Source organism: Phoxinus phoxinus (assembly GCF_949152265.1).
Source record: "Phoxinus phoxinus genome assembly, chromosome: 5".
In the NCBI taxonomy this organism is placed as follows: domain Eukaryota; kingdom Metazoa; phylum Chordata; class Actinopteri; order Cypriniformes; family Leuciscidae; genus Phoxinus; species Phoxinus phoxinus.
The window spans coordinates 23,292,117-23,347,145 of NC_136880.1; the positions used below are offsets into that span (position 1 = coordinate 23,292,117).

Sequence of the window (55,029 nt, forward strand, 5' to 3'; positions counted from 1 at the left end):
AAGCTCAATTTGAATTATTTGTTTTAATGTTGGGAAACATGGCTATAGGTCCTACAGAAGAACATGGTAGGCCTACTGTTTTCTGTGGTATATTGCTTAAAGGACAAGTTCGGTATTTTACACTTAAAGCCCTGTTTACAGATCGTATCTGATGAAATAGAACGGTTAAGATTAAACTTTGGACACATGCTGCTGTCGCGAGAATTTTAGTTTTATTTCGCTTTCCTCCCCCAATGGCAGTCTATGTGCACTGGAAGATTCCTTCCTAAAAACACATTAAACTTTCGTTTACAAAGACGTGAAACTCACCGAGTGGTCAGGGGTGTTCACTGATACGGTCCAAAAAAAATCGCTGAAAAAGATGCTTTCCAACAGGTTTTATCGTAGTTTTTGTCCAACTCCATTGACTAGTATTGAATGTGCTGTGTGAAGTACGGTATTACTCCGCCGCTGGAGTGTCTATTATTCAAGCTCTCAACGGAAGAATCACGGGTGTGACACGTTTGGCAAAATAGGTCCACAAAAGCGAATTAAACCTAAAATTCTCGCGACAGCAGCATGTGTCCAAATTTTAATCTTAACCGTTCTATTTCATCAGATACGATCTGTAAACAGGGCTTTAAGTGTAAAATACCGAACTTGTCCTTTAAAGATTTTTACATGGGTTTCACATGAAGTTAAAGGTTTACATGGGGTGTAGGTTTAACATAGATTGTTTATGGGTTTCAAATGTTATTCCAATGTGATCTCATGGGTTTCACATGGGAATTGTGCGTTTCACATGTGATCTCATGGGTTTCACATGTGATATCATGGGTTTCACATGGGAATTGTGCGTTTCACATGTGATCTCATGGGTTTCACATGGGAATTGTGCGTTTCACATGTGATCTCATGGGTTTCACATGGGAATTGTGCGTTTCACATGTGATCTCATGGGTTTCACATGTGATATCATTGGTTTCAGATGGGAATTGTGCGTTTCACATGTGATCTCATGGGTTTCACATGTGATATCATGGGTTTCACATGTGATATCATGGGTTTCACATGGGAATTGTACGTTTCACATGTGATCTCATGGGTTTCACATGTGATATCATGGGTTTCACATGTGATATCATGGGTTTCACATGGGAATTGTACGTTTCACATGTGATCTCAGGGGTTTCACATGTGATCTCATGGGTTTCACATGGGAATTGTACGTTTCACATGTGATCTCATGGGTTTCACATGTGATATCATGGGTTTCACATGGGAATTGTACGTTTCACATGTGATCTCATGGGTTTCACATGTGATATCATGGGTTTCACATGTGATCTCATGGGTTTCACATGTGATCTCATGGGTTTCACATGTGATATCATGGGTTGCACATGTGATCTCATGGGTTTCACATGTGATATCATGGGTTTCACATGGGAATTGTACGTTTCACATGTGATCTCAGGGGTTTCACATGTGATCTCATGGGTTTCACATGTGATCTCATGGGTTTCACATGGGAATTGTACGTTTCACATGTGATCTCATGGGTTTCACATGTGATATCATGGGTTTCACATGGGAATTGTACGTTTCACATGTGATCTCATGGGTTTCACATGTGATAGCATGGGTTTCACATGGGAATTGTACGTTTCACATGTGATCTCATGGGTTTCACATGTGATCTCATGGGTTTCACATGTGATAGCATGGGTTTCACATGGGAATTGTACGTTTCACATGTGATTATAGGTTTCACATGGGAATTTTACATGGGCTTCACATGTGATCACATGGGCTTCACATGTGATCACATGGGCTTCACATGTGATCACATGGGCTTCACATGTGTAAATGTTCCAAAAGCACACATTTCCCACGTAATCCACATGTGATCCACATATTTCACATGTGCTTTTAACATGTTTTTACATGTGAAATTTCACATGTGAAAAATCACATGTGCATGTGGTCACATGTGACCACATGTGTTTTTGCACATGTGAAATTCATGTGGTTTTTCTGTAAGGGAATGTACAATACAATTGTAACATGACCATAAATATTTATCTGATCTAATAATAATAAATAAATAAAAACATACAAGACAAAATCAAACATTTTCTTAATAAAATACACTTTTCCATGTAAAATAATGGCGTTTTTTAAAAAATAAACTAATTTTAGAGTTTGACAACAAACACCGCAAAACAGCTAATCATATCTGAACATTGACTCTTATACACCTTTTTCCTCATGGTTTCTCAATAGAATTCATAAAAAGTATAAACAGAACTGCATATTCTAATAGGGGCACATTGTAATGCAGTGTTACAACTTGCCCAACCTGCGCAACTGGGATTTAACCGGTCTTCTGCTACAGTAGTTAGCGAAGCATTAAAGAACCATATCAACCGTTAAATAACATATTGGAGATTAAAATATCAGATTTATCTAATTTTAAATCAACGCAAAAAACGGTGTGGACAACAAACTTTTAAACAATGCGTGTTACAACTAGGATACCGCGTTATTTTGTGCCCGCTCACCCCTACCTTTAATTTATGTTTACGGGAAAAAAAGTTACATACTAGTTAATCACCATTGAGAATACTGAATAACATTCAGCATTACAATTAGGCCTACATATTTACCACCTTGACTATCCAACAGTTAATAAATCCATATGCACCAACAATTATACATCAACATAATCTCTTCACGTTTTAGGTGAAGGAGTTAGCCTACTATATGCAGGCTGAAAGCATTTACAAATGTAAGTAGTTATGACAACTGCATATTTAAAATAGAGACTTGGCAGGCTACTACTATTAGGCAAATTTTATTTTTAATACTTTTTATTAGGGCCCAAGCCTTGAAAAGGCGAAGGCCCTATTGTTTTCCTTCGGATTATTATTATTATTATTATTATTATTATTATTATTATTATTATTATTATTATTTTTCTTACGACTATTCGGGCACTTTTGGGTCTCTTAACGTGCTCAAAAACTCTTGAAACTTTGCACAAATGTCAGAACCCGCGGCCATTAGAGCCGGACTGAAGCTGGTACCCGGGCGTGGCAGGGGGGCTCGACAGCGCCCCCTGGAACGCGGTCCGAAAACTTGGTCCATAAATCAAACACGCTTGCGTGTAATAATATGAAACTCGGTACACTTATAGATCTCATCGGTTCATATATCCTTCGTGCTCTGACTTTTTACCCCAGCCCAACAGGAAGTCGGCTATTTGGCGTAGTTTAAAAAACACATGCAATGGAATTTAAAATACTCCTCCTAGAAAATTCAACCAATCACCACGAAACTCGGTGTGCATGAAGTCAAGACATGGAGGATGAAAAATTGCCAGGGGATTTTTGATATCTCGAACGGTTTGGCCGTGGCGAGGAAACGAATTTATGGCGAATATTGGAAACAGGAAGTGTGTTATAACATCCTCATACATCAATTGATCTGGATGAAACTTCAGCAGTGTGTTCGCTGTAAGAGGCCGATCACATGGATGTGACTATTGTGAGTCAAAGTTATAGCGCCACCAACTGGCAGCAGGAAGTGTGTCACTTTCAAAATGCTTTAAAATCACCCTCTTATTTTTACCCGATTTGCTTTAAACTTTATGTGTATAATGTAAACACACGGCAGATGTAGACCTGTGAAAGGATTATTGATATCTTAAATACTGTTGCCATGGCAACGCAGCAAACTTTAATATTCTTTTTTAAAGTTTTTGAGACTCTTAGCATGCTTGAAATTGCATGAAACTCGACAGACACTTTACATTTATTGCCTAGTACACTTGTGCAAAGTTTCAGAAACGGGCGTGGTAAGGGGCTCAGTAGCGCCACCTTTAGTCAAAAATGGGGTATTAGTTTTACCTACAGTAACAAAAATCGGTATTTATATTTATCTCCCCGAGCCGGACAACTTTCTAATTTACAGTCATTAGCTCCGACCAACAGGAAGTCAGATATTTTGGTTTGAATGTGATTTGATGGGAATTTTGCCAGTCTCTCTCAGTGTCTGTGTGTGTGAGAGAGGAGGGGGGGCTTTATTTTAACCCTTTCTCTGCTGTGTGGGAATTCTCGGGCACTTTTGGGGCCCTTAACGTGCTCGAAAACTCTTGAAACTTTGCACACAGGTCAGAACCTGCGGCCATCAGGGCCGGGCTGAAGCTGGTACCCGGGCGTGGCAGGGGAGCTCAACAGCGCCCCCTTGAACGTGGTCCGAAAAACTTGGTCCATATATCAAACACGTTTGCATGTAATAATATGAAACTCGGTACACATATAGATTTAATCGGGCCGAACAACTTTCGTGCTCTAAGTTTTACGCCAGTCCAACAGGAAGTCGGCTATTATGGGCTGTATGAAAATGCATGCCCCTGGAATTTGATATACTCGTCCAAGAAAAATTATCCTATCGCCACCAAACTCGGTCAGCATGAAGTCAAGACATTGAGGACGCTAAATTGCGGACGGATTTTTGATATCTCGAACGGTTTGGCCGTGGCGAGGAAACGAAGTTATGGCGAGAAAAGAAAAACACAATGTGTTATAACGTCTTCATACATTTATTGATCTTGATGAAACTTCAGCAGTGTGTTTGTTGTAAGAGGCCGATCACATGGATGTGACTATTGTGAGTCAAAGTTATAGCGCCACCAACTGGCAGCAGGAAGTGTGTTACTTTCAAGATACTTTTGACTAAAGTGGGGGGGTTATTTTTACCTACAGTCACAAAACTCGGTCTGTATATTGTGCTTATCGATCCGGACAACTTTCTCATTTACAGTCATTAGCTCCGACCAACAGGAAGTCAGATATTTTGGTTTGAATGTGGTTTTGTCTCTCTCTGACAGAGTTCCACCTGCCATTCTCTGTGTGTGTGTGTGTGTGTGTGTGTGTGTGGGGAGGTAGGGAGGGAGGGAGGGCACACACACAGACAGCCCCCCCCTTTTCTGTGTGTGTTTGGAGGGGAGCAGAAAGACTCACACTGATGCAAGCTCTAAAGCAGACTTCTTCTCGACAGTCAAAGCGGGGTTACGTTATTGCCCGTCGTGCACAGGAACCCGAAAGGCAACGGGGTGGCGGCTTTTTTTATATATATATATATATATATATATATATATATATATATAAATAAATATAGCTGCAAGCAGCGATGGAGGGCCCAAGCCGGTGGCAGCGCCAGCCCGGTGCCTTTAGTGTAACTAAAGGCACCAGGGTGGCGGTGCCACCGGCTTGGGCCCGTAATCGCTGCTTGCAGCTATATTTATTTTATTGTTATTGTCCTTTTGTTTGTAATTGTATGTTTTTAAGGTATTACTGACAGTTTCAACTCACTGTTGTGTTGACAGTGAAGCTGATCTGAAATAACAGATTATGGGGTTTTGATGAACGCACTGACAGGCCCGTCCTCACAATCTTTAGGTTAGGACCCCCATACATCTAGGACTGGCAATGCTTGTAAGTGGCATGTGAAGGCATACTGTGTTTATCAAAGCTGACACAACGTCTGAGTGTGTACAATGAAGGACAGAAGTTCAGTGATGTTTGTGAGACCAGCACATGAGAACAAGTAAATTGCGTGGATAACATTTCTTTTTAATTTTCTTTTAACTTTTTGAAAGAGTGAGAGAAGTTGACAAGTAAAAAAAATAAAATATATAATTTGAAAAAGTTCAAGGAACATCCTCGTAGAATTGCTACGTGTTCGCTACGTTGCTACGTTAAAAAAAAAAAAAAGTCTATATCATTCTATCTGAAATGGAGGACAAAAACTTTTTAAAGGTTTAAAAAAAAAAATCTTGGGTGAGGCTGTTTGTCATCCTACAATAATAATACCTTGAGCTTAAGTGGTCAATTAGGAGTTTTTACTAGAAGCTAGAAGAAAGAGTAACCACTGTAATTGAACAATTTTCCATGTTCTTTATTTGGCCCCCCTGGGTCAGATGGGAAAAAAAAAATATATACACATCCACATGAAAATACACGAATAACCACGAAAGGTACACCACTGGTCCCTTAAATGTGTAGAGGGGGCTTCTATGGAAAAAGAAAAAACAAAAAAAGGGTTCTTTCTCAGAAGGAAAGACTAAACTCAGATTCCATCCTAGGTAGTTTCCATCAGAAAAAAAAAAAAAGTGGAAATAACTGCATTTCAATAAAAAGTCTTACTGTAAGACAAACCACCAACTTCAATGATAGGCTTTGCTTCACACAGAGTGAAACAGTTTTGTTCCAGGTTGATCTGCATATTTTCTGGTTACATTACAGTATGAGAAAAACCTATCAAACATCAAAGTGTCTACAGTCATCTAACAAGTAATATTTTAGAAGAAACCGAGCCTTTGGTCTATACATTGGCACTTATTGAGGACCAAAAAAAAAAAAAAAAAGGGTGGTGGTGGGGTGTGAAGAGACTCACATTCTCATAACACAAGTTAAATAACTTTTAAAAACCAATAGACAAACACTTTAAAAAGGACGATAAAAAAAAAAAGTGGCAGGGGGGCAAAATATTATAGCAGCACGGCACATTGGTTTCTGGAGGTTTTTCTGCATATCTATGCTTTACCTTTCTCTCAGATGTCTGTCTACAAGCACAAAAAGGAGGCTAACAGAGGACTTAAGGTCTTTTCGTGGAATAAATCACCTTTATTCAAACAGTGAATAGAGTCATTGACAGAGCCCGTGTGTACACGAAATATTCAATGACTAACTGAGTGAATGGTGAAAAAGGAGTTAGAAACGCAAATGCTAGACTTCTCAGAATTTGCTGCAGAGCCTTGAAATGCACCTGTCAATTCATCAAAACCCACATGGCATTGCATGGCGTTTCAGGTCAAAAAGAGGAGGAAACGAAAACGGGGTGGAAATATGATTATGGAACCAAATCCTGTTTTCCTGAGAGGCCAAGTACAGAAGTTGTGCCGCCTCCCTCAAAAAGCAGAACTTTCCAGTGCAAGGACAAGACATGTTAAATGCCAATGAATTTACATAGAATGGTTCTTTCAGCTTTAAAATCTGCTTTGGTTCATTCAGAAAGAGATCCTCAGATTTGCTTTTGGCAGAAAACAAGTGTTTTTACAGCAACAGAGTGGATTGAAATTGGTAAATAAGGTCCTTGATAATTCAGGATAGAGAACCCCGCACATGGCTGCAATTTCTGTAATTATTTATAAATTAATTTGCCACTTAAGTCCCAACAACAGTTGCTGCTTAATTACATAGTCACAGGCTGCCATCATTATCACTTTGTGAGTTACTGAAGAAAAAGTCAGTCTCAAAGAATGCATAAGTAAAAAAGATTCGGCTGCTGGGGGTCCCATGTGAGCGCAAAGGCAAACAGCAAAAGTGTTTTTCTAATGCTTAGAAATTAAATGGCTTCTGTGGGGTCCAGCTGTAGAGGAATGGAAGCAGCTTGAGTCCTTTGATTCTCGTGCTTTTCGTAAACATTTTGTTATATTGACAGATTCCTGGGACTCTAGACGTCAACAAGTCTTTTTCCAGCCACAGCAGCCACATTTTACCCAATCAAAACCGTGTGCAGGAGGCAGAAGTGCTTTAAGTGCAACAAACATGAGTCCTTCCAACAAGAGCTTACGACCCACAAAGTAATAGGGCAGAGAGGTCAGAGGTCACCACACTGCCTAGGTGAAGATTCTGATAAAGGTCGTCAGGGGTGATCGGAGGCTGGAGAAGGTGCTAGAGATCAGGCACAGTCGCCCACGAGCACAAGTGGGGCGAGGAGCTGGCGCAGTTCAGAAGCACACACCGGCCCTTGGTGCTGGCTGCCTCCGGTCTTCCTGCGGCGGGCCAGCTTGGACCTCGAGGGTGGAGACAGCAGCATGGAGCTGGAGTTGCTGGAGAAGAGAAGTGGAGAGGAGATCTCCTCCAGCTGCTGCTGCTGCTCCTCGCTCTCTTCCCGCTCAGCCAGCTGCCGGTTCATGGCTACAGCCTGCCCTGCAAAGAACGTCAGGTCCTGAGCGCTACCGCCCCTGGAGAAAAGACATTGATGGTCAGGAGAGCATGAACCTTAAATTATCTGGCATTTACAGTAAACACTAATGCTGCTGGATAATGGGATTCAGAAATGTATTAAGGCCCTGATATACCATGTATTATATAGGCCCTGATGGCAGAATTGAAACAATTTGTGACAAAATCCAGACAAGATCTGTTTGGAGATGTTTTGAGAATTTAAAATTCCCGAATTTAAAATTCTCCAGCTGTTAAACCCGTTTGAACTACCTTGGTCTTTGGCGATTACTATTAGATAGGTGTGCTAATAGAAACCGACACGCACACTTTTTTCATGTTTATCCTTTTTTATATATATATATATATATATATATATATATATATATATATATATATTTGTTTAATACTGTAAAGCTGCTTTCTGTATAGCACTTTATACAATGGATTGCTTAATAAATTATGTGACTTGGACAAATTGAGGAGCTTGTGCAAACATCCACATACCTATGATCAGATTTTTCTTCACCGTTTCTCACAACTGAGAATTTTGTTGTTGTTGTGCTTTTGTTATGGAGAGGAAAGTGCGCAGCACGCATTTACATATTCATCTAAACGGCACTCGCAACAGTGTGGGCAGCATTGGGATGTTTGCTAACAGTACCAATACGCACGCATTTCAATCTTATTTTTACCCCTAAGAGAAAAGAGAAAATCAACTTTGCTGTGGATACAGGGCCTTTAATTTGCACTTTACCCACCTCTGATGGAGTATGGAAGCAGACACTGTGTTTGGTGCACACTAAAAATTAAGGACAACAGAAATTGACAAGTCAAATTTACAAGTCAAAGAAGCAAATATATGTTAACTGGGTTAAATAAAGTCTTCAAAGTCCTAGAGATGGGAAGTAATGGACATACCCCTTTAACCCATGGGTGCTGCAGCACTTGGGCGGCACTGAGGCGGTCTTTGGCATCCTGCACCAACAGCTTGGTGATGAGGTCTTTGGCTGCAGGGGAGATGTGTGCCCAGTCCTTCTCTGGAAACTCATATTTACCTTCCTGAATACTCTCAAACAGCATGCTCTGTGGACAAATTGTAAAGAATGGTATTAAACATCTAATCTGAAGTAGTAACAGATTAGGGATTTTTGTGGTTATACTGGAGCAGTCAAGCTAGTGGTTCAGATTTAGCCACAAAAGGAATACATATTTACTAAAATAAATGATTTATTCATTGATTTCATTGCTCATCCCTTTAAAAAAAAAAGAAAAAGAAAAAAGACAGCAGTAAAATTTAACAATTCTCGATTAATATTTCAATAGCATCACAAAAACTACTAGCTAAAAATTAAACAAGCTAGTACAAGATGGCTAGACCAGGTCCTACTAGCTCTTTCCTACTATCATTTCACAGAAAGTTTTGAATTTTCAGTACTTTCGAAACTAAACTGCCCGATTTCCCAGCAAACTAGATGTGTGGTGTACCTGGCAGGCTTGGCAGGGCTCTCCCCAATCCCAACCACAGTCGGTTCCACAGCGACCCACAAAGGGCGGGTATCCACTTAGCATGATGTAGAGGATGACGCCGAGGCTCCACAGGTCACAACGCTTGTCGTAGATGCTAGCTTCTTCATTAAAGGCTTCCACCACCTCAGGGGCCATGTATTCAGCGGAGCCACACTGTAGGAATTAAAAACGCTTTACATACTGTAAAAGTCCTCAGACATGCAAAGAAAAGTCCACAAAATCTCCCACATGGTTTTTAAATGCCACAAGTACTCTATTGGCTAGAGCAGAGGGGAACAATCCAGCCTCAAGTTCTGTTTCACTTCATGTTTACATATACACTCATTACAACGTCCCATCAGCATGTCCCTAGGTCAGACAACAAGTTCTGATGTACGGTAACAAATTACAAGGTGAGCAACCTAGAGCTACATCATTTGTCAGAGCCATCAGCACTCCCTCAGCTTGGCCTCTCCTGTTTGTTTTCACCTGCAGAGGCATTATCAAGTTCATTGTTACGAGTTAAGCTGGGGTGGCCTGATCCGATTCAGACCTGGGCGCGTCAGCGGACAACTGTTCCAGCAGGGACCACAGGCTGCGGTCTGCCCTGCGTCATGTGGAAACTAGGCCAAAAGGTTGCTGCTCAAGGGGAAAAAAAGAAAAAGGATTTAAGCCGCTCTACACCGGCAGGGGATAAACAAGCCCCGACCCTGCTTGAGGGTTACATAACACGCATCCGAACGGACATCCTGAATGGTGCACTAATAATTAATGCAACAGACAAAAAGCACAGGAGGTTAGCAGTTAAGCGGGACAAGCAGACCAGTTTATTTTTATAGAAGTGCAGCGGTCTGGTAAAAAAAAAGATTGTTACACAACTGCATGAGTCACTGATGCAAACGGAGGAGGCTAAATGCATTATGTAGAGGGGGAGGAGACCATGTGTCCTCAAATAGCATCCTAAAAATCAGCCTGGGCTGCCTTCCCTCTGACCCTGACAAATCTAAACCCGAGCCTTGGTAACCTCGCAAGAACACTCCATGTTCCACCAAACCATCAGAGCTCTGTAAAGTTGTCAGGGGCATAACTTTCAAGGAAACGAGATAACCGGCAAAAATTTAGTGTGCCGTGATAAAATGCCACGGTGTGCTTGTACCATAAGAGGTTTGGCCAGTTGATCTTATGACACAATACCTTTGTAATCAGAAGAAAGAACTATTGGTTAAACAATTGAAGCTAATAAAAGATCACCCGATTATGGAAGCGCAATTGGATCCCTTTCACTAGGGACACAGTTGTGCACTGTGATTTAATAAACTGAGAGTCCAGCAATGATCCCCAATTGTCAGTTTATTGTCCAGCTGGTTCTGCTTTCAGCATGACTGTGCCCTTACATAACACTCCTCTGTGTAAGAGGAATCTTACACAAAGCTATCTGTCGCTGAGCAGCCCCACCCGCTTCCTCCCGTCGTTATAAAGGAAAAAGTGTTTCCAGACAGCATGTAGGCTACAGGGTTAGGATTAGCAAGTTATGTACACAAAGACGTTAAGTCATCTTGTTTATATCAGTGACCTCAACCACTGCAAGTTATCGCTGGCATTGCATCAGTCTCAATAACTGCATGTTCTCAGATGGATTATGAACGGAATGTTATGGCATGAGAGGACTTTAGTTCTGGCAAAACCAGGGACTTTCCCTGGTCATTCTAGAAAGTAAAACCACAGTTGTGTGTGAGAAAAGAAAGCAACAAGAGTTAAAGGGGAAACTTTTTACCACAGAGCATTTAAAAGGGATAGTTCACCCCAAAATGATCATTGTCATTAAATACTTGTACGGTGTACCCTTAAGACTTTTGTTCAAGCATGTATAAGGTTCCATTGACCACATTTTATGTACTTTATGCATGTATGCATGTACATTGGTAAATGTTTATGTGCGAAGAAAAGCCTAAATTAAAATCGCTTCATAATCGGTATAATGCATCTTAAGAAGAATTGGATTAGACTGCTTGATTTATAAAGGATTGCTTTTAAGAGAGAACATTTTGGAAGCATCAAAGTTTGAGGAATAAAAGGTCAATGGAGGAACAAATCTCAGGTTTCATTAAAGATGTCTCCATTTGTGATTTGAAGATGAAAGAAAGTCTATGGTATTGGAACAACGAGATTTAGCAAATGACAGAATTATTTTGGGTGATCCAGGCCTTTCACCTGGTATGCCACATGGAAAAGTCAACGTTATGGTATACAAAAGGTAAACAGCCATGTAGAACTACGCCATGGATTTCTTCCTGAACATTCTGGTGCATGATAAAAAAAAATAAAAAAGTAAATGGAAAGGTTACACCATCCAAGCTCTGACCCACCCAGTTCCAGTTGCAGAGTGTGCAGACATCAGGAAGAATAGACTGTAAAAAAAACAAGCCTGTAGTAACAGTCTTGAGTGCTCACCACCAGGGTGCGGTGAGAAGAGGGAGATGAAAAGATCTCCATGAGGAATTTTGTTTTTGCTCTCTGTACATTAAGCTCACATTAAAAGACCTTTGCCTGTTCCCTTCAGACTCAGAGGTAATTAAACCACTTAAGGTCAACCGTTCCTTGATCTGCAATCTTGACAATTCTGTGACCTATGGTAATGCTTCACATCAAAACAGATGTTGAAACCTCACCAACACTCAGTTACTGGACGTGATCACATGGAGGTTTATTGGCTGTGGCTTTAAAGCAATAAACGTTATCTCTGTTGTCCTCGAAATCAAAATAAGAATAGCAGTGCAGTGGAGTGGCAATAAAATACTGACTAGTGACCTGATTTATGTACACTTATACCAGATGAAATGTAGGTGACAATGCATTCATATGGAAATAAGTTAAATTTGTGGGTGTTTACAAGTTCTTAAACACCAACCAGCCTCACAGCTCTTGGTCAAATTGTAAAAAAAAAACAAATCCTACCCCTCTCCTACAATCACGTCCTATAGCTCTTTTAGTAATTTTAACATTTTATTAATGAAAAATAGTGTCATCTCATTAAATCTAAATACAAATCGGTTTAGTTTAGAGTTCAAATTATTATTTCATCTTGATTCACTTTCAAATTATTTCCATTTTAATAAATAGAAAGTAAAATAAATTTAAATTGCAGCATTTGTCATTGACAATCTGCCATCAGACACTCTGCCACATAAGTCGACCACTTATATCCTCACCGGAGTCAGTAGTTCAGGGGTGGAGATGGGCGAGCGGTCACTATTCAGTTTGATCCCACTACCCAAATCAAAATCACAGATCTTCACTGGAGAAATCTATAGAAAAGAAAAAGAAAATAACCCCTTTAAATGTCATGGTGAAGGGTGTTATGGGCGTTGTATTAAATATTCCTATGGGTCAATTTAGGTTTTGGTCAACAACTCAAAGGGAAAAAAAAGGAGAAAACAAAAACAAAACAAACAAAAAACAAAACAAAATGCTACTGTACCCAACATATTCGTCAAAAATCTGGTCAGAAATGCAGTGCATGTGTGTTCTCCTCAGATGTTTCATGTCTCCTCGTGTACAGAGAGAGAGACTCACCCTGTCACAATGTTCACAGAGGATGTTCTCTGGCTTTAGGTCTCGATGTGCCATCCCTAGAACAAGTAGAAGACAATGAATAAACATCTATGTTGGTAATATATAGACTTCATGTTGTATCAATACTAAAGGTCCCAACCTTTGTTATGTAGGAAGTCCAGAGCACTAGCGATGTCCTGCACCACTATGCTTGCTTCCTGCTCATTGAAGTGTTGTCTTCGGTGTATGTGGGTCAAGATAGAACCTGAGAAAATGAATAAATGCATGAAATTTGCTGATATTACATATTTTACCAAATGACTAGACAACAAGAAGTTTAACTTTAAAAGTTTAATATCTTTCAGAGCAATTCTAAAATGCTGATTTGATGATCAAATAAAATTGAATTATTTATTACAAAACCGTGATACACAATTGAGTGTTCTTAGAAATAGAAAAATGTAAAAAAAAAAATTCAATTGAAATTAAATTGATAAAGTAAAGATATGTTTACAAAATTTCAATGTGTCTTCTCTGAATAAAAATATTTTACAAAAACCCACACACAACTTACCGCCTCTCAGTTTTTCAAAGACCAAATAAAATTTGTCCTCCTCCTCAAAGTATTCCACCAGTTCCAAAATGTTTCTGTGGTGAGAAAAGATTAACATTAGTTATAGTAACCTGACATGGTATCTTAAAGGATTTTCAATGAGCTTCACAAGCTCAGTCACAAGCCAAAACCTAATTAGCAGTATTGCAATCCATGTAGGCAGCATCTTAACGGTCAAAAGACTAGACCCCACAATTGATTTTAATAGTTTGCCATCAGCATGTTGCTAAGATTAACGCATAATACTCCCATAATACGCATTATTCTAATACTCCAAGAATAAAAGATACGCAAAATAAACATTGGGTAAAGTAATTAATTTCTAATTACATCCAAGCGATTTAATTCAAACTTTAATTTAAAACCGTTTGTAAACTAAAGTAACACTCCACTTTTTTTTGGAAAGGACTCATTTTCCAACTCCAAGAGATAAACAGTTGAGTTTTACCATTTTCGAATCCATTCAAAAAAAGCCGATCTCTGGGTCTGGCGGTAGCACTTTTAGCATAGATAATTAATCTGATAAGACCGTTAGCATCGCTCTCAAAAAAACAAACGAGTTTCGATATTTTTCCCATTTAAAACTTGACTCTTGTGTTACATTGTGTACCAAGACTGACGGAAAAAGAAAAGTTGCGATTTTCTAGGCCAATATGACTACTCTCATTCCTGCATAATAATCAAGGAACTGTGCTGCCGCACCATAATATTACAAACTTATTGCCGGCCACGTTGGAAGTTATCTAGCTGGGGACTATTTTCAGGCGCTGCGTAATATTGCGCCTGCTGCACCCATGGTACGGCAGCACTGTTCCCTGATTATTACGCAGGAATGAGTATAGTTTCTAGTCAGATTGCCCTAGAAAATCACAACTTTTCATTTTCTGTCGGTCTTCGTACACGATGTAACTAAAGAAGAGTAAAGTTTTAAATTGGAAAAATATCAAAACTTGGTCATTTGAGAGAGAGCTAAGGGTCTAATCAGATTCAACGATCTATGCTAAAAGTCCTACCGCCAGACCCAGAGGTCAGCTGAATGGATTCAAAAACGGTAAAACGCCACGGTTTAACTCTAGCGGAGTTGGAAAATGAGCCTATTTCCCAAAAAAAGTGGAGTGTTCCTTTCTTGTGTTCCCTCTCCCCTTGTCCACCATCTTGGATTTATTTTTTTCCCACTTAGCTTGTTGCATAAGATTTCTGTGATGGTTAAATGCCATGTTAGAGTCTGGCCAAAATGAGGTATCTTTGGGAAAGGACCAATAGGGTCACATAAGGCTTTCCGTACCTGTGGCCCTGACACTGGTAAAGCATTTCCACCTCTCTGAAGACACGGCTCCGACTGTGGCCCGGCCTCTTCTCAATGATCTGTATAACATTAAAACATCTTAATGACCAAATACAAACCCAAGGAAGGACACAGTTCTACATGTCAAGGTCAGAACACAATTAGTCTGTTTTGATGGGCTCTTTTGCTACCTGGAGACAGCCCTTTAAGTACACATTTGCTCTTAAGTGGCAAAACTCTCAGACATGCCCATCTCAGTATTCAGCTCAAGTCGACAGTTCGGTGTATCCCTTTGTGGATCACCCAAGAACAGCATGTGTGGGAGATTAGCAAGGACACAGATGACACGCCACTGCTTGTCTACAAAAGAACATCTCTGACCACTGATTCAGCAGGTCACCACATGGCCATCAGGCTTTACAAGCCAGCAGACTAGACAGATGATCAGGTTTCACAACATTCAGGGCACCCAGAACATGTTTGATGAACAAAGTAGTGGCAGGTTCCTCATCACAAACGAAGGGTTGACTAATGGTGAGGTCAAGTCGGAAATATCGTAATAATGAGTTGAACGCCACCAAAAATTTTTACATACGAGTGGAAAACTGGATTTTCTTTAAAGGGATAGTTCACTTTAAAATTAAAATTCTGTCATCATTTACTCACCCTCAAGTTGTTTCAAACCTGTATTAATTTATTTCTTCTGCTGAACACAAAGGAAGATATTTTGAAGAATGCCGGTAACCAAACAGTAGTCTGTACCCATTGACTTCCATAGTATTTTTTTTTTCCTACTATGGAAGTCAATGGGTACAGACTACTGTTTGGTTACCGGCATTCTTCAAAATATCTTCCTTTGTGTTCAGCAGAAGAAATAAATAATACAGGTTTGAAACAACTTGAGGGTGAGTAAATGATGACAGAATTTTAATTTTAAAGTGAACTATCCCTTTAAGCCCAGAGTTTACGAGTTGGGAGGGTGTCAGTGGGAAATGTGGCGGAATACCACAATACTTAAGGTATTTAGAAGTGACATTGTAAGGCTTTATTTTATTTTCGCCTGCACAATATATAAGAGCATTGTCATTTTTACAGAGGCTTAATAAATTAAAAACTAAGCAAAACACAACGGATGGTGAATGCGCAGTCTTTGTTTTTCATTTTCTAGAAAGTTTAAAAACCTTAAGTTTTTTTTTTTTGGTGTAGTTACTAAAAAGGTACACCATCATCTTGCCCTGAAGATAGTGACACGAACTCGCATGACGTCGTAAACATTACTTCCCAACTTGTAAATACAAACTTCCCAGGAGGACTTGAACACACCATAAATTATGAAAATCCTTAGTAGAGCCTACCATGCGGCATGCCACCAATTTTTTGGCCATCAACAACTGGGAATGTTGTGATAAGTGGGCTATAGCAGTGAATTTAATTTAAATTAGTTATGCCAAATCAATTAATCGCATCTAACAAGTTTTTGTTTACATGTATACACACGTGTATACAACATCTGCATAAAATAAAAGGATTGCAATTATTTGATCAAAAATACAGCAAAAACAGTAATATGAAATATTACAATACAATTTAAAATAACTTTCTATTTGAATACGTTTTAAAGTGATATTTATTCCGATGATGGCAAAGCTGAATTTTTAGCATCATTACTCCAATCTTCAGTCACATGATCCTTCATAAATCCTTGATTCTAATTCTCAAGTAAAATGTATTATCATTGTTGAAAACAATGCGGATTAATACTTATGGAATTTTTAAAGTAAAAAAAAAAAAAAAAAAAAAAAAAAAGGTCTAGTCAACTTTTAATCAATTTAGCACATCTGTGATTAACTAAAAAAAAAAAGTCTTAAAAGAAATGAATACTTGCTGACCCCACACCTTTTGAAGGGTAGTGTACATTTCTAATGGGCTAGGGATTACAAGATGCTTGCCCCCCTTATCTCAAACCATGTACTGGTTTATTTGCCAACTTGTCTCTTTGACTATGGTAAAATCCATTTACTTTGGAATTAGAGCATGTAATTCATACAGGGTCCATAGATTTTAACCTGTAGATGAGCATTTACATCACAGTAACCCAAAAGGTTAAGCATTAGCCAAACATTTTACACGATTCACGTTGCACGGTACGCAAATTACAAATAATTTAAACAGGGAAACTTCAAACTTTCTCCCAAATCCAAAAATGCACCAGTTCATAGGCCTCTTGGAATTTAACAATATTCCATGACATCAGCTATGTGGATAACCTGCTGTTTTCAATTTTGTCTTTACTTTGGCAAGTTACAGAACATTTGCTAGGATATGCCACATGTATTTTGCACATGCCTCATTTAGCACCCTCTATATTACCTTTTCCATCTACTAGAGGTCAGACAGATGTAACGCGAGAAACCACACTGCTTTTTTAAAGAGAACATGTCCTGCTTCACAATAACAACAATTGAAAAGGGGAAGTTTCTCTGCTGAACAGGCACTGTAGTCATTTATTTTTGTTTCACAGCTGCTGCAGCACCACAGTAGCTGGAAGGCCAATGTTCCAGAGAGAAGTACACAACAAATAAAACCGCTTGTATGAACAAAGCTCAAACCACCGTGAATCAAAGCTAGTGTCCGGTATTTCCTGATGAGGGCGAAACATTAAAACAGAGCCATCTGTCCCAGCATAAACCCCCTTTTATTCTTATGCAACAACTCACATGCGTTACAGTGACAACACATTTTTAAAAACTCTGCACTTTTTTGCATCCTCGTCTTTTTAAAATATTGCCTGCCTGAGCATAAACTTGCTGGCTTCCGTGGCGGATCACCATAAATAAACGTGCAATCGCATGTCCTCTGTTTACTTTCACATGACAGCGTGTGTGGTGTGACGTCTTATCGTTCTTGCACATACGGGTCAATCCAGGACCATGATCGGTTCACACTGGAATTGGCCACATTTAAAACAACGTGAACAGCTATACAAAAACAAAACATTTGCTTAGCTGCTTTCCTCAATACATACTACACCTAGGGTCAAACATCTTGGTGTGTTAATAAAAGCACATTTAAGAAAACATGCTAACAATGTGCACCTGCAATCAAAAGATAAATGCAACTTTTGTGTTCTACAAAATTTACTCTAAAGAATCTGGTAACTCTACACACATATACACACACGTTAATATTGTATTGCAAAGTTATGATATATCATATGGTTTAAAAAAAAAGACCTTTAGATCTGCTCCCTCTTTCAAGCCTTTTATTTTCTCATTGGTTTTACTTTAAGCACATTATGCATTTCACTCAACTATGCTGCAATAATATTAAACTGGCTTGAAAACATCAGTGTCATCATGAGTGATGTTACAAGATCAGCCAAGATCACATTGCTAACTGCTTATACTTAGCACTTCGGCATCTACCATAATCACTGGTTTGGCTACGATCTGGGAAAATCAGAGCAATAATCATGCAAGTACATGATCATGTACAGCTTAAGAAGGTATTTTGCTTTTGTAACCGGAGTTTAACCTGCACATAGATAATACACTAATTATTTGATAGCCACATGAACAGTGATGTGCAGTTTTAACATAAGAGGGTGCTGCTACTTGCCTTAACTGCATATTCTTTATTGGTGATCAGATTGATGCAGGTCTGTACAACAGCATAAGCCCCTTCACCAAGAATCTCATTTTGCAGTCTGTAAACATCTGTAAAGAAAAGAGAATGAATATTTACCCTCTACAGACCGTGAAGCTTAACTAAGGCTTGAGAATAAATAAAGCTCGCCTTCAAAACGTCCAGAGAAACTGTCAGTGGCTCTGCATCTTTTTTTCTTCTTATGTCTTTTCTTGGCATCAGGGATATCGATGGGCTTGCTGGATGGCATATCTTTAAAAGAAAAATATGATTTTGTGCCACTCTGATCTACTATGAACTTTGCCTAACATACAATGAGTTTGAGCAGATATCTCATATCTCTACCTCCTCAGAGTTTACGTCAACCATTAGGACTGATAATAACGGTCAATATTATTGAAACAGTAGGCAAAATAGCTGTACCAGGCCTTGGCGAGTGGTCTATCTTGAAGGACGAGCCAAGATGGGATTCCGGATCTATGAATTCATCAGTCTTGAAAGGGTTTTGCACCTGAGAACAGGAATACAGGAACATTTCTGTCAAGTGTCACAAATTAAAGCTTTCAATTACACATTCATTCAAGCCATTAAACCATTTTCTGGCAAGTCAGAACAACAAGTAACCAACCTTGAAGCAGCGATGGAATCCGGTGACCTCCGTGATTTTGTTTTGCACCATGTTTTCGAATGGTCAGATGATGACGTTCAGCTTGGTGCCTAAATCGGTGCAGTGGCTCCTTTAAATCAATTATTTGTCACCTCTGATCTGATCACCTCAAGGTGGTCGCGCAACAGATGACTCCTGCACACAAAGACAAAAACAGCATCAATATGGGTTCAGATACTCTTCCAGTGATAATCTGGAGTCTCAGAGATACAGATAATGATGACCACTAGAAAAGTGAAAAGCTCTTGTACAGACTTGGTATTTTTAGATTTCAAGAGTCAGCGCAGTCAGAAAGTTAACACGCAGCAAAAGAAACGAATTAAATAGCTATTAAAATCGAGAAATATTAACTGGCATGTCTTACAATTGGTTAACGTTTACAAGCTAGGAGAAGCTATTTTTAATCAAGCTGACCGTGTAACCTACCTCTGAGCTGCATGTGGTTACATTCAGAAAGTAATGGCCTGGAGTTTATTTATAAAGAGAGCTCAGAATCATTTCACAGGCAGAGGAAAGAGTTTCACCTTACCCCGTTACTAGCCGTGAGGCGCCAGCGTTCACGTCGTTGCTCCAACCCACCGTGTAATAGAACGCTACTATGTGTTTGTCAATTGTAATGTAAACTAATCCTGAGAGCACGTCGCATATATAAGGTTTTATCCTGCACTCCGCCCACTCTATATTCAACATCCAATCAAAAGAAAGTCGAATCACAAACTCAGAACACTATTGGACATTCATTTCAGGGGCGGGGTATCATTTTCCCTACGTCATCTGTTCAGAAACAAATTTGGTGGCAAATTCAGTGGACTACTGGACTTGTTTATTGCCCCATCTACCGGACAGTGGATACAATAACACCGTTAAACAGATCACATTTGAGACTACATATATTCTAGCAGTTTCTAACACTTTCCTAAAGTTAAACTAATCCTTGTTTAATCAGTACTTTTGTCTTAAATATAGCTTCAAAGACCAGCTTTAGTTCAGACAGAAACTCTTGGAAAGGGCAGTTAAAGGGTGCAATTTCACAACCGCTCCCTATGTTCAGGTGTTTAATGTGTTAAATCACGGTTCCTGTGGTTATATTTTTTAATCGGATGATTTTAATTTATAACCATATCAACTTGTAATTTTTTAACAAGTAAAAAATAACCAAACGGGAACCAAATACCAACGTCAGGGGGGACGTGTTTGTTGGGCAGCTATAAGAGAAGGGGTTTAACTTTACATGTAATATAATTCATTTTGGATTACAGCGCCTGCAGGCAGCTATGGCGGGCAGGCATGATGTGTGGATCACTGAAGCCATCTACTGGTCATATCGTTCAAGTCTAAATACCGTAACGTTGCAAAATAAATTCGCAACATAATACGTCACCGATCTCTTTTTCCTGACACAAAATTAGATCAAATAACGGGTTCGGCTGACTAAATATTACAAATGATGATATTCAGATGAAATTATAAAATAAGAAGAGCAGTCATGAATTCGTTAAATGTGTTGAGATGAGATTTTGTGCGTGCCATCTATGGTCAAGAGAAGAAAATGTGTTCGAATCAAATTACTTATCTGATTAATAATTAATAATTAATAATTAAAAAAGAAAATAAGGTTAAACAAAATCAAAACTCAAATGTTGGGCTTGGAAAGCAACTGTATCAGAATTGTACTTGTCTCCTTTATGTGCCATGTCTTAAAGCTGTGTCAACAATGATAGGATTTCCCTTGACATTTTGGAGCCTTCAAGTTGCTCAGCTACAGAGAGGAAGACATACAATAGCAGGAAAACCTTTCAGACTGCCAAAGTCAGTGAGTATTTTAGAGAAACAAGTAGCCTAGATATTACAGTAAAACCACGAGCTGCACAAAGTAGAGAAAATACCCCCAAGACTCTAGCATAGTGCATTTATTCTATATCGACAACATTGCAGATTGAGCAGGATTTGTATTCATTGCTGTAAGTAATTGTATGAATACAATCGCTATGTCTGCTATAAAAATAAAAAGGAATCGAAAAATAATGTAATCATCTTGTTGTCTGTCATCAGAACGAGAACGTATGTTCTCGCGATATTTAGAGATGAACGTATCGCACGTAGCCAGGCTGAAAATGCGATCTAGCTAGGTAATACTCCTATGGTAATACTCGATTTCATTTGAATTAACGTCTATTTTTTAAAGGAAGCTGTGAAAACCTCACGAAATTAATTCATAGTAAGTGTCATGATCAATGTTCACTATAAATAATTGCACATGTATACATTTATTCCAAGCAGATAATGGCATGTTTTGTTGTTGTTGTTGTTGTCTGCTAGCTCGTGCGACCGCTGGCTGTCTGCGCACGTCCCTGATTGTTTACGTTAATGATGTTATATTAGTTTTGTCAGTAACGTCAATGGATTGCTTAAACACTGTTATTGATCAAATGCATGCAGTCTACTAATTACTTTAAGTCTACTCTTTAGTTGTTGACGTGCACGCCCACGTTAGAACTTACTACGTGCCATTCTGATAGTGTGCATGAGCATTAATGTTCTATATCATATTTTATCTCATTTATCTAGTCTGAAGGACCGATCACACTACCTCAAATCTAAGATATCACCATGGAAGGTATGTCAATATTAGTACTATGTTTTAATTTGCTGTTTCAATGTTCGTGCATTGTATATAGCCCAGTTTAAGGAGCACTCAATGTTCCACCAGGCTGTCAAATGTCATGCTCGTTTTTTGGGTGCAAGAGGACCTACAACAGTCCAGAAGCACTGAATAGTCATCTTCAAGACCATCAAAAGAACAATGCCCAGTCTCGGCCAGGTATAACATCAACGTGCCTGTGACTTTTTTTATTAATGCACTTGATGGATGAAATGCTTTTTGTTATCATTTAATCAGTTCATTTATAGTCATGGAAAGTGTCACATCAGCAATTTGGTGTCTAATGCACTCTCCTTTATTCTTCAGGGAAAGCTTTCATGTGCTCTCATATAGGATGCGATGGTTCATTCAACAGCATGCAGCAGCTCATGGAACATATGAGACACCATTACAAGCCAAATTATTTTTTCCTGTGAGTTCTGCTTTGCATTTAGGCTTCCTTTCTTTATTAGTAAACTAAAGATATATTAATTTAGAAATAGTTTGTAATATTTCCACTCTTCTGAGAATTCAGTTTTTTACTTTGTTGATACCTTTTAAATGTTTTTTTATCAAGGTATGATTATTTATACATTTTAATAGCACGTGTACTATTGTCAACATGAAAATATCCAAATAATCCTGGCATTAAAAACAAACAAAACAAACAAACATTTCACTCTTTTTTTTCTTGTTTCAGTATCAAATAAAACAACTAGCTCATTTAGCAATTTACCATAGATGCCCTCTTATCTCAAACTGTCTTAGTCCCTATGTCTTTAAAAAACATTTTTTATTGATTTGATGTTTTTTCTTTTAGTATTGATTCACTTATTTTTAATATTATGTCTCAGCTTTATGCTTCCTCATTATCATTATGCCTGTGTCCTTTAGGTGCGAGAGCTGCAGGGCCAAACTGCGTTCTTATCGCACTCTCCTCAAACACCTGCAGACCTGTGCCAAGGTTGCTAAGAACAAGGCTGCAGTAAAGATAGAGCCTGGAATGGCACCTGACGCAGAGCCCGCCAGTGTTCCTCTCAATCATGGTGACATGGAACCATCTGGACCCCTCTTATCCCCAAATGTGCCAGAGGAGATGGAGTCTATGCCATCTATGCCCACTTTGGCAACACATTTAACACTGGCAAACATGTCAGAAAACAGTGCTTTCACTAACCCAACCCACGCAGGCCCTGCAACTTTGCTCCTTGCCACTCTAAATCTCGCCTCAAACCAAAATCTTTCTTGCAAACCAGAATCCCCCTACAGCCCTTTTCCACCCACTCTGTCTCCTGTTAACCCAGCCTTCCTGCCAGATCCAGGCCTACAGCAGCAGCAGAGGTCTCCCAGGTCTGGTCCTCCCAGTCTGCCCTCTTCACCGCCCCTGCCGTCATCGCCAGGATCAAACGCAGTCTGGAGGAAGAACCAAGGTGAATGGATCTCACAAAGCTTTCCTCTGTGAGTGAGGAAAGCCGACTGAAAGCAAGTGTCATTGCTCACAATGGGTCTTATTCACTAACCATGTGTATGCACAAATTTGTGCAGGAAAACTGGAATATCATAAATAACTTATATGTAAAAAATTCCCCAAAATGTATTAAAAATAGTGTAAGAACCACAAATCACACATAATCATATATATTATGTACGCGTATATACAGTGTGTTAAGATGAAATTTTTTATATTTCATCTCACAAATGTTATGTGTATATATGTGCTGTAAAGGAAAAGTGGCTTGGGTGTGTTTTATGCAAATTACTATCTTTTGGCACGCATTTGCTCATTTAGAATATTCCATATTCATTAACATTAGAATGAGGTTAACAACAATTCTGTGTGCACGTGTTGTAAAATAGGTGAACAATGTCCATGAGAAGTTCTCTTGTGTGCAGAAGTATGACTAATCCATACAATTATTAGTGAATGAGACCCAGTGTTCCTTAAATCATCCTACATTTTAGACCCTGTTCACCTGTGTGTTTTGCAGTTTGCTCAACTGATCTCACCTGCTTATCAACAGGTGTGAGTCATTTTGAAAGGGAATTTGTAAGTCACTTGTGGGGGAAATGCCTAAGCCTTGGCCACTTTGAGTGAACTGTGTTTTGTCATGTTGCACTGTCCTGCCAGAACCGCCCGGGCCCCTTTTGCACAGATGGATCTCTCCAAGCAGTCAGAGTTTAAGTAGAGATGAAGTCCAGGTGAGGCACAGAGAATCCACACACACATTGCTTGAGGGAACAATCAGATCTTCCCTCAAATGATACTTTAGATGCTAATTCTCCTCCCCTTCCCCTGCTTTAACCGGTTTTAGTGTTTCCCTGGGTGTGCCATCTAGCTGCACGACTCAGTCCACTCCCATCCGATCCTAAATGCATATGTCCACGGGCTTCACTAACATGTAACGAGACATCAAAGAGTCTGCTTTTAGGGCCGGTGTTCCTTTACTTCACTTTCTCCCCTTTCCCATTTGCATTTTACAAAATTCAGGTGGTCATTTCTGGCAAGAGATGGTGCTGTGTGATAATAGTTGATCATATGTGGAGATGTTGAGAGCACTTGCTAATCCCAACACCTTTGTGCCCATGTTCATCTGTCTAAACTGGGTTTAATGATTTTGATTGTGTGAATAATATTGCTTTTGTATATGAGCTGATGCCAGTGATCATTGGGGTTCTTTTTCCAGCTCAAGTCAATCATGCAATTATCTGCTACTTTTACTGGTGAATGTTTTCTGTTTCTGTCTACAAACATTCTCAATGTATAACCATGAATATGATGATTTTTGAGTTGGTTTTGATTTTAATGACTCGCCCATTAATTGAATCTGTCAGGTCAGTCCTTCAACTGCCGCATCCTGTGGGAACACACAAGAGGGCGATACAGCTGCCTACAGTGTGGCCACTGCACCCCAGACCGGGGGGAGATGACTGCTCACATTGAGGGCCAGCACAAGAACCCCGGGGGCAAAGTGAACGGTGATCCTGGTATGATTCCCTACTTCACTGTGTAATTCTATACCTCATAATGAATGCAATTCATTGGGTTAAGGCTGGAAAACACTACACTACTTTTGCGCAGATTGTTTTGCCCCGATTTGCAGTCTGGACAAGTTGACCCTTGGTGCCCAAAGTCAGTCAGCCTGCAGATTTTGGGCAGTCAGAGTTGACGGATATCAAAGAAAGTCATGTAGTGCATATTGGGCACAGGCTATTATTTTTTTATTTAGCTTCACTCTGATTGCATCCAGGCGGATGATATCAAACAGGAGGATGTTTTAGAAGTGTGCTGTGTTCGAAGCGACTTGAAAGTCTGGTAATGATATGTGGTGTTTTAAAATCTGTTCAGATTTTAAGTAGTGTAGTGTATTCCGGCATTTAGTCTTTTGAAAATAATTACCCAATATAGTGAAATCATCTCACCAGACTGAACCTTCTGTGCATTTTACAGATACAGAGATTGGCACTGCTTCTTTACTGGCTAAGACTTCACTGCACACTGAGAACTCAACTTATACACAACTCTAGCATGAAATGAGACACGGAACCTGATGATTGACATATTACTTTTCTTATAGCTTTTTATATATGCAACTCAATGTTTTCATTTGACTGTCCGTGTGGACTTCAAGAATCTCTATTGGTCTAGATATGTCATAATAACAATTGGCACTAAGTTCTGCATGTCTTGTCTTCAGTAAGCATTTCAGTAATCTAGGCAAAAGTTCTTGTTAGTTTTCATTAAATAATTTGGATTAATTGAGTAATGTTGTACTATTGTCACCTACATTTTTTTTTAATATCTGTTTGCTGGAGGTTGTATCCATACAGTATTCAGAACAGTATTCATGTTTATAAAAATAAATCTCGGCCACTTGTTATTGTGTAAGAATTAAAAAAACGTTGTTTCTGTAGTGTTTACTACCTGCAAATAAAACCTGTTAGCATTATTTTTTTTAAAGTGTGATGCGAGTTTATCTTATTTTAATACCTTACATGATTTTCTGTGGTGAATCTGTTGCTTTAAGTATTTCATATTCTGTTTATAAATGTAATAATTTCACTTATGTAGTGTAATTAAATGTGTATTTTAAAATACTTAATGAACTTCGCGAAAGGAAGTTAATGAAAACCTTTCCGTACATTTTACAGTAAAGAGTGGAGTAACTTTATATGCATAGTGTGTAAATAAATAATTTAAGTTGATGGAAGATGTGAATGAGAAACACAGGTAGATAAAAGCCATTCTACTTTTATTTTAAAACTGTCAGTGTCGCGGCCATTTGTTCAAACTGTTTAGTTTCTCCCTTCACACTCCATCAGATGTGTAAGAGCGAGGATGCACATTCAATCTACTTCAACGCTTTTGTAAATAAACTAAACCACCGGAACATAGGCAACAATGGAGAACATGGTAATAAGACTTTACTGACACTGCCAGATAGCCATTAGAGAGAAATACGCATGCTTTTATCATTAATGTATTTGTAGTGAAAGAAGCGAGGCCAACGTTTTTCTGAAGATGGTCAGGATGCTAACTTAGCCAGCTAGTCACTCCTACGAGGCTTAAAGCAGGAAACCCGCGACATTACATCAGTGTTTTGTGAAAATTTAAGTCGTGGCGGAAATGTGCTCACAGAAACCAATCTGTCTTTTTATAAACCTCAGCATTTGGCTTATAGGACAGATGGATTCTTGAGTTCCAACACTCACTAGCTGTCCGGCTAGTCCGGAGACTGTCTCAAAACCTAGTCAGCTGCCTACATAGACAGCATTTGTCGGCGTCATAGGCGCGCGCGAACGTTCGAACGCTCCCATTGCCAAACCTGTCTAGCAGGGGGGCTCACTAGGTATTGAGACATTCATCATGAGAATTCATAATTTTGAGAAAATTCTTCCACTGAATTACAAATAATTAGACTTAATGAATTCAACAGCATCTGACGTTTTTCAATATAAAACAAGTATTTCAGAAGTCTCTTGAGTACACTAAATGCAAGACTGACAGCTCATTAGATATGCACAATTCCAGTGGTCTAATTGGTTTGATTTTGCTAATCATTTGCTGTACACTGTAGCTGTCAATTTGAATTCAAATTTAAATGGTTAATTGCTTTTCACATTATATTGGCATAAGGGTTAGTTTTAAAAGTGTTATTTTTAAATAATTAAAATAACCAAGTATATTCCATATTATATGTGTTACATTATATTAATATACCATGGGATTTTGATTGACCATCTATCTATCTATCTATCTATCTATCTATCTATCTATCTATCTATCTATCTATCTATCTATCTATCTATCTATCTATCTATCTATCTATCTATCTATCTATCTATCTATCTATCTACCTACCTACCTACCTGGCTGGCTAAAGCTGCTTCAGTCTTAAAAACCTTAAAATGTCAAGCTTTTAAAATGTCTTCAAACTTTCTGGCCTTTTCAAACCAGCCTAAAGCCAACCTTTGTTTTGAACTTTAAATTTGTGACATGCACTGCTTGTGTAGTTTTGGACTCTGCAATAACTGGGGGAAAAATGCTTTAGGCATGATAGGATGCAAACTCATTCAACATTGGCAAGGAATTTATTAACCACTGAGCTAACACATACAAGTCTTGACATTAATTCTGTTTCCATACCAAGAAAAGCTGTAAACAATAAACCATTATGCGTGTGAAGAATGACACAGAACTGTGAGTTTCCATCTGTAGCTGTCCGAGAGAGAAAGCAGGTTGATTTCTCGCAGATATGAAATGTAGATCTGACAGTAGTGTTGAGAAGTAGACCAAGAGCTCCTTTTCGTCCTTTTTAAGGTGTTCTCACTTGGTATGTTTAGCTCGATTAAAACGAACCCTGGTGCAATTGCTCTGTTAGTGCGGTTCAATTGAATAAGTGTGATGTGTGAATGCTGTCATCTAAACCCTGGTGCGCACCAAACAAGCGGGCCGAGACCTCTGAAAACAGTGAAAAGATGGGTCTTGGGGTGTGTTCACACTTGTAGTTTGGTTCGTTTGGTCTGCACCACAATAAAAATCTTCATTTGTGTGTTTGACGGAGGGATTCCTGATTCTGTTTTGACTCCTTCACACATTTTATAAGCTCTTCACGAGTTCTCAGAGTTGGTCAAAATACTATTATATGCTGGCTACGCACATTCAACGAGTGCATTTAGCCCAGCACACAGCATTGTTTTGGATGTTCGGTAAGTTCTTTGTTTTAAATATGCAATACGCCATAAAAGCAGACCAATCAGGTTGTGAATGTATCCCTATGACTTTCAGGTTGTGAATGTATCCCTATGACTTTAGGTTCATTGATAAAAATGCCAATCTGAACACTAAGCGGACCAGACTAAATGTTGTTGTTTTTTGGTCTGCACCAAACGAACCAAGCGAACCGATCAACAAGTTTGAACACATCCTCAGTCTCACTCAGGTCAGGTGTATATGTCACTCACTGCTCAAATATTGCAATTCAGCAGTGCTTATTGTTGTTGTGCACCCTTGTTCAGAATAGAAAACGGCGTTTAGTCTTCTGGTAGATGACTGATTTTTCCTCTTATTTCAGTGCACTGTGCAGGTGAAACTGGAGCTGGGACACAGAGCCCAGTTAAGGAAGAAAGTCACTAACGAGGGCTTCACACATGACTGGATGGTGTTTGTTCGGGGCCCAGAGGCATGTGACATCCAGCACTTTGTGGAGAGAGTTGTCTTCCGCCTTCACGAAAGCTTCCCAAAACCCAAGAGAGGCAGGTTATATTTTTGAGTCTACTTCATATCATAACCCTGTAACTTTATACTCACAGTGATGTAGGTTAAGGTCCCTTTCAATCAGGATTAAGGAAACGGCTGGTGTTTACACCCATATTCCTTTTAGTAACTCATGCTGTTAAAATAGTTTGTGTAGTTAAAGCATGTGAAGACCTAAGATCTAGTATAATACGAAAGTAACTGAATGGCAACTATATTAACTAGTATTGACATATGACCACAACCCTTGCAAAAAATTACGCAATCACCACTCTTCTTTTGCTACATTCTGTGTTGGATTTCCTTCTTTTTGACAACTCTTGTGTTAGGTCCATGTTTCCTTTCAATTAGCCATGTCCAACAGCCTGATAAGGTCTTTTATTGAACTGAATTTGTTTATTAACAACTGAACTGACTGAGCTGAATAATGACACTACTGTCTTCTGTAGAGCTGCTTTACAGCTGAAATTGAATTTGTTTCATAATTGATGAATTTCTAGTTTATTACTGTAAAGCTGCCTCGAAAATCTGTATCGTTTAAAGCGCTATATAAATGCGACTTGACTTGTAAGTTCTCTTTTTAACTGCTTGTCCGTGTTACATATGTGTCATGTGAATGTAATTACTGTAATAATAACAACAGTAAATTATGCATAATTACATGCAACTAAACCAATCCATAAATTTGCATGTTGTTAATTAATATTACTCAGTAATTAAATGTATAGTTACACTGTAACACAGACATCTTAAAATATAGTGTAACCGGTTTTTGCTTTAGAAATGAAAATTGCAAGGTGATTCTATAATTTTTTTTTCAACATTGTGTAAATCTTATTTTTCTCTCTAATTGTTCTGGTACACTATATAGCAAATTTATTTTGTTTATTGTATGTTTTACAAAGCCAGATTGTTCAGCTATTAACCAAATTGATTTGTGTCATATCTGTGATTTGTTTATTTGTACAAAGTAAAAAAAAAATGGATGTACGTCCTTTAAGTGTGGTGATTCAGTTTTTGCCAGGGGTTGTATTTAAAGATGAAGTGTGTCCTTTTTTGATGTTACATTCTCAAAAAGTGTTAACACTTTCTCTGGGGTGTTTTAAAAATATCTCCCTGTTTGTATGAGTGGTGTGATATGTCAACCTCTGGCTCAACCAATGGCGTGATTTTGGGGTGTGGCTACCTGATTTTAGGAGTGTTTCAGAAACCTGTTCGGAAAAAAATGGCTATTTTTGCAATTCCATGGTGTGAGTAGTGGCAAAGAAAAGCACCCTTGACCTTATTGTAGCACGTAGTATGTACATGTAGATAGTGATTCTGGTTTCATATTTCTGTTTCAGTGTAGATTGAAAAATGTATAGCTAAACATTAAGTATTTTTCTTTTTTTTCACAGTTTGTAAAGAGCCCCCATATAAAGTGGAAGAGTCTGGCTATGCTGGTTTCCTCATGCCCATAGAGGTCTATTTCAAAAACAAGGTGAGCACATCACCCCTTATCTACAGCAGTATCTGCATTTCGTTACTTTTGACTTGAATAACTGGCATTTCAGGCGAAAGGCATGAAAAGTATGTCAAACTGTTGTGCTCGATCTTTTTAGATATGTTATTTTTAAGCAGTTTGTTGCCTGTATTGGAAAAAACGTTGTGATTGCAAGTTTTGCAATTTGGTAATGGTAAAGGTCACACAACTAGGTGAACTCAGTGTTTGCACTGGGAGCTAACAGAGAATTGACATGAAGCTGTTGAAAGGCAACAGAGAAATTGGAGAAGGTATAAATGGTAAGAAAATGTGAATTTGTATTTCACTGTAAGACTTAATAACTTTTCATATTGCTATCATTTTGTATACTTACTTTTCCAGAATTCGTAAGTGGATTATTTCTGGAAGTTGTAAATTTTTTCTCGTTTTCTCTAAGGACCTTATATTGACTTAACTTTACTGTAAATGTTTCACACACTGCTAGATTGAGGCTTGGCTTTGATACTGACGTTCAACTCAACATATTTTTTTATGTTATGTTATATTATTTGTGAAACCTGATCATGCTTGTCTCTTCAATCACAGGAGGAGCCTAAAAAGGTGTGCTTTAATTATGATCTTTTCTTGAACCTGGAGGGAAACCCACCTGTCAATCACCTGCGCTGTGAAAAGCTTACGTTTAACAACCCCACACACGAGTTTCGGCGCAAGCTGGTCAAGGCCGGTGGGGTGAGCGGGGTTGTTTGTTCTTGCTTTTTCTGAATCTCTATAATCAGCTCTTTTTAATAGTCTCTCTCTCTCTCTCTCTCTCTCTCTCTCTCTCTCTCTCTCTCTCTCTCTCTCTATCTCTATCTCTATCTCTATCTCTATCTCTATCTCTATCTCTATCTCTCTCTCTCTCTCTCTCTCTCTCTCTCTCTCTCTCTCTCTCTCTCTCTCTCTCTCTCTCTCTCTCTCTTTTCTTTTTCTCTCTTTTTCTCTCTTTCCCTCTTTCCATTGGGGTGTTATTCTTGTCTCAGGCTATAGTTGTTCCTGAGGGAGTGGAGATGATGCCAAGGCCCAGTCCAGATTATCCAATGCTGCCGACTATTCCACTCTCTGCCTTCTCAGACCCCAAGAAGATCAAGTCCTCTCATGCAGTAAAGGTTAGTAAAAAAAAGTCAAAGAGGTCAAGAGTTATTTAAATTACATAATTTATAACATTTAACATACGTTTATAATATCTAATTGAAAGCCCTAATTCCCTAAATCTAAACCGTGTCTGTGAAACTTTTTTACTTTTTTGAAACTAATTTTTTTAATGTGCTATATTTTGTACATTTGCAAAAAAAAAATAAGTTTTTGCTTCAAGGGATAGTTGATTAATTACTCGCCCTTATGTCATTTCAAGCCTGTAAGACTTTCGTTCATCGTCAGTACACAAATGAAGATATTTTAATGAAACCTGAGAGGTTTCTGTTCCATTCACCCAAAAATGTAACCCTTCAAAAAAGTTAATACAGAGATATTAAATGTAATCCATGTGTATATGGATTGATATATGATGAGCAGTTCAAGTATTTTGTAGAGACACGATCGCTTTATTATGATGAACAGATTTAATTTAGGCTTCTATTCACATATAAACATTGATCAGTGCACATACATAGAGCACAAATATGGTACACGGAAGCTCAAACGTGCTTGCTTGGTGCATGAGAACCAATGCGCTTGTTCTCACGTGTCACGCAAGCACCTAAGGTCTAAGCGAGATCGAGAACTTCTTTTTATTGATTCCTGCTAAAAGTAAGTTATATTTCTTCCGAGTCACATCCGCAACTTTTATGTTCTGTCCTGCTCCCACCTGCAAAATCTCACAGGTAGAGAGCTATGCAGTTTGTCCTGTTCACATGACATGGCGCTTCAGACCTCACTTTGCTGCAGTTGTCGCAGCAAGAAAAAGGAAGGGGCTTTCCGTACCTTAAAACATAAAATACATTTCCACGCACAAATCAGTACCTTCCCTCCTGCACTCAGCAATTCAAAACTTGTCCCATGTCGTACTCAGTTTTGTCGATATGTGGATTGCAGGAATGCAGACCTCTAATTTAAGCTTTAGTTAACCATAATTGATTATTAAACCACTCAATTAAACTTTTTGAAGCATCAGAATTTTGGTTGAGTGCACTTTCAATGGAGAGATTGAAACATCTCAGCTTTCATTAAAGGGGGGGTAAAATACTTAGTTTCAGTCAATCTCATGTTAATCTTGAGTACCTATAGAGTAATAGTGCGTCCTTCATATCTCCAAAAAGTCTTTAGTTTCATCATATTTATAAAATAAAAATACAGCTTTCCGATTCTATCCGGAAAAAGCCGAGGTCCTAGCCTGGGAAAACCCAGACCACTTCCGGCAAATTTAGATTTGCTCTGCAAGTGGGTCTGGCAAAGAGCCCATTGAAACCCATTTCCAATCCGCCGAAATCGCGGCACCAATCAGAAACGTTTTACACGATGACGACAGAGCAGAGACGGTAACGCAGATTTTGTACATTACAGACATGGATGCCGCCGTGGAACATCACAACATCACTCGTTCGAATCAGCTATCGCGTCTGTTTCAAGCGATTTAAAATGGTCATTTTCGTTAACACAAACAGAGAATTGCTGAGAGTCTCGAGATGTTTCTCCGTCGCTCTGCATACGTCATGTCATTCATCGCTCTGATTGGTTTTAGATCTTTCCGACGTCCGTTGGTGACGCCCCTGTGGAAATGAATTGTCTATGGAGCTTTGCCAGACCCTTACTCAGTTACAACTGAGAGGGTCTGGGTTTTCCCAGGCTACCGAGGTCCTTGATTCTGGGCGTGGGCGGAGCTATAGAGTCAAGCGGGAGCATCCACAACATACAAACTGCATCCACTGTTCCAGTAACACTGGGTTCTTTGGGAAGCTGAACAAGGTAAACTTTCCCTCACATCCCAAAACACACTTTTTTGGAGACATTCTTGACATCAACCATTCCTATTTAGCGCTGCTGATGATGATTTCCGGTAGTAGCGCGTCGATGAGCGCGGTCTTTCTCTCCTCTGGTCGACGTGTGCGTGAACGCGCTTTTCCGAGAGCAATGCTCATATAAGGAGTTCCACTCTGGTCTACGTCATTAGATCTACGATAGAAAAAAACCAGCCGAAACGTGTTGCAACCCGGAAGTATGATTTTCAGCACAGAAATTCTCTGTTATTCGTTCAAAATAACTTTTCAAACTTTGGCCATTATTAGCATGAGAATCCATCTCTTTAACACTGTAAACAACTCTGAATATATGAAACACCATTGTACCCCCCCTTTAAAAATATGATGAAAGTCTAATGGGTTTGGAACGACAGTGCTTATCGTGTGGTTTCCAAGCTGTTATGAATATGCATTTAAAGAACAGTCTTTTAAAACCTTCTTTGTAGGAGTCAAGTAAAGATGGAGGAAGTGGGAGCAGCAAAGGTCTTAAAGCCCATAAGGCAACCAAAGAACACAAAGAGCGCACGCGAAAAGACTCTGAGAGCAAGGCTACGTCACGAGAGAGCGACCGCGAGGGCAGCAAGTCCTCACGAGACCAGTCTTCGTCCTCTTTTTCAAAGAAAGCCCCGGATGGCAGAGGAAAAGACGATGGGAAACCGGTACCAAAAGCAGCCTTCAAAGAGCCCAAGCTTACGGTTAGAGAGTCCAAGATGGATGGCATGTCTCCAAAAGGTGGCGGAGCAGTGACAGGCGGAGGGGGTCAGCTGGACACTCGAACCCCAAGCAAGCGGCCCTCATCTGCCATGGAGTCTCCAAAGCTAAGTACCAAGAAACAGAAGAGGATGGGCTCCGAGGGCATGAAGGGGCCTGTGAGCGGAGGCTACAGCAGCAACTCTCCCCGTATTACCTCAACAACACCCTCCACGTACCCCGAGAAGAAACCCCCGAAAGATAAAGGCCACTGGCCCAAGATGAAACCAGAGGTGCAGGAAGTGAAAAGGCAGCCCGACTCTGACGAATCCAACTCTGAGGATGAAGCCTCTTCTAAATCAGAGGTATGTTTGTTTTTGCATCAGCAGAACAGGGATTTGAATGTATTCAAATGTAATAAAGCTCAAAGAATGTTTTTGTTTTTTTAGCAGTCGGCTCCATCAAGTCCATCGAGTTCCAGCTCCAGCTCCAGCTCTGATTCTGACTTTGAGCCACCGCAGAAGCAAGGTCAAGGTACTTGGAGTTTAATCACGAATTGTCAATGTAATGATCAGGAGTGTCGCCTCATTAATGATCGTTAATAATGATTGTTTCCAGGGACGCTCCGTTCTATGGTAGAGGATATGCACTCTGAAGGCTCTGATGATGACAGCAGCTCTGAGGTTGAGACGCCCATGAAAACGACTCCACCCAATCAGGACTCTCGGTTTGTACCATGTACTTTGTGTTTGGTCTTGTTTGAATAACTCAAATGCTTACTAAAAAGGATACTTGACAGTAAAAATGCAGACAAAAAGGATTTTGTCCACACTATTCACATCATTAATATTAGCACAACCATTGAATCTGATTTAAGTTCCTTTCACAAGTTAATTATGATTTTCCCCTTTTCAGTTTAAGCATGGACAGTGAGAGTGATGGCAATGAGGAGTCCCGACCTCCCAGCCAGGAAGCCCCCTCACCTCTACCCAAACTGAGCTCAGCAAACCTCAAGGTAAGATTGGTAAGATTGCATTGCGATGAACCTTCAGACTGGTTTGTATTAGGTTTATATCCGAACTCGATTTGAAATCATTGGTGTTCTTTGTCAGATGTTAGGAAAAAAGAGCCCAGACTCTTGCACCCGTGAGAAGATGCTCAAGAGGGGATACGACAAGGTAGGAAGGGTAAATAACTGAATCATACTTCTCAGTGGCTAAAATTCAGATTTTTATTGCACATAAAAATACAAATGGAAGTTTTAAACGAGTGATCTGATTACAGGCTTATACAGAGGAGCTTGTGGACCTCCATCGCAGGCTGATGGCTCTGAGAGAGAGGAATATTTTACAGCAGGTTATTAGAAGTTATTTCTGTATTTGAGTGCTATCACGCATTATACCAAAACTCCATTGAAGACTGATCAGTGCCTTATTTCAGGACACGTTAGAAATGATTAACGTACACTACCGTTCAAAAGTTTTGGGTCGGTAAGATTTTTTAAAATGTTTTTGACAAAAGTCTATTATGCTCACCAAGGACGCATTTATTGGATCAAGCATACAGTAGAACTGTTATATTGTGAAATATTTTTACAATTCAAGATAACTGTCTTCTATTTGAATGTACTAGAAAATGTTATTTATTCCTGTGATGGCAAAGCGTAATTTACAGCATCATTACGCCAGTCTTCAGAGTCACATGATCCTTCAGAAATCCTTTTAATATGCAGATTTGGCATTTAAGAAACATTTCTTATTATTATTATCAATGCTGGAAACATTATATTTTTTCAGGATGCTTTGGTGAAGCGAAAGTTCAAAATAATATAAAATAAAATAATCATTTGAAATAGAAATCTTTTGTAAAAATGTAAAAGTCTAAAGATCAATTTAAAGATCATGCTGAATAAAAGTAAAACATTTTTTTTTTTAAAAGTCTTACTGGCCTCAAACTTTTGAATGGTAGTGTATGTGAAAGATATAATTATTGAAGATTTTAGCTAGTCCAAAGTGCCTCTCATTGGAAAACAGCTCATTTATATTTGGCTCATGACACTTTTGCTACCTTTCAGGAATGTTTGCTGATTTTGATTGACATTACTTTGTGTCTTTTAGATTGTAAACCTCATTGAGAAGACTGGCCATTTCAACATCACAAATACAACCTTTGACTTTGACCTGTTCTCCTTGGACGAGTCAACTGTACGTAAACTCCAGAGCTACCTGGAAGCCACGTCCACATGACACAAGGAAGCTGCTCCGCCGTGATCTTTTTTAGAAGTATGAGCGAGGCCTCCAAACTGACTGGGGGAAGAGGGAAAGGAATTGAAAGCAACATATAAATGCACAGGAAACGAACAAAAACAAAGCGAACAAACAAAAAAAACTTTATACTGTAATAGATATAAGCAAACAAAAGGACCAGGGGCATGAATGGGCGGCATTCAGGGTTTATCTAATAACAGCACTGCGCGTTGCACTAAGAAACAAACTGTTGGCACAATACTGTCCAAAATGGACAAGATCTCGCATAGGCACCGTGGATGAGATACCTTATTACAAGTAGGTACATTTCAAGACTGGTTTTGCACCAAAGCTGTAACAGCTTCCCTCGCTTGGGCCTTTATGCAGGGTCGATGACTGAAAGACTGTGTCCCCTCTCTACCCTGTCACTCATGTCTACCACTCAGCACAGCGTGGTGGCATGGAAAGAGCCCAACTCGATCAAACCTTATCGGAATACTGTTTGTGTCTGCATAGCTTTGTAGCCCCATGTGTTGGATAAAGTAATACTCTCAAGCTTTGGCGATAGATGCTCCCTCGGATCAGCTAAAGGGGAAAAACTATCTGCCTTTGTAGTGCCTTTTTAAAATGTCATGTTTTTGATTATAATTGTTTGTGAGTCTCTCATTGGTCTTGGGATGACCAAAAATGATCCGTCAACATTTGAAATGCCTGAAATTGACATTCAAAGCCCTTTTAAAGGCGGTTTAATACCTGTCCCGAGAGAACACTTGATAAAGCCGTTCTGCATGTGTGATCTGAGAAGGTCTTGTGCATTATTCTGTTTTTTGACGGTCAATAACATGGTCAATTTGTTAAGCATTTAAAGTTCTTTTTGTAGTTTATTTAAGTAACTGTGCACTTTTTCTGGTCACTTCAGTGCTTTGTAATTATCTGATAACTATATTTATGATTATTTTCTCTTCTTTTTTTTCTTTTTTTTTTTACATAATATTGACTTGCAAAAATGTACAGATTTTTGTCAATGTTTTTAAATGCATCTATTGAAGTCATATTATTGATTATTCAATCACTTGAGAGAATATGCACACAGAATGAAGGGGGAAGGGTTTGTCTGTATTCCAATGGTGCAATTGGAAAAAGAGTCTTCTGTTCACCTGAAGTATTATACAAGTGAAAATGTATTTGTGTCAGATACGTATCGTCTGATGACATTGCTTTTTGAAAAGCATACCTGCTTGACATGTTATTCTTCATTGTCGATTGCCAGTTACCCTTTTTGATTCTCAATAATGTATGGCTATAAAGTAAACAATGTTTTCAGTGAAACTTTTGTGGCAGGCGTATGTTACATCATGGGTAAATAGCAGTGATCCGTGTTTGTGCATGATTAACACATGAATTATCACTTGCAGGAATATGCATACAACTTTCACAACCCTATATGTTTGCTTTATCAGCTATTCTCAGGAATACAGAAGATGCTCTTAATAAATCCATACAATACAAACCCATATACCGTGAAGCACAAGCTAGAAACCTCTTGTAGATCTCTTGATTGTGCTTTCTTCTCTAGTGTAGTAGCATAGCCTTATCGGGGGAATGGGTTCATTTTACAGTATTATGTAAATATGTAACAATGTGCATTACATAGGTTACCGTACACTGCAGGCTGAAATTGTGGAACCATGATTAAAGCTCATTCTCCATTTAGTTTATATCAATATGTGTGTTTATAGATTTCCTTTTTAGACGAGTCATTCCTACAACTTGTGCATTTTGGGATGAAAGAAAATGATTTAAAAAGTTGTATAACCCAATCTCATGTCAATGACAAACTATTATTATTTATAGCAACATTTTAAACGCTTGACTGACAAATTATTCCTCCTGTTATGAACAAATAATATACTGTTACAGTCAATTGTAATGGGTTTAACTATATAAATGCCATAGCTTGTACTGGAGATTTCAAAGACACTACATTTTTTTTAAGTACATAAAGTGGAGGTATGTAGAATGAAACAGTTTAGGGTCATTATAAGTAGTGTAATGTCGTTTGAGGAGGCCATGTATAGATACTTAAAGGGACAGTTCACCCAAAAATGTATATTTTGCCATCATTTACTCACACTCAAGTTGTTCCAAACCGTGTATGAGTTTTTTGTTTTGTTTTTTGTTTTGCTCTGCTGAACACAAAAGAAGATATTTTGAAGAATGTCAGTATAACCAAACAGTGGGGCACCATTGACTTCCATTGTATGGGGGGGGAAATACAATGGAAAGCAATGCTCCACAACCATTTGGTTACAAACATTCTTCAATCATCTATGTTCCACATAACAAAGAACTTAATACATGTTTGGAACAACTTGAGGGTGAGTAAATGATGACAGAATTTTCATTTTTGGGTGAACTATCCCTTTAAGGCACCATGCCAGTGCCACCTTCGAGGACTTTTGTTTTGAAAATCGGGACCGGAAGCGACATACTGAAGCTAGATTCCCGTTGATACCAATGGTTGATTTGCTTGCCGGGATACGAAGTGAATGGAGAGTACGGGCGTCGTGTTTACGGTAATGCTGGGATTTTGCATTTGTAAACACAACAACGCTTTTAGGATAACGTATTCGACGTGTGCACATTTCTTCAGTTGCAGGGTTACAACCGTTAACGTGCATTTGAAAGAAATAATCATGTCTCGTTGAAATGACTCATAAGATTTTTGGGCTACTAGCAACCGTGACTGTTTTGTTTTCTAAAACTCATTCTTAATCATTAAAAGGACGATTATATGGTTATGTACTAATCAGTATTTTAAATTCGACTGCATATATGTTTTTAACATATCTACATGATAAACTCAGGAGCTCATCAAGGAACAAAAGCTGCTAGTTCTAGTGTCCTGACAACCGTTAATGTTACACAGTCAGCTACGACCAGAAACAATAAAGGAGTAAACGAGTTTACTTTATAATTTGTCGTTAAATTGAAGGTATGTACCCTAGTCATAACCCTAGTAAACATATTTGAATGAGATGACACTATTGCGAGAAGCATCGCTACCTGATATTTTGTAGAAAATACCTTCAGTTGGTTTATTTAGTGGTTTATTGTAACTTTAATAGCCATTATTATTTGGTTAATATAAAAATGCATGCAAGGTGAACGTCTGAAAAAGCGGTCCCATGCTAAAGCTATTGACTGAATTTTTTGTAGATCATGTGGTGTGAGTGTGAGCATTGCAGAGAATCAAGTACTATTCTGCACTGCAGCCGGTGTGATGTGGCTCTTTGTTCGAAGTAAAAGCATTTTTCTTCTCTATTGCACGCTGCATTATGCTCTTTTTATGTTGTACTTTTTCAGGAAGAACGTGAGAGGTCGTGAAGATGAGTTCTCAGCAGTATCCACGTCCAGGTCTGCCATCTGGTCTGGGACAAGGACAAACACCAGGCAGTAACACTACAGGACTTTCAGGAAGTCAAAAGAATACAGGTTTACGATGCACTGACTTATACAAACTAGTATTAAACAAACCAGAATCTCACGCCAAAACCTCTGTAATGTTAATTAATGCTTAACTGATCTTTATAAATGTTAGTTTATATACATTACCATTTAAATTTTGGGGGTCGGTAAGAAGTTTATGTTTTTGAAAGAAGTCTGTTATGGTTTTCAATCTAATCATTAGAATATGTTGATCCAGTGCTCAAGAAATATTAATTAGTATGATCAATGTTGAAAACAGTTGTGCACCTTAAAGGGTTAGTTCACTTCACACAAAAAAATTAAATTGTGTCATTAATTACTCACCCTCATGTCGTTCCAAACCCGTCAGACTTTTGTTCATCTTCGAAACACAAATAAAGATATTTTAATGAAATCTGTGAGCTTTCTGTACTCCATTGACAGCAAAGCAACTACCACTTTGACGCTTCAAAAAGTTCATAAAGAGATCGTAAAACTAATCTATATGAATCGAGCGGTTTAGTCCAAATTTTCTGAAGAGACACAATCACTTTATATCATAAATGAATTTAATTTAGGCTTTTATTCACATATAAACATTAATTATCTCACACATAAGTTGTGGTAAACGGAGGCTCAAGCATGTTTGCTTGACGTGCGAGAACCAATGAGGTTTATTCTTGTTGCGCAACACGTTTGAGCTTCAGCAGGAACCAATGAGGTTAATTCTCGTGTGTTATGCAACACGTTTGAGCTTCCGCAAAAACCAATGAGGTTCTCACGGTGTCAGTCAGGTTTAGTTGAGCTTCTGTTTATGTTCGCTGATCAATGTTTATATCATGTGAATGAAAGCTTAAAGGGTAAATAAACCCTAAAATAACTTTTTTTTTAGTTAATGATCTGTAAGACTAGGGCTTTATTAATGCTGTTCATTGATTCAAGTAAATTAGTTGACATTGGTATCAAGTGTTTTAATTCTACAATATATGGTGTTAAAATGTCGGAGTGCTGCCCTCTTCAGGTTGAACAGTGGCTACTGCAGTTGATTTTTCCCATTGGATGTTGTGGTACTGCATGAGGTAAGCAGGTACCAGCTCACCACGCCCTTGCCTACAGAGAGACATGTCTCAGGTGCACACACCCCCTCCGCTGGGTGCCCACTAAACCGCTCAATTCATTATGGATTATTTTTATGATCTCTTTGTTGAATAGCTGCCAAAGGAGGGACAGAAAGCTCTTCATTTGGTTTTTGAAGATGAACGAATTTCTTACGCGTTTGGAATGACATGAGGGAGAGTAAATAAAATGACAGAATTTTCTTTTTTGGGTGAGCTAACCCTTTAATATTTTAGAGGAAAGTGGAAACCATAACATTATTAATGTCTTTACTGTCACTTTTGATCAATGTAATGCGTCCTTGCTGATCCTAAACTTTTAAACAGTTGTGTAGTGTACAACAAGCCTGTTTATGTCATTAAACACTTTACACCATCAATATTGACTTAATGTGGTTTTATTAAGGAGGACATGAAGACTCTAATCATGCTCCGCGTGAGCTGATGTCCATTGGAGCCACAGTGTTCAGAGATGACAAGCAGGAGACGGTAGTGGTGCGACCCTACCCCCAACCCCAGACTCATCCCTTACCCCACGGAATAGCTCCGACTCTGCCCCCTCTCCCTCAGCACCTCCCCATCCAGCCAGGCACATCCGTCTCTGTGTCAGCAGCACCATCCCACCTCCCACAGGGTCTTTCCCTAGCCTTCACTGAGGGTCCTCTGAAGGTACACGGGTTTGGGGGCTTTGATACTTAAAATCCCGTCAGTTTATAAAGTTGATCCCTCTTGTCTTCTCCCTGAAAATGTCCAATATAGGCAAATATAAAAAAGGCAAATATTTGCATGCATTACTCTTCTCTTTCCAGCCTGCCCTGAAGACGACCATGCCAAGCCGTGTGATAGCTCCAGCACCTGTGTCAACACCGGGCCACCTCACCCTCCCCTCTAAGGCTCATATCACCGCTACCATGGAGTCTACACAGGCCTCTGGTATTCCTGTGGCAACCATCAGTGGTCAGCAGGTTAGTAATGCTTTTAGATAAATATAAACAATTTTGCTGCATTAGAAGTTACTTTGTGTGTGTGTGTGGTGTGTCTGTCTGTGTGTTATCTATTCACCTATATATAAAAATCACAGTGTTTTCTGTAATTAATTGTGATTTTTCACGGATAACAAAAAAATATATTTCCAGTTTTGAAATTTAAATGATAATAAATATTAATAATTAATAAATAAATAATTGTGTTCAGTTGATAATAGTAATTGTTAATTTATTTAATGTTAGATATTTTGTAGGACACTAGTTAATTTAGATTAGTATTGAAAAAAGATAATTATTATTATTTTATTTTTTTAAGTAAATAGTTAAAATAAAAGACGGCACACAGTGGCATTTTGTTGCTGGTGTTTTTAATTGAATTATTATTGAATTCTGTCATTTTTCTCTCATAATTGTTTACCTAAATAAACATTTGCATAGAAAAAATTATTTAATATTTAAATTAATGCACATTCTTAAAAAAAAAAAAAAAACAGTTCTAAAAAATATCAAATATATTTTTTGTATTCTTAAAACAATTGATGAAAGGACTCCGTTAAGATGTCATATTTCCCCATGTGTCGGGCCTTGCTGTGACCTTCAGTTTGGTTTTAATATTTTTGTTCTTTTTGGTCACAATAAGGGTCACACTGGTAACCTGCATCATCTAATGACGAACGTGCAGATCATCCGCAGTGGAGCCCCTGCGCTGCAGATCGGATCCTCGGCTGCTCCTCCGCATCCTTTCACCTCCCATTTACCCAGAGGTGAGTTTACAGATAAATGCATCTCATATCAAACAAATTTGTGTTGGCGCACTAACTGATTTTGTTTTGTTATCACAGGAGCGGCTGCTGCGGCTGTGATGTCAAGCTCCAAAGGAACCACAGTGCTGAGACCAGCAGCTGGCCCGAGCTCCGCCACGGGGCAGCCTACAGTCCAGCACATTATCCATCAACCTATTCAGGTTAATACAGCTAACGCATTTTGGGATCTATTTAAAACACGGATTCGTTAACAAAGCCTGATATCTGTTTGTGTTACAGTCTAGGCCTATAGTCACTACCTCTACGGCTGTTCTGCCTACAGTAGTGGCTCCAGTGAATGCCACCAGACCTCAGTCTCCGGTCATCACCACAGTGGCTGCCCACTCCGGAGACATGGTACACGGGTAAGATGCATCCACTTTAGATAAAGCACATGCACTGAATTTAAAGTAGTTGAACTGTAGAAAATGATTGTCTTGTTGATTGATTCTAGTCGTTCAGCAGTGACGATCCACCCACCCCAAGCGACCTTGAGTATCCAACGCCCTCCACCCTCACGCGACACACCCACGCGGATCACCCTGCCCTCCCACCCTGCCATTGCTGCTCAGAAAGCCCTTCCTCACTCTGCACAGGTTGAAAGCATTCTGCCCTGTCCTTCTGGAAATATTTGTAAAAAAAAAATACTAAGCTCAAGGAAAGTTATACCTATTTTTTCCTCTGTCTTAGAAGCCCATTTTCAGCACTGTGACACCTGTGGCTGCCGCAACAGTGGCTCCAATTCTGGCCACCAATACTGCACCATCACCCTCTACAACAGGTCATAAGTCTACTCTATACACCTGTGATTCAGAAGCATCTATGCACATCACATAGACTATTGTGTTTACAGATGTATTATAGTACTAAGTCTGATATGTTATTTTAACACCTTTTTTAAAGGCTCCACCCCCCACACTCAATTATCCAGTAGCAACATTGTCACCATGACGGTGGCCTCCCACTCCTCTCATGCCTCAGCAGTGACCACATCCACTATCCCTGTGGGTAAGTTACCTTTAGCTCATCTGCTCTGGGATTGTTTTTTCTATTACCACAGAAGTGTAGTTACATTATCTAATATTGTAAAGGGGGTCGCACTCCATATGAGAAGCATGCCACTGTTAAAAAAAGTCAAACACATTATTTTTTTTAATGAGTGTATGCACTCCAGCGGTGACACTCGGCATCTGTCCGCGGCGCTCAGCTATGGCTCTGAGACCAACTTTGCAAATCCCAATAGATTCTTCTGATCCTAGGCCAAAATCTGTAGTCTTTGACCAATAGGCACAGTAAAGTAAACTTAGAACAAAAATAGCAAAAGTAAAACTTGCATGGTTTTCATTTTCCATGACTAATCTACAAGAGAAATATAACAACTATATATTCTGATATAACAACTAACTCTGATTTAAAGGTTCTTGGATACACAGATTTTTTTTAATGCAAAAAAGGTCTGCACTCTAAAAATATTTTATTGTAAACAATACATTTCGACACTGACGAAGGCAAAGAGTCAAAACGTTTGCTAACTTTATCTCTGGTTTACAATAAAAGATTTTTAGAGTGCAGACCTTTTTTGCATACATGGGTCTTAGCACCTATTTAGCTGGGAGAGCGCGGTGTGTGTGTTGGTTAACTTTATTTACAAAACATAGTTTGTTGCTAGTGAGTGACATGCAGGCTCAGCGTGTGCACAGTCAAATGAGTGAGGAACACAAGAAAAACACTGAAAAGGTAGATTTGGTTGCTAAAAGACTCGTTAAAGAGGTGTTTAAATGAGTCGCTGCACAGATGAAATCTGCTCAAAATGGCATTTTTGTGATTTGTAACCAACAAAGTGTAGACACGGTGTAAATAAGATGTTCTTTGTGCAGTGTAGTCTGCTTCATTGATTAGTATAACGGAAGTTTTCACATGAGTGACATCTTCAGTGATTATACAGAATGTGCGTTTTACTTGCTTTCCGTTTATAATTCATTTACAATTTCAATTCAAGTTTTATTTTTCATACTTCTAAGAGGACCAACGTCCACGTACAGACTGCAAAGTTTCAGGAGTGACGCATACATTTAAATGCAGTTGCGTGTGTGAGTCACTGATGAAATTGGGATGACTGGCAGTGGGAACCATAGCAATATTTTGGCACCTACTGACTGAATGAAAAACATGGGGATGCAACAGTTTAACATGTTTGGTGGTTCTATTTTTTACCAAAGTAATATTAGGGGCCGTTTACACAACACCATTTTCAACTAAACACAGAATTTCTATGCATTTTGGCCGTTTTGGGGGCCTGAAAACACAAATTTTTTAAACGCGTTTCAAAATGTTAGTTTTTTGAAAACGATACCATTATTGTCTCCACGTAAACTACAAAAACGCAAATTTGTGAGAACAGTGATGTCATGCTCGCGCATATTATGTGGTGTTCATTCTATAGGCACGTAGTGTTTCTTTACAAAGTGACATTGCCAACTACTGGCCTGGCAGCAGAATATAACGATTTTAGTCATTTTCGCCGATCCATTTTCGGGGATCATTTTGACAATGTTGTCGTCTGTACGCAAAAAAACACAAAGGAAAAACTTTTTTAGTGCATCGCATCATTGTCGTGGAAATGTACACTTGGTGACTGACCAAAGATGATTTATGTCCGACAGTTGTACTGATTTTAAACAGCGCCCTCTCCTAAAGATTTAGGATTCCTCTCCTGTATAACCTAAAGAATATGACATGCAGTTGCCTTGCCCCCATACACACACAAAAGAGGATTTTAATGTAAATTCTATTGATGACATTAATAATCGCAATCACAATATCAAGGAAAACAATCAACATTTATGATTTTTGTCATCATAGTGCAGTTCTAGTTCGCAATCAAAAAAAGTCCTCTGAGTAAATGTAATTTTTAAGTTTTTTTTTTATAAAATGTTTTTTCTATGCAGATGCACTCCCCTGTAAAATCACACCAATCATTCTAGAATGATTCATTCTTTCCAAATATAGCTATACAAGTCTGGTTAAAAAAAATCATATCGCTAAATATACAGCAGTAAAACAAAATATCGCAAATGTCTTTTTTATATATATATATATTGTCGTGCAGCCCTAATTGATTTAATTCCTTCCCCATTCAAACAGATATGAACTGTACTTGTATGGCTGGAAATATCTGCCTGGGGGCATAACAACTGTCTTTGCAGAGTGAACCGACTTGCTCTAAAGTGACTTTAGTTGAATACTGGGGAAAATTTGCATATTTTTAACAGATACTTTAGCAGAAACACAAATACTTATATTTGAAAACCTACTGCACTGCCTACATCCTAACTAGATGGCACAGCATCCTAACTATGATGCCTTTACATACTTGCAACAGAGCAATTGTTTGCATTGATTTTGCTTGTAAAATGGTTACATTTTTACCTGAAGGAATTATCTTTACCTTAAGGAATTAATTATTGGTTTTGCCCCCTCTGCCACTTTTAGCTAAAGTCGTTCCGCAACCCAACACACACATATCACCACGTATCCAGTCCGAATACACTGGAGAACGGGGCAACCTCATCCCTATCTCTGGTCATCGCTCCTCTCCCAACCCCATAACCATGGAGAACCGCACTGACAACAGGTATAAATCCTATATTGAATACATTTGAAATGTGTTTTTGGCTGCTAACTGGCAATCTCCAGATCAGGTTCATTCTGTTTGCCCTGCTTTTAATAAGGTGTTTTATGGCTCCCCACAGACAATCTGTTCCAGTGCAGTTCCAGTACTTCCTGCCCACCTACCCATCAGCACCGTATCCGCTGACCCACACGTACACCCCTATCACCAGCTCTGTGTCATCCATACGCCCTTATCCAGGTACCATGTGGTGCTTACATTAATATTAGATTAAGCTAAATGATTTTCCTGCACAGGAAACTTGATTTGAAATTGTTGGGTACTAATTAATTTTGGCTTTAGGTTATTAATATTTGTTTGTTGTGTGGACACAGTTACTGCTCAGGCGCCCAGTGCAGCCATGCCTGCTCAAGCCAGTGTAGGAGTTGCATCTGCAGTTCATCTGAACTCTATGCAGCTGATGACGGTGGACCGCATCACCCAGATCAACACTCAGAACATTCAGCCAGGTGCCATGACAGCACAGGGCATCCAGCCCACGCCCATCCAAGCCCAGGGCCTCCATACGTCTGCCCAGATCACCACCACCAGCATTCAGCCCACACCAATCAACCAACAACAACCCCCAACAGAGTCTAAAGCTTCAGGTGAGGAGCCTCAGATCAGCTCTGAATCTTACATTAGGATCCACCTTTAGTTCTTTGCATGTTTATACCAAACAACTGCATACAAAGAAACCTTTCTTAAAGTGAAACAGTAATGATAAGTGTCTTTCTATGGTGTTTTTCTTCAGTTGTACTGGCCGATGGTTCCACTCTCGTGGCTAACTCTATTAGCAATGCGTTCAACAACAGTCAGCCTGCCACCACTGTGGCCCAGACGCACAGTCAGAGTGCCAACGCTGCAACCCCCTCCCTTGTGACGTCCCCTCGACCCAGCATTCTGCGCAAGAAACCTGCCCATGAAGGGTAAACATGACAAACTCAATAGTCAATATTGTCATGTTCTTGGCTGTATTGCTCAAGTGTATATCTCATTGAGATGTCCTAATTACAAACAATAATTAAGAAATCATAATTTGGAGAAAAAAAAATTCATTTTGTGAAGTTATTTTCTTCCCAAATATGAATTGCATCTGTAATGCAAAAAAAGTTTTCATTACTTAAATGCACTAATGAAAATCATCTTGTCTAGACACATTTATAAAATGATAAACAAATGACACAATGATAAATAAATGACTACTATCTTGATTCAATTACAACTTTACAATTGTACTTAACTATTTAAATCTTTTGTCACTCACATTACAGAAGAAGACTGTAGCTAATTGCTTAATTATCATTAAGATAGTGGCCAAATGAAAACTTAAGTGGCCTTAAATATAATACTTAAGATATAATTTATTTATTTTCCCTTTCTGAATTTAGTTTGAATTATGACCTATACTTTTCATGTTCAGTGTTAAGAGTCAGTGTTAAAACTATTTTAATAGTTTTAGTTTTATTTAACAATGACAATGCTGATGTGAATCACCTGTAAAATGTTTCTACTACGTTCTTCTATGTTTTAATTAGTAGTTTAACATTCTTTTAGAAAAAAAATATTGACATTCTCAAGATGAATCCGTCTTTTTGGTTTACTAAAGTGCTGCAGTTAGGAAGAACCTGATCCCAGGTCATCTCAGTGACTCCACAACCCCTAGAATGGATGGACACATCAGGAGTGCATCAGGATCACCACGTCCTGCAGGGTATGAAATATTCAAATTGATTTTAAGATAATTTATCATTCTCTTTGTAGTATCACTTGGTCTTAAATTGCAGCTCTGCTTTATAAACACTAAATCTCCAAATCCCTTTGGCAGAGTGAAGCCCAAACCTGACATCCACATGAGCCTCGTTCCATCAGTAGCTGCGGCTATAGAGGCTATTACTAGCCAGGGAAATGAACAGCAACCGCAACACTTGGGACCACCTCCCCCCCAGCTGGCCTCTCATCCTCTCCCCTCCCTCCTGACGTCAGCCACGCCTCCCTCTCAACCCACTCCTGCTCTCTCAGCCATACCCCCTGCCATGGCAGTCACCCCGCCAATCCCCTCCATGGCCAATGTAGTGGCCCCTCCCACTCAGCCAGCAGCCAGCACCACTTCAGCATGTGCCATCAGCTCCACCCTTCCAGAGATAAATATTAAGCAAGAGGCGGAGCCTATGGAAACTACAAAACCAGGTGAGATCTTTATGCAAACAAGGTTTTACACTAGTAGTCAACCTATATATTAAAATTGAGATTCATTTATTCAACCAGTATTTTACATCTCTTCCCAGTGCCACATTGTGTATAAACTGAAACGATGAAAAGAAAATGATGTGATACACGTATCAAAACCAGAAGTATCAACTGATTTAACTGTCTTTCTCCTCAAACCCCCTCAGTGACATCAGGGCCAAACAGTGGTGCACAGATGTTGGCAGTCCCTGCTACAGACGTCACCCTGGGAGCCTCACCCAGAAAGAAGCCCCGCAAGCAACAGCACATCATCTCCACTGAGGAGAGCGAGATGATGGAAACCAACAGCACAGATGAGGAGAAATTCCCACCCAAACCCCTCAGCCTACGTGCAGAGAAACGCAAGTCCCCTCCTAAAGAATACATCGGTAAGCTTCATTACAGTTTTTAGAAATTGAAGATGAGTTACCAAGATCTAATAAGGTTCTTGAATCTGAGGTTCGATAATCTGAGATCTTTTTTTTTTTTGACAATTAGGACAATCAGGTTAATTATTTCATATTGTTTGAATCAACATAAATTCTCTACAGCAAATACTAATAATCTACTGATTCTGCCAAAAATGTTCGATTGTATCCCGCTCCCGCCCAAAACTTTTATGTTTTGTCCCGTTCCCGCCTGCAAAAGCCCTTAGGAAAGGGTGTAGGCTTATTTTTCAATCCCGGTCTGGTTCGATTCTGTCTTGTTCCAGGTATTATTTCGCCCAAATTTCCACAGGCACACCGCTTCATATTTCAAGTTACAGACTTCTGCGTGCTGTCTCTGTAAACCATATCTGTCGCTTCCCGTCCAGATATCTTCCCTCCCGCATCCGCACTCAGCAGTTCAAATCTCGTCCCGCTCCGCACTCTTTTGCAGACCTCTAATATATAGGACAATGTTTTCACTTTTGGAGAAAAAAATTAGAATTGCCATAAATTCACTAGTCAAGTTACCTTTATTTATATAGTGCTTTATATAACACAGATTGTTTCAAAGCAGTTTTACTGGGATAAACAGGAAAACAATTATTCAATGAATTCAATTCTGCTGTAAAGCAGCTGAAATCATGTTGATTCAGTTCGGTTCAATAACTGTAAAGTTAATAAATTATGGATCGAGTTCAATTCATCTTTAAAGCAGCTCTGGAGGAAAATGATCCAGCTCAGTTCAGTTTTCATCCGATAGTGTCAGTCCATTCAAATCAATGATATTGCTGAATATTGAGTGTCCCAAACTAAGCAAGTCAAAAGGCGAAAGTGGCAAGGAACCCAAACTCCATTGGTGACAGAAATGGAGAAAAAAAATCCTTGTGGGAAACCAGGTTTAGTCAGGGGACCTAGAAGAGAACTGCAAATACTACCATGGTATTTCACATTTAATTTCACATCTTTAAAAAATTAGTTTTATCATTTAAATAAATAATTAAAATAATTATTTAATAATTTACATTAAATAGTTTTTATCTATATTGCAGAAGACTACTGCTACTTGGGGGAATATTGGCATGAAATTTGTGCCACAATGCAACAAAAAAAAGTGAATTTGCTGTACTCCATATATTTTAATTAGTTGAACACATTTTTTGTATTTTAATCTATAAAAAAAAATAATATATATATATATATATGTGTGTGTTTTCACTTCTTTCTCTATGGAACATCTTAAGACTTTTACTGCCTTCTGCTTGTGAAAGTCCAGTAGTCCACTAACCTTTGTTCTAAGTAGTGCATTATGAAACGACAATGGTGACTGTGTCGTAACATAATTGAACAAGGGCCAAATGTAATAACATTGCTGGAATTAGATAAACCCACGTAGTGATAAAGATCAGAATAATCTTGGCTCGTAAGTTGTTCTGGAGATGACTAGATTCTGCAGTTGCTCTTATGGCAGAAATTGTGTGACTAGCTGTAGTTTTGACTTCTCACAAGTTGTCTAATGATTTGTGTTCACTTTAAGAACCTCAGTTTCAGTACAAGACATTGTGGCTCCTTTAATGCCAAAATTGAGTGTATCTGTTTCACTGCAGATGAAGAGGGAGTTCGGTATGTTCCTACCCGAGTTCGGCCTCCGGTCACTCTGCTGCGCCACTACCGCAACCCCTGGAAAGCAGCGTACCACCACTTTCAGAGATACACCGACATCCGTGTCAAGGGTCTGTCTAGGCTCATCACTCACTTGTCCATTTTGCATTAATACAAGAAATATAGTCTGTCATCAGTCATTCATTAATACCAGTTTGTGCAATCCAATCAGAAGACAAGAAGGGAACCCTGCAGGATGTGGCCAATCAGAAGGGAGTGGCATGCAGAGCCCAGGGCTGGAAAATTCACCTCTGTGCAGCTCAGCTCATGCAGCTGGTAAAACTTGCTCTGAAGCTTTAGTTCATCATATCACCAGTAACTGGCATGAATTCAGTCAAAACAGTGGATGTGTTTTTGTCACCTGCCTGCAGACTAATCTGGAGCATGATGTCTATAGTCGTCTGACGACTCTCCAGGAAGGCCTCGTTCCGAAGAAGAAGGCCGGAGCAGATGATGATATTCACCGTATAAATGAGCTCATACAGGTGAGAGCCACTTATCACTTTTTACCACATATGATCACTTTCAAATAGGTTATCAGCAAGATTAAAACATTTGCTTGCTTAAATCTTCTTCTGGAGATCTATCAGTATGTGCACAATATATTGGTACAATGTCGGTTATTATTATTATTCATTGGTATCGATCAATGTTGGATATTACATGCTTATTTCCTCTATTTTTACATTTAGATTACTCAGTCAGTATTGTGTCATTGCAATGACACAGAAAATGTAATTTAAATTGTATAATAATTTAATAACCCTGTTAAATGTAATCTTTAACAAATCTCAAAATGAATATCCATTTTCATACTGTACATGATGGTGTGATGCTTAAATTCTCTTGTAGCATTTAAAACAATTAATTTTAATCTTTTGTTTTATTTAGACCGAATAGTGTATTCTTTTAATATCGGCCCCTTTATTGGTTATCGGTCATAGCATGAACCAGAATATCTGTGCATCACTACTTTATTTTTTAAGTTTTCTTAATACTCATATTTCCTATACGGATTAAGTCATTCAGGCAAACTAAAATGTAATCAATTGTAAAATATGTAATTTTTTTCATGTTTTTGAGAAGTCTCTTTTGCTCACCAAGGCATGCTCAAGAAGTCTCTTTTGCTCACCAAGGCATGCTCAAGAAGTCTCTTTTGCCTTTTTTTTTGCTGTAAAAACAGTAATATTGTAAAACATTATTACAGATTAAAATAACAGTTTTCTGTTTTTATATATATTTTTAAATGTAATTTAGCAATATTTTCAGCATCATACCTCTAGTCTTCCACAGACCACCACAGAATGAAAAATAAAAAAGGTAATTGCTACTTTTTATCTCACAATTCTAAAAACAATTCTCAGTCAGATGTAAAATCGCAATTATCTTTTAAAATATTTTATTCTGTGGCGGAAACATGTTTCCATAGTCTTCAGTGTCACATGATCCTTCAGAAATCATTCTAATTTGCTGATTTGCTATGTATGTATGTATGTATGTATGTATGTGTATATATATATATATATATATATATATATATATATATATATATATATATATATATATATATATATATATATATTCATATTATTATTATTATTATATATATATATATATATATTAATTTTTTTTGATCAACAAAATGTAAGCATTTATTTGAAATAGAAATCTTGCATCATAAATGTTTTACTGTCAGTTTTGATCAATTTAATGCATCTTAATTTCTTTAAGAAAAAAAAAAATCTTTCTGACCCCAAACGTTTGAGTGGTAGTTACATAACTGATGTTAATCTTAATACTGTTTCTCTGCATAGGGCAACATGCAGCGCTGCAAGCTGGTGATGGACCAGATCACGGAAGCCCGTGATTCCATGTTAAAGGTGCTGGATCACAAGGAGCGTGTCATGAAGCTGCTCAACAAGAACAGCAGCGCTAAGAAGCTCAATAAGCTGAAGCGCAAGGACAGAGCGTGAGATACACGGACGGGACAGGGTTCAGCATGAGCACAGAACCTCCTGCTCCATGACCTCTAGCATGCAGGCACACTGCCCTGGCTCACTCGGCCTCTACCAGAAGACATTCACTTCGAGTCCTGATCGGATGGCAAGACGTCTTTATCTGGCAAGCCCTTCCTCTCCCAGCACACATAGAAGCTCTAGGGAACGACAATGTTAAATTAACCACAACATGCATCTCCAATTGTATCTTCACTAAAATATGAACGTTTTTTTTTTTTTTTTAAACAAGACAACTCGGTCACAAAGAGGTCATTTTAGGGAAGTTATTGGATGTTGAAGATTTCATTTTAAAGTTGTACATAAGCAGATATCAGTAAAAGCAATGCTGTACGTCTATAGATTATATCTACCACTTTTTCATTTGGGTGCCTTGAACGATGACCTGGTATTGACATTGGTCTGTACTGTATTAAACACCAGATGGCAGTATTTCGTAATGGCCGTTCTTCACAACTAAAGGTTTCCATTTTGTGTTGTAGCACTTGAAACAATAAGAATTGAGAAGCCATAACAACACCATCCTCGCTGTCCTAAATGAACAAAGACTGTAGTATTTTACCACATATGATTTGTGGGAAACGTTAAAGGTGCTTTGGTGAAATGGAGTATTGTGCCTTTCTGTGTGCCTCATAAAACATGGGTTTGGTGTGATGGAAGCAGATTTTCTGCGAAGGTTAAATGGAGTCTGAATGTCTGAATCATATTACGTTCTCCCGTCACTGTCTGTCGATTTGTGAGGATTTTTTCATTTATCATCAGTCTTGCAAGCGCTGGCTTTCTAGGTTGGCTCTTTTGTCGGGGGTGGGGTGTGGGGGAGGGTTTCATTTGTCCATTAAGGGTGGTGAGAATCATGTTCAGATATGACGTCAATCAGAATTTAGAGGAGAGATTTGTAAGTTAAACCTAAGTATATATATATAAATATAAAAAATAAGCCCTCTTCCATTTTTTTTTCTTTCTGTCTTCGTAAATGAACAATATTATGTTTATTTTTCCATTTAAGTTGCTTGAAGCAGTGTCATTTGTGGCAAAGATAAAGCGTTGTATACTGTTTGATCACTCAGTTTCATTTTGAATGACATTTCATGTTGCACTCCACTGCTGAAGTAAAGAAACTTTGTACATGTATCTGCGGATGTGGTTTTTTTTTCTACAGTCTAATTTAACTCTCGGTAATCTACATACTGATGTATTCCCTCCCGCCAAATCAAGCCTCTGGTTACACAAAACCATGCTTTTATCACTGTATTTATACTTCTGTTCACAAGTTTTGTTTAGTTTTTTTTTTTAGTTAGTTAGTTAGTTAGTTTTTAAAGAAATTGATACTTTTTTTCAGCCAGGATGCTTATCAAAAGTTACAGTAAAGGCATGTATGATGTTATAATTTATTTCAAATCAGAAGATTTTACATTTGAAAATACATTTTTCAAATTTAAAACTTGTAAAAAAAATTGAAAAGTTATTTGTAATTATATTTCACAATATTTCTGTTTTTACTGTTTTGTAAAAAAAAAAGAAAAAAGAAGCAGCCTTGGTGAGCATAAGAGACTTAAAAAAACATTTAACCGTTTTTAATGACAGCAGTTGGCTTGCATATTAAAGTTTCATAAGGCTAATTTGGAAATCATTTACATTATTTTATGATTTACTGACTGTTCAAAACATTCAGCAATGTTAGTATGCATTAAACAAACACAAAGAAAAACAGTAATATTGAGAATTGAAAAGCACTGTTTTGAATATTTTTTAAATGTAATTTATTACTGTGATGCAAAGCTGACTTTTCATATAAAAAAACCCCTGAAAATCTAGTGCTGCTTATCGTGTATTTCCCTTTCTGACAATGCAAAAGCGTTTTATCTAGGTAATGAAGTCACAGCCCAAATCAAGCTCCGCGTCTGGTTGTCTTAGAGGCTGGTATTGAATGCATTTAGATAAATAATGGTTATCGGTGTGTAGGGTGTGACTACCTTCAGAGTTTCTACACACTTAAATAATTGGTCCCACCTTAAGTACCGGTAATTTATGGTTTTCTCGAGTTAACCAGCTGGTTTGGATTGAGTCTCATCTCCATGGAGACTAATAACACAGAACGTAACACCTTACCGTCCTTATTCCTTAAACATAATAATTAATTACACTTATCTAAGTGGCGGCCTCAATGCTGAAGCTTGTTTTATCCTAAGCCCTTTATGTTTTTAAGGCCTATAAAAACTGAACCGTCAACCTCCAGGAAATTACGGTGTATTTGTGTTGACCTTAACTGTACTTTGAAACCTCCATGGCTGCTCCTATGTTTTCATAATCAATGCGTGCAACATCGTCGTCACTTTAATAAACAACTGCTTATATGACGCCCAAACAATTACATTGCAGGCTAGTATCTGTTCACTGAGACTATGTAAATGAATCTATCCTCTAGAATCTCACAGTTTTACTGCTTAACAGCCGCTCTGACTCAAATAATAAAACTGTCCTCTGGTACCATCTTCCTCTTGCGTGAAAAGTCCAAAAGGCACCTGTGGTGTGTGGTTAATGGATAGGTGATTTGTTTGATAAGATGCACAGCATTTCAGATTTC

General features: G+C 38.6%; 4 protein-coding genes across 10 annotated transcripts; 3 read left to right on the plus strand and 1 right to left on the minus strand.

Annotated features, from left to right (window-relative positions):
- Positions 1-5,928: 5,928 nt before the first annotated feature.
- mknk2a (MAPK interacting serine/threonine kinase 2a) lies at positions 5,929-19,930 on the minus strand. The gene is made up of 14 exons (XM_079611910.1): positions 19,795-19,930; positions 19,227-19,400; positions 19,022-19,109; positions 18,749-18,850; positions 18,572-18,669; positions 14,954-15,033; positions 13,630-13,703; positions 13,216-13,320; positions 13,077-13,132; positions 12,713-12,808; positions 9,483-9,677; positions 8,916-9,080; positions 8,756-8,796; positions 5,929-8,014 (listed from the first exon to the last, which is right to left on the minus strand). The coding sequence occupies exons 2-14, from the start codon at positions 19,275-19,277 to the stop codon at positions 7,729-7,731; spliced, it is 1,437 nt and encodes a 478-aa protein (XP_079468036.1). The 5' UTR covers positions 19,278-19,400; positions 19,795-19,930; the 3' UTR covers positions 5,929-7,728.
- A 1,183-nt stretch (positions 19,931-21,113) lies between these two features.
- On the plus strand, positions 21,114-25,855 carry znf414 (zinc finger protein 414). Of its 4 annotated transcripts, none has more exons than XR_013797839.1 (8): positions 21,114-21,483; positions 21,834-21,882; positions 21,976-22,086; positions 22,234-22,339; positions 22,801-23,336; positions 24,035-24,105; positions 24,739-24,891; positions 25,355-25,855. XR_013797839.1 is itself a non-coding variant. In XM_079614033.1 (7 exons), exons 2-7 carry the CDS (start codon positions 21,876-21,878, stop codon positions 25,429-25,431), a joined length of 990 nt encoding a protein of 329 aa, XP_079470159.1. In that variant the 5' UTR covers positions 21,321-21,483; positions 21,834-21,875; the 3' UTR covers positions 25,432-25,855. The 4 variants fall into 4 exon arrangements, 2 of the variants coding, with proteins under 2 accessions (XP_079470159.1, XP_079470160.1); XR_013797840.1 differs by having other exon boundaries at positions 21,346-21,394; XM_079614033.1 differs by lacking the exon at positions 24,035-24,105 and having other exon boundaries at positions 21,321-21,483.
- Positions 25,856-26,209: 354 nt separating this feature from the next.
- Positions 26,210-37,794, plus strand: mllt1b (MLLT1 super elongation complex subunit b). 3 transcript variants are annotated; one of them, XM_079614035.1, is made up of 12 exons: positions 26,210-26,317; positions 28,479-28,659; positions 30,058-30,140; positions 30,729-30,872; positions 31,163-31,288; positions 33,583-34,191; positions 34,276-34,360; positions 34,445-34,553; positions 34,742-34,841; positions 34,939-35,013; positions 35,111-35,182; positions 35,944-37,794. In XM_079614035.1, exons 1-12 carry the CDS (start codon positions 26,306-26,308, stop codon positions 36,070-36,072), a joined length of 1,725 nt encoding a protein of 574 aa, XP_079470161.1. In that variant the 5' UTR covers positions 26,210-26,305; the 3' UTR covers positions 36,073-37,794. The 3 variants fall into 3 exon arrangements, with proteins under 3 accessions (XP_079470161.1, XP_079470163.1, XP_079470162.1); XM_079614037.1 differs by having other exon boundaries at positions 34,939-35,004; XM_079614036.1 differs by having other exon boundaries at positions 34,279-34,360.
- Positions 37,795-38,523: 729 nt separating this feature from the next.
- On the plus strand, positions 38,524-53,576 carry sap130b (Sin3A-associated protein b). 2 transcript variants are annotated; one of them, XM_079614059.1, is made up of 21 exons: positions 38,524-38,648; positions 39,439-39,567; positions 41,062-41,324; positions 41,465-41,620; positions 42,282-42,405; positions 42,484-42,605; positions 42,685-42,809; positions 42,899-43,040; positions 43,135-43,225; positions 43,348-43,452; positions 45,937-46,078; positions 46,197-46,315; positions 46,450-46,722; positions 46,869-47,043; positions 47,724-47,828; positions 47,943-48,304; positions 48,511-48,732; positions 50,376-50,501; positions 50,603-50,706; positions 50,802-50,915; positions 52,245-53,576. In XM_079614059.1, exons 2-21 carry the CDS (start codon positions 39,462-39,464, stop codon positions 52,401-52,403), a joined length of 3,135 nt encoding a protein of 1,044 aa, XP_079470185.1. In that variant the 5' UTR covers positions 38,524-38,648; positions 39,439-39,461; the 3' UTR covers positions 52,404-53,576. The 2 variants fall into 2 exon arrangements, with proteins under 2 accessions (XP_079470185.1, XP_079470186.1); XM_079614060.1 differs by having other exon boundaries at positions 38,566-38,648; positions 50,606-50,706; positions 52,245-53,575.
- Positions 53,577-55,029: the final 1,453 nt, after the last annotated feature.

Coding starts and splice junctions, on each gene's coding strand:
- mknk2a (XM_079611910.1), bottom strand. CDS start 19,277: ATGGTGCAAAACAAAATCACGGAGGTCACCGGATTCCATCGCTGCTTC. Junction 12,809..13,076: donor TCTGTGAACATTGTGACAGG/GTGAGTCTCTCT, acceptor TCTTTTCTATAG/ATTTCTCCAGTGAAGATCTG. Junction 9,678..12,712: donor CCCCTGAACTACTGACTCCG/GTGAGGATATAA, acceptor TAATTCCTACAG/TGTGGCTCCGCTGAATACAT.
- znf414 (XM_079614033.1), top strand. Junction 22,087..22,233: donor CAATGCCCAGTCTCGGCCAG/GTATAACATCAA, acceptor TTTATTCTTCAG/GGAAAGCTTTCATGTGCTCT. Junction 24,892..25,354: donor CAAAGTGAACGGTGATCCTG/GTATGATTCCCT, acceptor TGCATTTTACAG/ATACAGAGATTGGCACTGCT.
- mllt1b (XM_079614035.1), top strand. Junction 28,660..30,057: donor CTTCCCAAAACCCAAGAGAG/GCAGGTTATATT, acceptor TTTTTTTCACAG/TTTGTAAAGAGCCCCCATAT. Junction 34,554..34,741: donor CCACCCAATCAGGACTCTCG/GTTTGTACCATG, acceptor TCCCCTTTTCAG/TTTAAGCATGGACAGTGAGA.
- sap130b (XM_079614059.1), top strand. CDS start 39,462: ATGAGTTCTCAGCAGTATCCACGTCCAGGTCTGCCATCTGGTCTGGGA. Junction 47,829..47,942: donor GGATCACCACGTCCTGCAGG/GTATGAAATATT, acceptor TCCCTTTGGCAG/AGTGAAGCCCAAACCTGACA. Junction 48,733..50,375: donor CCCTCCTAAAGAATACATCG/GTAAGCTTCATT, acceptor GTTTCACTGCAG/ATGAAGAGGGAGTTCGGTAT.